Genomic DNA, 62,560 nt, shown 5'->3' with positions numbered 1-62,560 from the left:
ACTGTGGGCACCAGAACTGGACACAGTATTCCAGCAGTGGTGGAACCATGTTTAACATAGTGCCTGAAAATTGGTTTATAAGTCTGGCCCCTATGCACAGAATCTCCCCTCTCTTGCTGTTTGCTATCATCTTGCTCTCTTCATAACCATCCTAGAGGGTCTTTACATAAGTTTTTGGGGCAGGAAATATATGTTTTTGTACTGGACATTGTGGGTGCTAAACAAATTATGTCAGCACAGATTGGCCAGTTAATGCTTGATCTGAATTGAATTATTTAAGAATCTTTGACAGAAGTACCGGAACTAAGAGTGCTGGGGGTACTTCCACACCCCCTGGCATGAAGTGGTTTCCATCAACAAATTTGATTGTGGATGAACTTACACCAAAGAAACACCTGACAAAGAAGAAACTTATTAACAGACTCCAATCCCTGTGCAGCAGCCCAACAAACATAGGCACATAAGGGGGGCTCTCTTTGAAGTCTGACACATACACAATTGAAGTTGCACAGGAGGCTTTTGTTTCAGTTATGCATTTTTCACCATTGTGATAGACTCAGCTCCACAGACCACCAGCAATGACTCTGTGAACCACCAATGGGAGTCATGAGCCACAGTCTGAGAACCACTGTACCACTAGGTTAAAAGTTTAGGTTAAGACAGGATCTCTTTTGCATAGTCTTCATACCAGAACCATTTCATTTTATTCCCATTTGCAAGGCTGCATCAGGTTGAAGACAGGCAAGTGCCCATACAGAAAAAAGGGCCCTACGTGACCACTCAAAGGAGTAACAAAAATCACTTGCTTAAAACTAACCTGTTGGGCTTTTGATGTCTGTGTGCTTCTTTATGATGTCTTTAAAAGGGAGGAGGGAAGCATTCAGTTTGTTTTTTTAGATTAGAAATTCAGAATTTGTCTAGTCTGAGTGATTCCAAAAGTGATTGGAGATCTAGTAAAATTATGACATCAGAAGCTGAAAAAAGAGACTGAAACCTAATAACTAAGAGGAGAAGGGATTTTTAATCTGAGCATTTAAAACTCTGGGGTTATTTTGATTGATTTTTGTCAATATTCATTAAACTCCAATCACTAAGGACTATTTTTGAGAAAGGATATCCTTCTTAAAGAGCCAACATCTTCCCTCCTGCCCCCATTCCTTTCATTAAGATGTGAATGCTCATCACAATATACAGGCTCTGAGTTCCCCAATAAATCATCCAGTAAAACAGAAAAGATCAGATTTACATTCCTGGTATTTCTAGGGTTAAACAAGGCAGCGGGAAGGCAATGGGGAAGGAAATCAAAAAACCTTCAAGCTTTCAGGGGGGTTTTAATGCATAATAAAGATGCCAAAAAAGGGGATGAGACCAATTAAAAACAACATTATGTATGTTATCTTTAAGAATGGTTTGTCTGCTAAAGGTGACACAGAATTATACTTAATATCTTTACAGAGAAATTTTGGACTGGCATCTTAAGCAGGGATTGAACTGCTGTGCTCTACTGGAACTTTTACAGTTTCCCTGTGCAGACGTTATTACAGGCTATCTGTGTTACTGAGTCTGCCCATAGGTGCCAATTCTGCAATAAGATGTGTAAACCATGATCTCTGAAACCTAATGATGATACTTGAAAGCTCTGATCTTGCAGAAGTCTCAGTGTAGCTCTCATTAGTCTCATCCTAAATGCTGCAATGTCTAAAGAGATGCAATCAAAATAAAATCACACGTATGTGAAAATTCTATTGTTTCAAGAAACATCAAACACTACAATATCTGAAAGGGAGTAGAGAAAAATGTATTTTTCTCTTTTTTTCAGTTTACTTTGTGGTTTTGTCTACACTGTGTACAGTCAGTAACACTGTTTTCCTTTGTATATTGTTATTTATATTATAGTAGCACCTAAAGGAACCAACTAATATCAGTGCCACATGGTTTGAGGCATCCTATAAACACACAGTGGTTGGTCTGAAATGCTTACACCACAAGCAGACAAGACTAGCAAAGGGTAGATGGGGAAACTGAAGAATGGAGCAATTAAGTGCTTTGCCCAAGGTTACCCAGCAAGTCAGTGGAATAGAGCTGTAATCTATTGAATTTCAGCCCAGTGCCTTATCTACTGCTGCCTAGTCAGTCAATTCCCCTGTGGGCCCTGATCTTGCAGGTGAGTATGAATAGAGTCCCACTGAGTTTTGCATTGACCGTATGTGGGGTGTTTGTTTGCCTGTATCTTTCAGACAGCAATTGGAGGAAAGGAAGGGGGAATAATGTAGGCTGATGCCTTAATGTACATGTTTAGTAATAACTGTAATTTTTAGAAGAAGGGGACTCTGATTAAAATACCAGGATTAAAGTTAGGCACTGAAACCATCACGCTTTCTTTTTTTTTCCCCCACTGACCCGATTTCAGCTGGGAAAGGTCCTTTCAAACATTTCACTGTTATCCCTCTGGTGAAAGGATCCAGCCCGGGGGGAAGGGAGCTGACGAGGGAGTCAACTCCCCTGCACGTGTCCCCAGCTGAGGCGGCTGGTGGCGTCTCCTGCAGAGGTTTCGCTTCTCTTTCCCTGCGGGGCCGGACACGCAGCCCGGCCCCCTGTCAGCCCGGCCCCCCAAGCGAGGAGCCTTCCCGCCGCCGAGCGAGGCACCGGGGCAGCCGGCGGCCGCTTTGAGGCGCGTGAGTCTCTCGCGTGCAGCCCCTCCCCTGGCGGCGGCGGGAAGGGCCGCGGGGGAGGGGAGGAGCCGCGGCTCGGAGGCGCACCAGGGAGCCGGGGCTCCCGGCACAGGCTGTTTGTGCCACGATAGCGGCCGTCAGTGGGGGCGCCTCCAGGGCGGAGCCAGTGGCCAGGTCTGTGCCCCACACGCCCCTGCTGCGGAGAGGGGCTGCCAGGGGGGCGCTGCCGAGGGGCTCCGGCACCTGTTGGCCGGGAAGGTGCCGGGGCGCCCGGAGCCAGCGAGGCGGGAGTGGCCGGCTGGGACGCGCGTGCTCCGGGGAGGGGGAGGTGCTTTCTGCTCCCCTGGGGGCAGGGTCCCGGCTCGCTCTGGCGGCGCGGGCTGGGGAGACAAAGGGGTGGAGGAGCCTCTGGCCGGGCGACGTGTCACGCTGCCTCCCCCCCGGGCATCTGGGCCGCGAGCGCGGGGCGGGCTGGGCTGGGGGTGAATGGCGCGCAGGTGGCGCTGGATGCCTGGAGCCGAAGTTGTCCGGCGGGATTAGCTGCGTCTCCCTTTGGGGCCAGCGCGCTCCAGCTATCGGCGCCTCTCAGTTAGCCGGTTAGCGGGTCGACCTCTCTCTAGTTAGTCTCCGAGGCCGCCGGCTGGCTGAGATTTTGGAGCGGGGTCCCAGTGGCACGTGGATAGTAGTTTAAGCAACACCCAGCATCTCCGAGCAGGGAATTTACAGATGGTCTGCAGCATCCCCATAATTTTTCGGGGTTTGAACTCATCTTTGTTAACAGGAAGGGACTCTTTTCCCTCGCCACTCTAAATGTGGGGATTTGGAAGGAAGATTTTATTCCCGAGTCGTTTTGGCTACAAATCTTTTCCCCAGAATTAAACTATTTACTCTTTTCGACGTCTATGTGCTCCCTTTTTTGACTGCATACTTTTCGACGTTTGTGCTCTTTTGTTTTTCTTTTTGTCCAAGGTAAAGTACTAGTCTGGCTCCACGCCTTAGCACAATGCAGCGTTTGAGTCGCAATCGCCGCAGGAGGATACTGGGTTAGCCTTTAAAAACCTCAGTAGCTCTTTAAATCGGGGGGGGGGGGGTGGAATCCAGTTAGGTTTTGTGGATTATTACTGTCTTTTAAATTACCTACATTTGGGGCTCAAACTATCTGACTGGCATGTTAAAGGCTTCTGCTGCAGAATTAAACAAATCTATCTTTTATATGTAAAATATGTCTTTGGTAAACTAAAAAAAAGAGAGAGTGAGAGAGTCTTATTAACCAAGCTGCATGTGTTTCCATTCCATTTTTCATCTGTGGATTGTCTGTGTAATTGATTTTCTTCAAGAATCAGTGCAGCCATTTCCTTTTCATACAGGTATAACCCTGAGTTGTTGTACATGATCACATCCCCATAATTAACGGTCCTAGCCCTCTGTACAGTAGAGGCTGGCCTATATTTAATGAATCAGGCAAATTTTGTGGTTACTGGTAAGATGTATGAACATCTGCTGGGAACTAGGCTGAGACTGTTCTTCCTGTTTCACTTGTGAACAATTTTATATCTGAAACGGAGTCTTTTCCGCAGGCTAGTGCACAAAGCAGTGCAGCTAGCAGGGCTTCTGTTGAGTTCCCCAGCCCTCCACAAACATTTTCAGAAATTCCAGCTTTTATCTTTTGGGTCAAAAATCAGTCTTTTGCCAAGTATTTCCACAATTCTAACTTCCCAAATTGTTAACATAGTAGAGTAAATGAGTGCTAAAATATTTAATAAAAGGACACTTTAAATAGTGTGAACTGAAATAGGAGCAACAGAAATAATAACTTGCCTGGCAGTATGGCATGAAGAGTCAGAACAGGAGAATAATAAAACAGAAATGGAGTACATGTTATCAAAGTGACTCTCTTGAGGGGAAGAAGGGATGCTTAAATGAAGGGAAGAAGCTGTAGGAGAAGTAAACCTGTACACTGGGTATCTTTCAGGCAATCTTTCCAAAATCTCAGCAAGGAAGTTCTAGTTCTGATATAGAAAATTGTGATAGATGTTTAAACATAGTGCAGGTGCTTGTTGGTTGCCAGGTGAAATCCATCTCAGCCTGGTAGCATCCAAAAACTAATTCTCCATATATAAAGTACAGAGTCTTTAGGGAAAAAATGTTCCCGTCAGTGACTTACGGTTTTTCCTACAAAAGCAAAAGTGCATTTGTGGAGAGGGAGGGGGAATGTCTCTGAAATGAATTGATGGCGTCAGTCCTCTGTAAAAAGAAAAGGAGTACTTGTGGCACCTTAGAGACTAACCAATTTATTTGAGCATGAGCTTTCGTGAGCTACAGCTCACTTCATCGGATGCATACCGTGGAAACTGCAGAAGACATTATATACACACAGAGACCATGAAGCAATACCTCCTCCCACCCCACTGTCCTGCTGGTAATAGCTTATCTAAAGTGGTCACTTTGGATGGGCTATTACCAGCAGGAGAGTGAGTTTGTACGTGGGGGGCGGAGGGTGAGAAAACCTGGATTTGTGCTGGAAATGGCCCAACTTGATGATCACTTTAGATAAGCTATTACCAGCAGAAGAGTGAGTTTGTGTGTGTATGGGGGTGGGGGGGTGAGAAAACCTGGATTTGTGCTGGAAATGGCCCACCTTGATTATCATGCACATTATAGGGAGAGTGGTCACTTTGGATAAGCTATTACCAGCAGGAGAGTGAGTTTGTGTGTGTGGTTTTTGGAGGGGGGTGAGGGAGTGAGGGAACCTGGATTTGTGCAGGAAATGGCCCACCTTGATTATCACACATCATCTGGACCCATGGAAAAGAAGCCCTTGAGGAATTCCACCATGATTTCAACAATTTCCATCCCACCACCAACCTCAGCCTGGTCCAGTCCACACAAGAGATCCACTTCCTGGACACTACAGTGCTAATAAACAATGGTCACATAAACACCACCCTATACCGGAAACCTACTGACCGCTATTCCTACCTGCATGCCTCCAGCTTTCACCCTGACCACACCACACGATCCATCGTCTACAGCCAAGCTCTGCGATACAACCGCATTTGCTCCAACCCCTCAGACAGAGACAAACACCTACAAGATCTCTGTCAAGCTTTCTTACAACTACAATACCCACCTGCAGAAGTAAAGAAACAGATTGATAGAGCCAGAAGAGTTCCCAGAAGTTACCTACTACAGGACAGGCCTAACAAAGAAAATAACAGAACGCCACTAGCCGTCACCTTCAGCCCCCAACTAAAACCCCTCCAACGCATTATTAAGGATCTACAACCTATCCTAAAGGATGACCCAACACTCTCACAAATCTTGGGAGACAGGCCAGTCCTTGCCTACAGACAGCCCCGCAACCTGAAGCAAATACTCACCAACAACCACATACCACACAACAGAACCACTAACCCAGGAACTTATCCTTGCAACAAAGCCCGTTGCCAACTGTGCCCACATATCTATTCAGGGGACACCATCACAGTGCCTAATAACATCAGCCACACTATCAGAGGCTCGTTCACCTGCACATCCACCAATGTGATATATGCCATCATGTGCCAGCAATGCCCCTCTGCCATGTACATTGGTCAAACTGGACAGTCTCTACGTAAAAGAATAAATGGACACAAATCAGATGTCAAGAATTATAACATTCATAAACCAGTCGGAGAACACTTCAATCTCTCCGGTCACGCGATCACAGACATGAAGGTCGCTATCTTAAAACAAAAAAACTTCAAATCCAGACTCCAGCGAGAAACTGCTGAATTGGAATTCATTTGCAAATTGGATACTATTAATTTAGGCTTAAATAGAGACTTGGAGTGGCTAAGTCATTATGCAAGGTAGCCTGTTTCCTCTTGTTTTTTCCTACCCCCCCCCCCCAGATGTTCTGGTTTAACTTGGATTTTAACTTGAAGAGTGGTCAGTTTGGATGAGCTATTACCAGCAGGAGAGTGAGTTTGTGTGTGTATGGGGGTGGGGGGGATGTGAGAACCTGGATTTGTGCAGGAAATAGCCCAGCTTGATTGTCATGCACATTGTGTAAAGAGTTGTCACTTTGGATGGGCTATCACCAGCAGGAGAGTGAATTTGTGTGGGGGGGTGGAGGGTGAGAAAACCTGGATTTGTGCTGGAAATCACTTTAGATAAGCTATTACCAGCAGGACAGTGGGGTGGGAATAGGTATTGTTTCATATTCTCTGTGTATATATAAAGCCTGCTGCAGTTTCCACGATATGCATCTGAGGAAGTGAGCTGTAGCTCACGAAAGCTTATGCTCTAATAAATTGGTTAGTCTCTAAGGTGCCACAAGTCCTCCTTTTCTTTTTGCGAATACAGACTAACACGGCTGTTACTCTGAAACCTGTCATTGTGAAGAGAGTGGTCACTTTGGATGGGCTATTACCAGCAGGAGAGTGAGTTTGTTGGGGGGGGGGGGGCGGAGGGTGAGAAAACCTGGATTTGTGCTGGAAATGGCCCAACTTGATGATCACTTTAGATAAGCTATTACCAGCAGGAGAGTGGGGTGGGAGGAGGTATTGTTTCATGGTCTCTGTGTGTATATAATGTCTTCTGCAGTTTCCATGGTATGCATCCGATGAAGTGAGCTGTAGCTCACGAAAGCTCATGCTCAAATAAATTGGTTAGTCTCTAAGGTGCCACAAGTACTCCTTTTCTTTTTGCGAAGACAGACTAACACGGCTGTTACTCTGAAATCAGTCCTCTGTGTAATGCACTGATATGACCATGACAAAAACACCCTCGCAGTTGGCATTCTTGTATGTCCATCTTGGCAAGTTACCATGTGAGTACACTCCAATATCATCCTAAAAGAAGGCCTCTCCAGCAAACCATTAAGGCAGGCGGGTGGGGTGCAATACTAAAGACCAGAGTTCCACTGTTCATGCCGGAAATGTTGTGTCTAAACAGGACTGTTTTTCAGGGCCGTCCCATGCAGCACATCTCTCAAACATTAAATTCATTTAATTATCTTTAAGGTGGTTGTCATAAATATAAAGGGAAGGGTAACCATCTTTTTGTATACAGTGCTATAAGATCCCTCCTGGCCACAGGCAAGCCCTTTCACCTGTAAAGAGTTAAGAAGCTAAGGTAACCTCGCTGGCACCTGACCCAAAATGACCAATGAGGGGACAAGATACTTTCAAATCTGGAGTGGGGGGGATTTGGTCAGACCAAAGGGTTTGGTCTGTCTGTGTGATGCTTTTGCCAGGAACAGATCAGAAATGCAAGCCTTCCAACTCCTGTTAAATTAGTAAGTAATCTAGATGGAAAATCTGTTAGATTTTCTTTTGTATAATGGCTGGTAAAATAAGCTGTGCTGGAGGGAAGGTATATTCCTGTTTTTGTGTCTTTTGTAATTTAAGGTTTTGCCTAGAGGGATTCTCTGTGTTTTGAATCTGATTACCCTGTAAGGTATTTACCATCCTGATTTTACAGAGGTGATTCTTTTACTTTTTTTTCTTCAATTCAAATTCTTCTTTTAAGAACCTGATTGCTTTTTCATTGTTCTTAAGATCCAAGGGTTTGGGTCTGTGTTCACCTGTACCAAATCGTGAGGATTATTATCAAGCCTTCCCCAGGAAAGGGGGTGTAGGGCTTGGGGGGATATTTTGGGGGACGATGTCTCCAAGTGGTCTCTTTCCCCATTCTTTGTTTAAAACGCTTGGTGGTGGCAGCATACTGTTCAAGGACAAGGCAAAGTTTGTACCATGAGGAAGTTTTTAACCTAAGCTAGTAAGAATAAGCGTAGGGGGTCTTTCATGCAGGTCCCCACACCTGTACCCTAGAGTTCAGAGTGAGGAAGGAACCTGGACAGTGGTACAGGAAGCAGAGTGTATATTTCTGTCTTAGTTGGTATTGTAGATCAGGTTCTTGTTTCAAGTCTAGAGTGGATGAGAGGACATAACCTGCTGTTCTCTCATCTCAAACCCCACCCTCAAAAGGAGGAAAGGAATATATTCATATGTGACCCTTCACTAGATTTTTATTTACATGGGGTGGTGAGGCTAGATCACCTTATTAATAAACTTCATTGTGAGCCACCACCTCATGCAGGTAACAATCTTTGAGTGTAATTGAAGTGTAGTCCAAGGTGTGAAATATCTTGTGACTCAACAGTACCTAGTGAATGGAATTTAAACTGTGATGTTAGCAATCACTGATTTGTATTTATTTATTTTTTTAACTTTGCTGATGACAGAGAGGGGAAGCATCTCTGAAGAGGTTTCACTGTTGGAATGCCTCAGATTAATACAGCTACAGTTCTGCAGATTTGTGTGCTGCTATCTGCACTTCCTGCACAGTATTTCATATCCCAGTGGTATGGAACAGACTCTGCTCAGCGCCTCCAAGTGACACAAAGGTTGTAACACTTTTCCTCCCCACTACATTAATATATTCAAAGCAAGATTTCTCTCTCCCTCCTCCCTTATTACACTTTTGTCCCCAAGGCTTGGGGTGGGGATGCCCTCCTGCCATCCTTAGAAGAATCCATTCAGATCATATCTCATACATTTTTGTGTTTTAATATGAATTTATTAAGCAGTTTGATGCCCTACAGCATTTGAATAATAGCCTTTGTTTTTCTCCGTATAAAACCTTGTGTGTATGGTTAGCATGGCCATATCTCAATATGCTTCTGCCCTTCTGGAGATTCCAATAAATGCTACCATGGGTTTAATCTCTTTGAAAGGTGCGAATGAAATGCTTGATCAATAACATTATTTTTGACTTTCCTTTGTCTTGTTGAAACTTACTATTCAAATGTATTTCCTTTTGGAGTATGATTTAGTGCATTGGCCTTAGCAATAAAAATCAATGTAGTAGAGTGTGAATAATGACTTAGAACAGCAATCAGAAAAGAATTAAATACATAGTGACTAGTACAATATTACTTATTTTAAAAAGTTGTTGTTTACCAACAGTCACCACAAATATTTTCATCCTAAATATAAAGAGCAGGCTATGCTAATTTCAGGTATCTGTGTATCCACTGATGTTTTAAAGGTGAGCAGCATAGAGAGAGAGATCTGTACAACTGATACATAACCTATTTGCAATTCAAATATTAAAATCTTACTATTACATTGGCTATGATATTGTTGCAAAACATCACTGAAGCCAAAAACCTAGTTGGATTGAACAGATTAGACTGTCTATATGAATGAGAATACCCTGTCTTAAACTGATAAGAGAACAGAACACACCCTCATATTTTATTGCATGAGAAAACCACTAACTGTGAGATTTAGAAGAAACTGTGTACAGGAAACTTATTCCATAATTGTCCATTTTGTTATTTCTTTGCCTTCCTCTGAAGTATCTGGTGCTGGCCACTCTCGAAGAGAGGACTCTGGACAGGATGAACCACCGATGGCCATTTCCTACAGTCTGAGTAAAGGCAGGAAGCATCTTGGCATAAAAATGGACATCTTCAAAAATTAGGTTGTTTTTGGAGCAAGTGACCATTGAAAAATTATCTGCTTATTTCTCAATGTGTCTAGAGAACAGAGTCTTTATCAAATAAATGTTCCGTCAGTGACTTCTCTTTAATTATATAAAAGCAATTTTTGTATGTTAATTTTATGTAAAGCAATTTTATACAGTATACTATCAAATGTTCACACCATGTGACAACCATCTTTATTACTAAAGGATAATTGGCTATTGGAACAGTTTTATAAAGTCCTACTTGAGTCTGGATGCATGGACAGATCATCTAAAGCTGTGGATACCAAAGACAAGGTAGGACATTACATATTTATGCTGTAGTAAGTTTTACATTGATCCTACCATTAACTCCAGCTTCCCTATCTCTTGGCCTGTTTTAACTGAAGAGTGTGCTATAGAAGTGAAATAAGAGTGACAAGGAAAAAATCTGCCATGGAAAATGTCCTCCTTTTGAGGAGGACAGTCTTGGGGTATAATTTCTGTTTATAAAGACCTTTATGTGCTTACTTTGTTTGAGCATTCAACTTGGGGTTGCCTGAAGATAAATCACAACATCAATTTAATGTTTGTATTAATCTTCTAATTTAAATCTCTCTATGAGTGAAGCCAGTGGGATTACCCATGTTCATGAAGTTAAACACGTGCATAAATGTTTGCAGGATCAGGCTGGATCCATCTAAAATTCAATGTGCATGGTCATCTTATACTGGGTATAATATTTCTGTGTGGTTTGATGGTAAATCAGGCAAAGCACCTGGGCAATATAAGGGTAAAAATGGGGGAAACTTGCTGCTTGGATATTGTATAATCTTTTCTGGATCATAATTTCAAAGTGACTTGGCCTAAAAAGTTCATTTTTATGTCTTGGTGAAGATTGGTGCCTTTCATTAGTTTGGGAGCACTGTGGGAATTTAGTTATTAAAACTGGTGTCCATGTTTGTTTGGAACCCTGCAGAGTTCTTAACTCGTGTATTTTGATGAAGGCTTTATAAAGGGTCTACGCAGAGTTCTAAGAAACCACTACTTAGACCCCATGAGGCCTAGAAAATTCACAGAATTAGAGCTTTGCCTCCCTGGAGGCTTCTAGGGGAAACAGTCTAAGGAGGAATGAGCTCTTTGCACAGTCTGCAAACGTCCACAAAGACCCCACTTCTCACCAACCTTCTATGACCTTGTATAGGATTCCAGACACCCTATATCTAGGGTCTCCCACGGTCTCAAAAGGACCACATTGAGGATTATTTAGCCCCCATAAAATGGCTTTCTCTTCTTAATACCTTTTTTAATGATCAGTTCTTAGTATTTTAAAAACTAATACTTCTGGACTTCCCAAACCTTCCATGCTGGATGCAATTTCATCAAGCAGATCAGAACGCTTACACTTCAGTGTTTGCAATAGAAAGTGTTTGCCAACCTTAAGCCCTTACAGAGTTCATCCAGATGGAGATTTTCTAGGAATCTGGTAGAACTTGCTCCTACTTCCTGTCTAAGCAGGATCTGGGAAGGGCTTAGCAATGATATATGAAGAGGAGATGCTGTAACTAACGATAAGCACTTGGTATTGACAGAGAGCTGACTGACATACATGGGAAAAGATCCCAAGGGGTATCTGTTGTCACCACTTGTTAAAAGCTGCATACAAGATGCCATTAGCTTATAGAGCACTCCTATCAACACCACTGAGAAGGGCAGCAGAGAGATTGGAACCACCTCGCTGTGCCCCCACCAAAGTGTACATTGCAGTACGTCTTTGACTTCCTAGTCCTTCTCCCTTTCAACAGACAGCAGCAACAGTAAAAGGAGCCAGCTCTTCTTTTTTTAAAATTTAAATGAAAGCCACAACCTTTCTTGGGCTATGACTAAGATCTAGCATAAAAGGGAAGTTGCATTCATTGTAGCCCTAAAGCTGGGCTTTAATTGAATTCAGTTTTTGATTGTTCCTTTAAACCATGCTTTGTATGTTCAAAAACTTGTCCTATTGTATTTATATAAACTCTTACAACTCAGCAGTATATCTTTGGTTTGAGCTGTAACTTGGCATTCAACTTAGTGTTGGTCAAGGTGAACTCTTTGTTCAAATATTTAAAAGGGGCAAAGGGCTCTTGTTTTAGCACATTTAATTTTAAGGATTTAAAGTTTTTGTACTTATTTACTTAGAGGATGAGAACTATTAGACTAGAAAATGGTTTAACTCCATTTGGCATTTTTAGATAGCTTGCATCTTAATTTGCAAAAATACAACATTGGGTATGGCAACTACTCGTAATACACATACCAACATGTCTTCAAATGTTTCCACATACAATTTACAATATGCACCACAGTGTGACTCCAAAGGAATTCTGTATCGTATCATCTCATCTATAGAATACCTGTTTGTCTTCTTTGTTTGGGGAGATCTAATATGCAACTGTGGAATTACAATGCATAATATTTATACTCTCCTGCCCTCTTTGAGCAAATCACTTTGTCTTTTGCAATGTCCAATAAGACTGTCATTCTTTGCTTCAAACTGCATTGAATTTTGTATCAACCATTTTGCAGCATCACCTTATTCAAACAACTCTTTATCCAGTTTTCTGATTTATTATAAATCCAATCCAAATATTCAGACATTAACAAACTTGTTTGATCACACTCATTGTTTTAGGAATTGGTACTATGGAGAAAAGAGAACTCAAGGTGTTGAAGATGAAGAAGAAATCCATGCTTATTTTGCAGGTACTGGGGAAACTTCATTTCTAAAAAAGACTGAAGTCTTCAATCCTTTTGAACTTTATTTTGGACCGTTTCAGAGTATGAATGTATGCGTTGCTAGACTTATCTCCTAAATGACAAACAAGCAGAGGCCATCTCTCACACTTTGCTAAAAATGTTCATATGTGCTTGTTCAGGGAGCACTGGTGTATAAAACATTGATATTCTCATAGTTGTTTGATTTATGACTGAAATAAAACAGAGAAAAGGTACCATTTTATCAGTCTTCAAACTCAAATAGCTCTCATTTTCTTCAAAAATCACCTCTGAACAGAGACTGAATGGAAAAAATTTCAGGCAGAAAGAAGCTTTGTTTGTCTTCAGTTAAAAAGTAAAGGGTCACCATTAAACACAAAACAGATAAACTCATATAGCCTCAACTATGGAGTCAAAGCCAGTTCTCTGTAGTACTGTAAAATATTGCATCAATTAAGATTGAAGAAAACAAATAGTTGTCAACATATTTATTTTGTCTTAATGATTTCCCAAATCCCACTAATTTAATTCCAGGATACAACATAAAATATAAATGAATACATGTACCAAAATATTTTCCTCAATGAATGCTGCTTTATGAAATATTATTATAACATCCTGAACAAATGCTGTTTGGTTTTAATAGCAAACTATCTGTTTGTACTAAAGACTGTTAGCCTTCATACTCCCAGTTTCACTTTATTAAGTAATCTAATTGCCCAATCTGTTTACTCTGTTGGACATCCAGTGACAAGTAAAGTCTATTAAATGTTTGCCATTGTACTCGATCAAACACTTTTTCCTTGCTAAACCTGTTTTCTTGTTTTACTAGAATCAACTCACATTCACAGTCCAAAGCCAGAATCTGTTCAGTTTAATGTGGGACAGGTGATAGTACACAGAAGACTTGGCTATTTAGGAGTCATTGTCGGCTGGGACATAAAAGCTAGAGCTCCAGAAGAATGGCTGCAGCACAAATATCCTCCAGAGAAACAGGTCTGAAAGTATTTAACTCTTGCTTTATTAATATTTATACAACATAATTCAGATAACTTGTTCCAAGTCTCCCTTCTTTATATACTGTGACTTTCTACCTCCATGAAAGTGTCTCTAAGCAAGATTCTAGAAATGAACACTGGTTAGGACATTTATGCAAGTCAGGGAAGACTAAAACCATTGCAGATGGTTGTCTGAGACAGTGGATTCTGGCTGACTAACTTTTAGTAGTTTCTACTATCAGATGTGTAGAATGTTTAGGAACTTCCTAGATAGCTATTGGTCTAGTGCCAGAGTAATGTCTAAATAGCAAACGAAAGGGAAACAGAAAAGCAGCTGATGCCATCATGGAATAGAAAAGGAAAATCCACTGTAAAATCCCTACAGATTAGATGGCAAACCCACTGGGCTCAAACATCAGTATTTTCCAATAGAATTAATCGAATTTTAAAAGCTGCTTAGAGAGCATAACATAACAAACGTATGCTTCCCCAATATCTGACTGTTTTGAAACACATATTTCTCCCTGATTTTGTTTAAATTGTTAGAGGAAGGAAGCCTGCATAACTTGGCAAACTACCATTAAGTGGACAGGTAATTGGTTAAACAACCTCAAATAAATAATAACTATTAATGGAACAATGTCAGATTGGAGGGACATCTCGAGTGGGGTTCGATCTGTTCTGGGTCTGGTGTTTAACATCTTTATTAATGACCTGGATTTAGGAGCAGAAAGCTTACTGATCAGATTTTCGGATGACACAAAGCTGGGAGCGGGGGAGTTGCAAACACTTCGGAGGATAGAGCTAAAATTCACAGGGATATTGATAAAATGGAGAACTGGGCTATAGATGACTAAATGAAATTCAATAAAAAGAAATGTAAGATGCTACACTTAGGGAAGAAAAAACAAATGCACAAATACAGAATGGGATAACTGGCTTGGCAGCAGCACTGCTGAGAAGGATCTGGGAGTTGCGATGGATCACAACCTCAACATGAGTCAGTAACGTGATGCTGTTACAAAAAAATAATAATGCAATTTTAGGTTGCATTAGCAGAGGCATAGCATGCAAGTCATGGGAGGGGATAGTACTGCTCTACTAGGCGTTGGTTAGGCCTCAGCTGGAGTAGGTCACCAATGTATAGAAAGGATGTGAGAAACTGGAAAGAATCCAGAGGCAAGCAACAAAGATGATCAGATGGATGGAATGCAAGCCATACAAGCAAAGGCTGAAGGAACTAGGTATGTTTAATTTGGAAAAGAGGCGACTGGGGGCGGGGGGGACACATGATAGTAGTCTTCAGATACTTGAAAGGGTGCCATAAAAAAGATGGAGAAAAGTTGTTCTCTCTTGCCACAGAGGGCAGGACAAGAGGCAATGGGTTCAAACTACAGCATAGCAGATTTAGATTAAATCTCAGGAAAAACTTCTGAACTGTAGGAACAGTGGGACAATGGAACAGACTGCCTCGGGAGGTTGTGAAAGGTCCTTCACTGGAGATTTTCAAAAGGGGGCTGGATAGCCATCTGTCTTGGATGATTTAGATCCAATAAATCCTGCATCTTGGCAGGGAGTTAAACTAGTTGACCCTTGTAGTCCCTTCTAAACCCTATGGTTCTTTGATTCCACAACTACTCTTTTTTTTTTTTTCATTAAGAGTAACGACGTAATCTTGATGTTATATACTCAAGCTACATAAATCTGCTTTCCTAGTAAAAGTAATATGGCCTGGAGGATCAAGTACTTGACTAGGACTCTAGAGGACCTGAGTTCTAATTCTATGTCTGCTATTACTAACCTGGGCCAGTTACTCTGTGCCTCAGTTTCCATATATCAATGTCCTTCGTAAAGCACTTTGAGATCTACTGATGAAAACCATTATGTAAGAGACAGTTGTTACTTGTCAATTTTAAACCCTAGTAATTTGTTGATGCTTTTCTAATTAACTTTTTTTTTAAAGTGTGTGTGGGGGGGAATATTTTTAAATCAAACAGCATAACTGTGAAAGAGTAACTAAGAATGTATAACAGCTGACTTCAGTAAAAACCAAGGGATTTAAAATGAGGTAAAAGAAAACTACTGAAAATTCACACATCTGAGTATGGATCTGAATATTAGTACTAGAGGTCACAACATCATAAGGATGTTTGACACTTCTTCTAGAACTGGCACAAAGTTTATTTTTGTAATGGATCACTTTATCAAAAAAAAAAAAAAAAAGGAGGAGGTGCAGGAAGAAGGGAGAACACCCAGAATATTGTATCTTTGGACATACCTCACTCTTTTGACAAGAGCAGTGGTTTTCAGGCTGTGAAACAGTCAAATGTTAAATAGAAATAGTTTTGTGTTGTTAATAACCATATTTGTTATGTCTAACTTCCTCCAGCAGTACACTGTGGTGCGGAGACATGCTGGTTCTGTGCTGCTTTTTGTTTGAGGTTGGGGGTAAGGGAAAAAGTGGTCCTGGGTGTGGAAAAGGGAGTAGAAGACAAGAACAGAATTACTTGCTAGCTTTTTTAGGAAAGCACCACAACTCTTGATATGGGATAAGGCTGGCTGTCTTGAGTGTCATAGCCAAACAAGTAGCTAAACTTTTCTGGTGATGAAAACCTTACTTATATCAGCCTAGACTTATCTGGGCAGTCTGTACCTGTGGAACATGAGGAAATAGGGTTGCTCAGAATTCTTTAAGATGCTGATGTTCAGAAAAATTCTGACTATTTTCTAGCTTTCACTTTTAACCTGGTATTTCACAACAAAAAGAGGAATAAATGAGTCTTTTGGGAGATTTGGTATATTTTAAACTTACTTACCGAGACCACAAAAATAAATAATGGAATTATGGAACTCTGATTGCAGAAGTGGAAATATAGCTCAACCACATAATTCACACATTTATTCGAAATTTGATACACTGAATCTTGTTTCCATGATCTGCACAGATGATATCAGTCCCTCTGCTCTTCTTTGTCTGCCACCAGAGCAGAGCATGCTGCAGCAGTATTGATTGTTTAAACTTCAACAGTTAGGGATGTCATGACACACTAATGAATTACAATTCCTTTCTTTAATACACAGGAGTGTATTTAAAGGAACAGTGTAAACTTTACATGTTGTGACCTATTTCCTTGTGTTACTGATTATTAGAACTGACTGAGAATTTTTCCAATCCAGTTTACCTATCGCTGCTTACAGCTACTCTGAAACTGTCTTCATTGTCCAAGCATAGATAAATGTGTTTATTCAGTTTCATTTTAAGTGCTACACTGTTTGGGTTTCAAAATTGTTGGAATTCTTAATATTGTGAAACATTTCTATTCAAATTTTTATACAGCCTGAGTCTTCTGGTATATTCTGAAATGGGAGGTCAAATTTAAGTTGATAGTGTTGCTATAATAGTGCAACGCTATGTAATCTGTGAGTTTGATGTTCAGCTGCACTGAGCTCACATTCTGCAAAGCTCAGGTGGCAGGGAGACAAAGATGATTTTACACCAAAGAGCACTGTAATTGGGAAGCTTTGCCCATAACACTTTGCCCAGAGAGCAGGGACTTGGCACCAGGCAGAGAGCATACTTTCAGACCTATTTTTATTTTAATTGCAATCTTGTCCACCTGCCACTGACCCTGGCTTTCACCATACCCCTCTTCTGCCTCACAGTATCTGTCATCCTCCTTTCCTCCTCAAGTTCCATATCCTCTTTCTGGTTACCCTTAACCCTTTACAGTTCCTACCATTTCTACCTGTTCCTCTCTTTCCACCCCCACCCCCAATCTAAGTCCCACATCCTCCTTACCTCTGGGTAACATTTGCCCCAGTCCTAACCCTCCCTTCCATCCCACCTTCTCCACCTCTGCCATCAGCTCTGCCCTTTTCGTGCCACTATTCTTAACCTCACACCACCCCCTCCTTCCACTTTTTCTTGCTGTCTCTGGAACACCCACTCCATCTCTAGTTCTTTGTATCTGACTCCCTTCAGTTCTTGGCTCTTGCAGAGATCTGGATCCCTTCATCTGACACTGCCTCTGCAGCTGCCCTCTCTTATGGAGACCTCTCCTGTCATACTCCCCACCTAGATCAGACCATGGTGGTGCTATTGGGCTTTTCCCCTCCCTTTCCTGCCATTTCTAACCTCTCCCCCTTCCCGCTTTTGAAAGCACAGCATCCAACTCTTCTCTCCTTCCATGCTGCTGTTATCTACAGTTCCCCCAACTCCTCCTCCTCAGCCTTCCTTTCTGCTTGCGACACTTGTCACTTGCTCTTCCTCTCTCCACAGTCATCCACACTCATCTTCAGTGATATCAACTTCCATGCTGACGACCATTTGACCCCTAGCCACATGTCGTCTTGCCCTCATCTTTTCATTTGATCTGCAGCCCTCGTTCGACTCTCCTGCTCATCAAAAGGGTAATTCACTTGACTTGGTCTTCACAAAGCACTGCTCTCTCTCCAACTATCACTTGGGTCTCTTTCAATATTTCCCAGCAGTCCCTACCCCTCGCCTTGTCACTCGGCCTTTCCATGACTTCCAGTCCATCAGTGTTGATTTATTCTGGTCTCTTCCCTTTCTTCCATTGATTTCGTTGTTGATTTTCTTCATGCTTCATTCTTCTTTATCCTCAACTCTTTTGCCCCTCTCTTCCAGCACAAGGTCCACCCTGCCAACTCCCAGCCATGGGTCACCCTCAACATTCACTTCCTCTGCCTCTGCTCTCTTATGTGGAGCATCTCTGGCTCAAATCCTGTGACCAGACTTTCTCCCCAACAAATTTATTCTCTCCTCCTTCAGTTCTTCCATGCTAAACAACTCTACTTCTCCAACTTAATTGAATCCCATGTCTGTAATCCCAGCGGTCAATTTGCCATGCTCCTTATACCTTCCATGGCTCTTTCCACACAGTATCATGCCAGTTTTCCTCCAAGAGAAAACTGAAAATATTATGTGACTTGCCTTCTCTTTCCCCTTCCCCTCCTACAACCTTCTGCTCCATCTCCCCGTCACAGATGCAGACATTTCTCAGCTGCTCTCCTCCACTTGCCCCATCTCATTTCCTGATCTCTCTCATACCCACTCTCATTTCCATCCTTACTTTTCTCCTTAAGCTCCACTTTCCTCTGTCTCTTTCTTCTCACAATACAAGCATGCACAATTCTCGCACACTCCGAAAACACACACCTAGGCCTACTATTGCCAATTCCCCTTCTACCTTTCATTTCTAAGATCACTGAATGCACTGTCTGAAGTTCCTATCTTCCAAGTCTATCTTAGACCCTCTCCAATCTGGCTTCTGCCTCTGGCACTCCACAGAAATCACTCACACAAAGTCTTTTACGGCCTCTTCTGAGCTTTGGCTAGGAATGAGTACTCCTTCCTGATTCTCCTTGGCCTGTCAGCTGCTTTCAACATGGTAAGCCGTACTGTTTATCTTGAAACCTTGTCCTCCCCTGGTTTCTGTAACTCTCATTCTCCTTTTGTTTCTCTGATCACTTTTTCAGTATCCTCATCCTCCTTCCAACTTTCGGGAGGGAGTGGGATCTACAGGGCTCTCTTTTTCCAGATACCGTGGTCCCCTGGTCTTCTCCCTCTACACTTCATCTCTGGGTAATGTCATCTGTAAACAAATTTTTTTAGTGCTGACGACTCACAGATCTACCTCTCTACTCCAGACCTATCTTTCTGTCCAAATTAAAACTTTGCCTGTCTCGGACATCTCCTTTATGGATGTCTAGCTGTCAACTCAAGCTCAACATGGCTAAAACAGAGCTGCCAATCTTACCCTCCAATCCTCCCCACTACCTCCCCTTTCTCAATTATTATGGAAAACACCCCCAGTCTGCTTGTCACCCAGTCCCATAAACTGGGCATCATCTGACTCAGACCTCTGTAGGTCCACACATCAAGGCTACATCTGTCTAAATCTTGCAGGTTCTTTCTGCATAACATATCTAAGATATGACCTTTCCTTTCACAGTGCTGCAACATCCTTTTTTCTAGCTTTGACAAATGCAATCTTGTCCCACTTATATCCATTTAGAATGCTGCTGCAAAGATCATTCTCCTAGCCTGCCCTTTTGACCACATCACCTCTCTCTTAATCCCTTCTCTGCCTCTCCTTTTCTGTTGCATTAAACATAGCTACTTGTCTTCATTTTTAAGGTCCTTCATAACCTATCATTTCTCATTCACTATCAAGATGTTGACTCCTGCCTATAATCAACCTATGATCCCATCCTCCATTTCCCACTCGTTAAACTTTCAAATATGCACCTTCATGATTTCTTCTATGCTGCCCTTCACACTTGGGAGGACCTTACTGTAGACATCACAAAGCTATCTCATCATCATCCTTAAAAATCTCCTTAAAACTCTCTTTTGCGATGATGTCTACAAAAACTTGACAAAGATTAGATGTGTATTAGTGCACCAGCAGCCTGTCATGTTGACAAATACCATCTCATTGTTTCTTGTACTTCCGGTCTGTACCTGTCTATTGTCTCATCTTATACTTAGATTGTAAGGTCTTTGGGGCAAGGACAGCCTAGTGCAGTGGGGCCCTGGTTCATGACTGGAATTCCTAGATACTAAGATAATACAAATAGCCCACCTTTCTGCCTCCCTGACCATGGGCTTGCTGGGAGCTGAGCTGGATGCTCTAAATGTATGCCCAGAACTGGAACCACAATCACTGGAGGAAAATAGTGTGTTCTTGCCTTGTCCCTTCCTTTGACACCCTGTGAAGGAGGGAGCTGGTGGTGCAAAGTTGTGCCACCATATGCTTTTGTTGCACAGCTTCTCCCATTTTTTACTAATGGGTTAATGATCCCACCTGTGGAATTCAGAAGCTGTTCAGTGTTGTTGCTGGACACTCCAGGACTAAGCTCCACCCTTCAGCTCAGACCACCAGATTTTCTCTCTTCAGTGTTGCAAAAAGTTAGTGGTTCAGTTTCTCCCAGCCATTTTGTCTGGCCTTTTATTTTTGTTTTTGTGCAGTTGCAACTTGTAATCTTCCTCCCCTACTTCTCACCCAAGACCAGGTAAATAGCAGCGTAGTGGTTTCAACCACCTGGATCTGCCAGTGCGGCGGCGCCTCCCTGCCAGATTCTGCCCTTTCTCAGCTGTCCTGCAAACACCTGTCTGAATTCTAAGTGGGGTTCCCTATGTGAGGCAGCATTTACAGACTCTACAGAGGGTGAATTATGCCCTGCCTCTTCCCAGCTAGCTGACCCTCACACTGCCAGGGTATGGGGCTCAGAGGCGGACTGGTATGTTGGGTCCCCACCCTGCCTTGAGGAGCCACAACTCCAACACAGAAAAGCCCAGTCCAGAGTTACTGAGATTTCAGGGAGAGAGTCTAAGGATGAGGAGAAAGCTATTGGGCTTGCTCAGGGAGTAAGTCCCACAACAGACCTAGGGTTGGAAGGGAAAACTCCCTGAAAGGATCTAAGTAGTCTTCTCCCTGCCCCACCCACACATTGACATGGGGCCTCAGCTCCCTGGGGAAAGAAGTAGAGCTTCTGTATATTTCCCTTTCCCGTTCCTCCCATTGAGAGTCAGGGGATTCTTGTGACACTCATGTAAATTCTGCAAATCCCAAAGACTTCAGGTTTCAGAAAAGCAAAAGTGAGTGTGTCCTTTGCAAGGCAGTAATTAGTATTTTTAATGAACAAGTGGGGTGAAAATCAGGTGTCTAACCCTTCTTTTGCCTACTCCCCTGGAGGGAGTGTTTGCTGGTGTTTTTCTCCTACATCAAGTCTCTGAGTGCTTTGTATCATGCTCCATGTCTGTCCTCCACAGTGCAGAGAAACCTGGCCCTGTGCAGCCCTGCCTCAGGATGCAGTTAATGCAAATTGTACCAGTGGCTTTCAGCCCAAGGACCCTCACTGTGGCAGGGAAAGGGGCTGAGATTTGAGGCAGCAGTGGAATGGGAGTTGTGTCTTCTGATCATCAGCCATAAACCCCTGCTCTGCAGGGAAAGGGATCTCTCTTTCCACCCCTCCCCAGCTCCACAAAGTGGCTCCACATTAAAGCTGTAAACGCACTTCAGGCAGTCTGTAACCAGAACACAAGCACATGAGGATTCTACACCCCACAAAGGTGCACATTCATGGGATTACAGAGGCATACATGAGAAATCCCTTCCCATGTTCAAAATAATTCAGATTTACTGAGTAAAGCCCTGTGTGGTACTAAATTGCTCCTGTAATACTTAATTGGGTGCTAATTAAGCCTGTGGGAGCAGGTTGGCAGCCTTTCAGGCTTCCAGGAACATCCAGCCAGTTACTTCCACAATCCAGTACGTTTCCCAGTACTCCTCTTCTGTTGTGTGGGCCCTATGCCAGGATGAATAGCATACTACCTTCGCCCTGTAAACAGCCAGGGGAAGAAGTACCACTCGTACATTATGTACAAAAAACATCAAAACAACAAAACCAAACAAAAAAAGCCCCAACAACAACACCAAACAGCAACAAGCCCCCAAAGCAACCTACAAGACTTTCTCAGAACAGAATGGCAGTGGCTTGCAAACTCATTAATATTAATAAAATAGCTTCCCTTTTAAGCATTATTAGAAATGTTGTTTTCTATTGATGCCTCCTTTGAGAGTATCTTAAGATCAAAATGAGGACATCTAATTAAACCAAATATTAAACTAAAATATTAATATAAATACAAAGAAATTTCAGAAATGTTGGGAGCCTATGGTTGGTGCAGCAGTAGTGCAACCAGTGAAAGACATAGTGAAAACTTCAGATGGGTACTTCTTTCCAAAAGACCCCATAGACCATAAGAGTGATGACAGACTGCCCAGTCATTTCAAAGCCTCACATATACCAAACATTTTTCATATATTTAGTAAGGAAAGCCAATTTAATGGCAAACAAGTGATTTATCTAGGGGTCTGATCCTTGATTGGAATGAGATGTTTCAGGTTAAGAACATAAGAATGGTCATAATGGGTCAAACCAAACGTCCATCTAGCCCAGTATCCTGTCTTCTGCAGTGGCAAATGCCAGGTGCTTTAGAGGGAATAAACAGAACAGGTTATGAAGTGATCCATCCCCTGTTGCACATTCCCAGCTTCTAGCAACAGAGGATAGGGACACCATCCCTGCCCATCCTGGAAATGGATTCTAACTTGGTGGTTATAAGAAAGCTATGTTTCACCCAAGAATAACCATCACTCATCCTAAACTGATATTTTGTGCATTCAGACTTACAGAGAGGCGCTATTGGAGGAAACCTTAAATAAATTAGTAGCTGAGACTGTAGAGAGGCCACAGCCCTCATTATCAAAGCCAGCACAACAATCTCTTGGTTGCTGCCAACATCAAGGGTATCCAAGAAGGGACCATTATCCTGTTGGAAGGAAAAATCTGGAGCAGAAGCTCCCAAAGAAACCTATATAGATTTTCCTCCAAATCAACAAAATCCTCAGCATGACAAAGAGAAAAAGAGTATTTGTGTGCAAAAGCTCACAATTCTTGTACAAAAGACTCTTCCTTCAGACCCACCTTCTACACCCAGAGTCTTAAGTGGCTGGTAATAATCACAGCAAGGAACAGGTTGCATGTTACGCACCTATACCCAGGCATAAACATGCCAATCAATCTGTACTCTGTCCAGAGAAATAGACCCATTCATAACTGGACTGCTGCTGGAAAGGATTCATAGCTACCAGTTCTTCAAAATAAAGAAAAGACTTTGTTCCCAATGCAGAGAATTGCTCACCCAACAGTGAAAACAGACATGGATGTGGCTGTAATTTTACCATAATGGTAAAGATTTGAGAAGACCCAAAACTTCATTGCATTAATCATTTCCTGAGGAGTCATCAGTAGCCAATTATTTCTAATGGCTAGGATTGTTGGTGCCATGCATCAGCTTAATCCTGAGTGGGTTTCTCAAAATGAACCTGCAGAGATTTCCTTCTGAGGACAGATTTCAGAGTAGCAGCCGTGTTAGTCTGCATTCGCAAAAAGAAAAGGAGTACTTGTGGCACCTTAGAGACTAACCAATTTATTTGAGCATAAGCTTTCGTGAGCTACAGCTAACTTCATCAGATGCATTCAGTGGAAAATACAGTGGGGAGATTTATATACACAGAGAACATGAAACAATGGGTGTTACCATACACACTGTAACGAAAGTGATCACTTAAGGTGAGCTATTACCAACAAGAGAGTGGGGGGGGGGGGACCTTTTGCAAATTAATTCCAATTCAGCAGTCTCTCGTTGGAGTCTGTTTTTGAAGGTTTTTTGTTGAAGAATTGCAACTTTTAGGTCTGTAATTGAGTGACCAGAGAGATTGAAGTGTTCTCCAACTGGTTTTTGAATGTTATAATTCTTGACATCTGATTTGTCTCCATTTACTCTTTTACATAGAGACTGTCCAGTTTGACCAATGTACATGGCAGAGGGGCACTGCTGGCACATGGTGGCATATATCACATTGGTAGATGTGCAGGTGAACAAGCCTCTGATAGTGTGGCTGATGTGATTAGGCCCTATGATGGTGTCCCCTGAATAGATATGTGGACACAGTTGGCAACGGGCTTTGTTGCAAGGAGAGGTTCCTGGGTTAGTGGTTCTGTTGTGTGGTGTGTGGTTGCTGGTAAGTATTTGCTTTAGGTTGGGGGGCTGTCTGTAAGCAAGGACTGGCCTGTCTCCCAAGATCTGTGAGAGTGATGGGTCGTCCTTCAGGATAGGTTGTAGATCCTTGATGATGCGTTGGAGAGGTTTTAGTTGGGGGCTGAAGGTGATTGCTAGTGGCGTTCTGTTATTTTCTTTGTTGGGCCTGTCCTGTAGTAGATGACTTCTGGGTACTCTTCTGGCTCTATCAATCTGTTTCTTCACTTCAGCAGGTGGGTATTGTAGTTGTAAGAATGCTTGATAGAGATCTTGTAGGTGTTTGTCTCTGTCTGAGGGGTTGGAGCAAATGCAGTTGTATCGTAGAGCTTGGCTGTAGACAACGGATTGTGTGGTGTGGTCTGGATGAAAGCTGGAGGCATATTGGTAAGTATAGCGGTCAGTAGGTTTCTGGTATAGGGTGGTGTTTATGTGACCATCGTTTATTAGCACCATAGTGTCCAGGAAGTGGATCTCTTGTGTGGACTGGACCAGGCTGAGGTTGATGGTGGGATGGAAATTGTTGAAATCATGGTGGAATTCCTCAAGGGCTTCTTTTCCATGGGTCCAGATGATGATGTCATCCATGTAGCGCAAGTAGAGTAGGGGCATTAGGGGATGAGAGCTGAGGAAGCGTTGTTCTAAGTCAGCCATAAAAATGTTGGCATACTGTGGGGCCATGCAGGTACCCATAGCAGTGCCGCTGATTTGAAGGTATACATTGTCCCCAAATGTGAAATAGTTATGGGTGAGGACAAAGTCACAAAGTTCAGCCACCAGCTTTGCCGTGACATTATCGGGGATACTGTTCCTGACGGCTTGTAGTCCATCTTTGTGTGGAATGTTTGTGTAGAGGGCTTCTACATCCATAGTGGCCAGGATGGTGTTTTCAGGAAGATCACCGATGGATTGTAGTTTCCTCAGGAAGTCAGTGGTGTCTCAAGATAGCTGGGAGTGCTGGTAGCGTAGGGCCTGAAGAGGGAGTCTACATAGCCAGACAATCCTGCTGTCAGGATGCCAATACCTGAGATGATGGGGCATCCAGGATTTCCAGGTTTATGGATCTTGAGTAGCAGATAGAATACCTCAGGTCGGGCTTCCAGGGGTGTGTCTGTGCAGATTTGTTCTTGTGCTTTTTCAGGGAGTTTCTTGAGCAAATGCTGTAGTTTCTTTTGGTAACCCTCAGTGGGATCAGAGGGTAATGGCTTGTAGAAAGTGGTGTTGGAGAGATGCCTAGCAGGCTCTTGTTCATATTCCGATCTATTCATGATGATGACAGCACCTCCTTTGTCAGCCTTTTTGATTATGAAGTCAGAGTTGTTTCTGAGGCTGTGGATGGCATTGTGTAATTAGGTGTCATTCTCAGATCACACCCAAATGTCCCTTTGTGGGTAGGTACAACCATGTTGAAAAACCAATTTTCAGTTGACATTTTCATACTTGGAAGACAAACTTCCAAAATCTCTTTTAGTTGGTTTTGACATCTCTATCAGGATGTGTGTGTTTTTTGTTGTTGTTCTTTTTTAAAAAGCACCCCACAAACATGGCTATATAGGACTGAACCAGTGCTCCATCAAATCCAGTGTCCTGTCTGACAGTGGCCAGTATCAACTGTATCAGCAGAAGGTGAAAGAAACCCCTCAATTACAGGACTCACAGAGGAAGTCTCCTTTTACCTGCCATTAGAGGTTGGCTTTTGACTGAGGCATGAGTTTATAACCTTTCCAAAACCAAGGAGTAACCAGAGGTCAAAGTTTCTCTGTGTCAATGGACAGAAAATAATCTGCTACCTTTCAAGATGGTCCATATAAAGGGTATAGAAAGAAGGGAAAGGAAGAGTTGAAGTCCTCTTCCTAGTCCTTCATTAGCCCAGAAGGCATTTTGGCTTGCTAGATATCTAAGAATCCCACATTGTGTCTGCAGAAAACACTAGATCGCTTGAAGCAAGGACTTAGACCAGGAACACCTACAGTTAACAGCCTGGGCACCAAAATAGAAGTTTTCATCATGGATTCTCCATTAACCTCTGCTACAATTTGGTAGCCATATAGAACTCAAACAGGATATTTCATTCATTGATCTGGTCAAATGTATGTTTCTGATGCAAGGGGAAACATAGATTCACAGATTCCAAGGCCAGAAGGGACCACTGTGATCATCTCATATCTGATGTCCTGTATAACACAGACCACAGAACTTCCCCAAAATAATTCCTAGAACATATCTCTGAGAAAGCTCTTTTGGGGCAAGGACTGTCTCTGTTTGTGCAGTGCCCAGCACAATGGGGCCAGGATCTCTAGATGCTATTGTAATACAAATATAATAATCACAAAGTGCCAGTGGTCTCAGCTAGACAAAAGTTTCTCCAGGACATTTATTTGGAACCTTACAACCAAGCACTCTAGCAACATGGCTACGTGCTACTGGGCTGGTTCCCACATAACTCCTTAGTTTATAAAACACTACATGGGGGGAGGGATAGGGATTTTCATTCCTGCCTGTTGTTCTACTATAATTAACTCTGGTTATCCTTTCCTTCATCCCCCAACTTCTGTGATTCACTGTTCTCTGCGTCTTATTAGTAATAAATGAGGAGAAAAGCTGTGCAACAGAATGAGAAATTTCTTACCAGATCATTTTTCTGTTAAAATTTAACCCACCCGAACAGTCTGGTAAATGACCAGAATATAAATTGAAAATTTTCTCTAAAGTCAGACTTGTCTTAAGGTTAATTTAATACATTATCTCAAGTTGTCTTAATGCTAATAATGGTTTGCTGGAGCGTTGCTACAACTGTAGAACTCTTTTGGTGGCCCAAGCTGAAGGGCGGAGCTTAATCCTGAAGCTTCCAACAACCGCACTGGACTGTCTCCAAATTGCATAGGTGGGGGGCAGTAGCCCATTAGTAATGAATTTGGAGAGAAGCTGGTAACAGAAAATTGTCAGGTAAGAAATTTCTCTTTCCCTAGAAGTTCTAAGTCCCCTTTTCTCCACTTGAGGTGGCGCAGACGGGACTAATCAAAGTCTGAGGATCTTGTCCTTTGTGATCTTGACTTTTCAGAAGTGCTTCAGCTATGCCAAGGAGGGTTTTTTATCATATAGTTTTTAATAAGAAATGTATAACTATATAAATGTAAAACAGAAGTTAATGGTGATGAAACTTGCTACAAAATAAAAGCAGTTTGCCTGTGTAAAAGGTCGAGTATTTCCAGAAGGCTAACTTGTTATAAGACTCTTTTTATTTTTTCTTAAATTTTGATTTAAGATATTAGGGGGATAGGACTTTGTCTGTGTCTAAGGAAAATATTCCTGAAGTGTAACATGTTCATGTGAATACTTTCTTGTGGCTTATTTTTATTTGTTCTTTTACAGGGTCTAAGAGATACTCCTCACTACCGAATTCTTATTAACCAAGCCAACAGCTTTGGCAAGACTACAGTTTACATTCCTGAGGAGGAGATAACAATTATTACAGGATTAGAGGTAGTATCTTTGTTTGTAAGAGTGAAGTCCTTTTTAATTTTAAATTATTACCCTTTTGTAATCAAAAAGGTTTTTGACCTACTCAGTATAGACTAAATAGGTAAACATTGTGCAATGGTAGAGAAAGGTCATAGGAAAAGCAGATATGCAAATGTTACATAAATTGTACAGGTGCAAATGGAATGATTTTGCTATACTTTTTGTATACATATCTTAAGTCGGTATAGAATGCTAATAATCTTATTTAGGTGCTGCCTACTTTCATCTTTCTAGGGTCCAGTTGTTTGACCTTGGGATTTTCTAAAATATCAATTTGGTGTCTGTTGTGAATAGGCTGTTGCAAAAGATGGGCTTTATTTCTGGATTTCACTGACTTAGTCCAATTTGGACAAATCACTTAGTCTTCTTATCTCTAACTACCTGACCGAAGTGAGGCTTATTTGTCAAAGTGCTTTGACCTCTTGAAAAACTAAAATATATACAGTGTACTTGTACATGCTTTTCTCTGTTTTAACTTCACGAGTTTGTGCCACAGAAACAATTACTAACAGCTATTCAAGAGGTTTTTTTTAAATTAATCTTAATAGCTACAGTCCAGTTAAATCACCAAGCCTTTTTCAGTAATGTTGGTGTTACCAATCAATTTGTAAAATTCTTTCTGCAGATACACAATCCTGATCTGACAACTTACTTCAGTAGATACGATGGATCTAAATACATTATGCAAGCCTGGTTGAGAAAAATCTACCCTCATGACTGAAGTATTTAACATTATATGTAAATTGTGCATGTGATGTACAACTGCACAGTGCATTCCTTTTTTAAACTGGGTCAAATGGAAAGCAGGGTAACACTGATTTGTAAATTATTTCATTAAAGAAATACAATTGAACTCTATATGAAACATATGTTAATGGCTTATTTTGATATGTATGTTAATGGCTTATTTCAGTTCCATTACATATTCAGTGATGCATTATGTTGAGGTTACTAAAGTAAAACATTTTCTCTCTGTCTATATATATAATTTGAATATTGTGAATTGAGGACAATGAATAATTTAGTTCTCGCTAGCTTGGGATGAAAGCTTTAAATATAGCTGCATTGTAACTAGCAGCACCAAACATTCTGCACATCAAATATTTTAGCTTTTTGTGCAAGCTAAATAGTCTAGCATGCAGTGTTTCTTCAAAAGTAATATATTCACACTAGTTGAAGGGCACTGATCTAGATGGAGGCCAACTGGGACTAAATGTTAACAAGTTCTTGTGGATATTTGCAGTAAGTAAATCTGTAATGTGAATATCTACTTTTTTGAAGGAGTGTACACTGAGCTATTTATCTTTGCTTAGTATGTTTAGACCAACTCTTAGGACACAAATTAGTATCTAAGGAACGTGGTATTTAATCAGTCTTTCTCCAGGTGTAAGAGAGAAAATAAATGTGCTGGAGGCCTTTTTACTTTAGCATACAAAAAAGCTGTATATATGAGCTTCCTACTGGTGTCCTACCCAACTCTACCCACTGTAAATAAGGGTGTAGAAAGGGGAGGAATGCTAGTGATGGCATGAAGTATATATAAAGCCTTTGAGCCTTCCTCTCCTCTCATGGAAACTGCCAATGATTTCAATGTAGCTTGGGGTGTCCACCTTCAATTTGTTTGAAGAACCATGATAAAACTATTTGTGTGTCTCCAGGTAGTTCTGAGAACAATCTGGTCTTATTTTTTTGAGGGGGAAGGGTCGGACAACTAATGTTATAACTAGTTTTTCCTGATCATTTATAGAGGAAGATGCAGGTCTGAAAAACTGAATAAATTTGTACTTTAAAGTACATACATTTATTCCACGATTTGTCAGAGACAAATAAGAAAAATCCTTTAACATGCGTCTAGATAAGCTTGTTTTTCCTCTTTTCTCTTCCCTTTATCTCAAAAATAGCAAATACTTTTGAAGAAGCATAAATAGTGGCACTTTGGATTCTCTGCTGCACAGTGAGTGTGTCTGAGGAGTTGGATGGGTGACTGTCTATTTGGCCTTCCCACTCTTTCATTTCCTCTTCTCTGATTAGCAGTGGTTTTCCCAGTGACTGGCCAAACAGTCGACAGACCTCTTGAGCTTTTTGACGTGTGTTCCCAACAGCAGCAAGACATACTTGACGCCTGGAAGGTAAAAAGCAAGGTAGGTTAACTGATCCAACTTTAGCACAGAAACTCCTGCCAAATCATTATTTTTTTGTGACTACATAGATGCAAGGCACTTCTACTTCCACACTCATATGCTTGATGGTTAAAAATGGGGAGCATGTGGAGGAGGCAGCTTGTAAGGGAAAACTCCAGTGTGCTAACAAACTCATGGCTGGACATTTAGAATACATATTGCTCACAACCACACCTCTGTGGCAATTTCAACATTATTTTAAGCAGTGGATGACTGAGCTTGTTTCTTGGACATAGCCATGGCCATCTGCAGAGTGTGAACTTCAGATGAGATGGAGAAGGGTTTTTTTGGTGGCATCAATGGGAAAAGCAGGCTTTTGAATGCTCTTTTAGTTCATCTCAATGTGAATTGAAAAACTAGGGGAAGAGGAACAGATAAATGTAGTTAATCTCCCCAGGCGCCTTCCTTCATCAACCACTGAATGTTTGTCTCATGTCCTTCATGGCAAATTAACTCTCCCTCTATGGCTGGGGTGCTGTGGGAGGATGTTTTGATGTTAGAAAGCTCTTCTTTCTCCTCAAAGTAACTGAAATGTAGTTTCTTTAGAAAGGTGTATTTCAAAGTTTGTTGTCCGCAGCTAAGAGGACAGCAGCAGCACTTGGGGAAGTGGATGGAGCCTGTTAAATGCTTGTACCTTCCTGGACAAATCCCAAACTAAAATTAATTTGCTTTCATTTAACCCCATTGAAAAACCAGATATGCTGACTGAGCATGTTAAGCAGATTGTTTTTCCTATTGAAATCATGGAAAAGCTTGTTACCTCCTGCCTTTATACAAGGACACTGCAGCCTCCATGAAAGATTAAGCTTTACTATTTGCAAGCTAAATGGAATTGGATTTATAAAAACTGTATAACCTTTTTAAAGTTTCTTGAATTTTCCTTTAAGTATAAGGCAGGAGTGGACAACAGGGAGACTATCATTGCTTCCCATTTTAAACTGTGTGGATTATGTATTACGTAAATGCTTCCTGAGGCTGTGCATTTCTGTGGAAAGGAGAGGGAGAACTTACCGAAGGGTGTCTATAGCCTCTGCTGTATGGTAGAAGTGTGGTGGACTGATGATAACAGAACTACCCAGTTTCTCAACGAGTAAGTTGCAAATGTTCTGCATTTTTCCAAAATCACTAAATGTAATGCAGACCTGTAAGTAAACGTAAGTGGATTAGAAAAGTGACTTTCCTTTCAGTGACTTAATTACAAGGGCAAATTGCAAACCTGATATGTAAGAACAACTGAGGGTATTAGTCCTATACCTCCACTACTACTTGCCTAGAAGATGCCTGTTAAATGATCATTGTTTTGCAGCAGAATGAAAATAATGGATTCAGAATATGCTCTTTGTGAGGAACTCTAGGATTTTTGGTATATTAGCAATTTGGAGAAAGAAAACGTGCCCTTAAGATTTCACAAGCCATGTGTCTCTAATTCTTACATTCTGAAGACAGCTTAGGCAAGTACAAATGCCAGTTACTACTTCATGAGTGATTATTCAGAAAACTAGGCAAATGGGGTGAAGAGGATATGCAGGAAGGAAAATTGCAGTGTAATTCTAGGTACTCTTACATGCACTTACAAGAAGACTAAACTTAATGTTTAGTGACTAGTATTTTAGTAATATTAAATTTTAAGGTTAAAATCCAAGAAATATAACTTTTATATAAATCTGTGTTCCCCTGCTCCTCCCATCCAAAAACAGTTATGGCTGAGAGTATATCTCAGTAATTTAAGGGTAAAAATAAAAATTACAGGAATGCTGTAATTATCCCAAAACCAAGCATTAAAACTCTGGGAATTTGAGTTACATTTAAAAAGTCAAAACATGTTAAGAAGTGCACAGTTAAGACACTAAAACAACCTTAGCAACCTTAAGATACCAAAACAACCCTGTAGTGATGTCATGCAAAAACTATATAATTATGATTCAAGCATTTTAGTGTTTAGGGCTCATGGTTAGATTTAAGTGATTTTTAAAGACATGATTTTTTTTTTCATATTTCTTCCCCACTGTGTCATCACTACAGGATAAAATGTTCTGTCCTCAGAAGTAACTGATGTATACTCTTAACTCTGTTGTAACATAGCTTTTTGTCTGGGAATTTCCTTAATCTTTTTTAAAACTATTAGTTTCACACAAACACTAAACAAGAAACACAAAGAGAATGGTACCATGCAATATATCTTATGATATGGTATGCACTATCAACCTTAAATAATTCACTTAAGGACAGATTTATTGGTACACCAAAACCATGCAGCTAAACAGGGTTTACAGCTACTTTACATTTGCACGACTCTGGGAAGCATCCAAAAGGCATACTGGTGAATGTGACTGTCAAGGTTCCTTCCCCACTTTGAACTCTAGGGTACAGATGTGGGGACCTGCATGAAGACCCCCTACGCATCCTAGAGGTCGAGGGCTGAGAACCAGTCTCCCCTTTCTAGTGCTGGAATTATGGTGCCTAGTGTGACCATTTTGAATCATTGTGTTTTCAAATTTGTTGAGTCACCATAGGTTGAGGATGGGTTTCCACCCTCCTGTTTTTTCTGTGTGAGAAAGTAGTGTTAATAGAATCCCCTCCCTCTGTATTCCGTTGATAAGGGTTCCACTGCTCCTAGATGTATGAGGTGGGTTACCCTCTTCTCACAGTAGATTTTTATGAGAGGGATCCCTGAAGAGGGACAGGGAGGTAAGGCGGGTACGGGGTTTGGAGGTAAAGCGGATGGAGTAACCAGTCTCATTAATTTCCAATACCCATCTGTCTGTTGTAATATTTTTCCAGATTGGTAGAATGGAAGCAAGCGATCTCCAAGGGTTTTGCAAGTTGTAGATAGCTCCAGTGTTGAAAGATACGGGGTTCTCAGGCCCTCAACCAAGGCTTCAAATTTGTTGTCTGGAGGTCCCTGTCCATCCTGGCTAATAGCCATTGATGGACCTATCCTCCATGAACTTACCTAGTTCTTTTTTGAACACTGTTATAGTATTGGCCTCCACAACATCCTCTGACAAGGAGTTCCACAGGTTAACTGCATTATGTGAAAAAAATACTTGCTTTTGTGTGTTTTGAAATCTGCTGCCTATTAATTTCATTTGGTGACCCTTAGGTCTTGAGTGATGAGAAGGAGTAAATAACACTCCCTTATTACTTTCTCCACACCAGTCATGGTTTTATAGACTTCTATCATATCCCCCCTTAGTCGCCTCTTTTCCAACCTGAAAAGTCCCAGTCTTATTAATCTCTCCTCATATGGCAGTCATTCCATACTGCTAATTATTTTTGTTGCCCTTTTCTGGACCTTTTCCAATTCCAGTATATCTTTTTTGAGATGGGGTGACCACATCTGCATACAGTATTCAAGATGTGGGCATACCATGGATTTATACGAGGCAATATGATATTTTCTGTCTTCTTATCTATCCCTTTCTTAATGATTCCCAACATTCTGTTCGCTTTTTTCACTGTTGCTGCACATCGCGTGGATGTTTTCAGAGAACTATCCACAATGATTCCAAGATCTCTTTCTTGAGTGGTAACAGCTAATTTAGACCCCATCATTTTATATGTATAGTTGGGATTATGTTTTCCAATGTGCATTACTTTGCATTTATCAACATTGAATAGGTTACATACCACATTAGTAGTTTTATAATTTCATATTTGAGTTCCATCTGGTCCTGGTGACTTATTACTGTTTAATTTATTGATTTGTTCCAAAACCTCCTCTCTCGACACCTCAATCTGGGACAGTTCGTTACATCTGTCACCTAAAAAGAATGGCTCAGGTGTGGGAATCTCCCTCACATCCTCTGCAGTGAAGACAGATGCAGAGAATTCATTTAGCTTCTCCGTATCAGTCTTCTCTTGCTTAAGGACTTCTTTAGCACTTTGATCATCCAGAGGCCTCACTGATTGTATGGGCTAGTCTACGCTGGCAATGTAAAAGGGCTGCTGCAGCAGCGCTTTAACGTGGCTTGTGTGATCGCGGCAGAGCTCTGGGAGAGAGCTCTCCCGGCGCTCTAAAAAAACCACCTCCAACAGCACTGGTGCACTGTCAACACTGGCGCTTTACAGCACTGAAACTTGCTGCACTCAGAGGGGTGTTTTTTCACACCCCGAGCAAGAAAGTTGCCGCACTGTAAATTGCCAGTGTAGACAAGTCCTTAGATAGGCTTCCTGCTTCTGAAGCACTTAATAAATTTTTCGCTGTTATTTTTTTTGTCTTTTGCTAGTTGCTTTTCAAGTTGTTTTTTGGCCTGCCTAATTATACTTGCCAGAGTGTGGGTGGCCTCCATTTCGCTATCTGTGGGGTCCTTAGGAAAGAATTCCCTTTCAGCCAGAATAATCATATATCTTGTTAAGGATGCTATTGCAGTATCTACTTTTGGAACCTCAGTAATAGAACTTTTAGGCTTTTGGAGTTTGTAAAAATCTAAGGTCATATATGTTAATGGTCTTACCCCTACTGAATTTTTCACCTCTCTCTAATCATGCCTCCAAAAAAGAAGTGCAGGGGAATCAGAACCTTGAGGGAGGATTTTGAGGGGAGGTATTTACTTCGAGGCTTGAGCTCAGGAGCTTGCTGAGGTTGGATAAATATTGTGGACACAATCTTTTGCACATGGCCTCAAACTTTTTTGGGGGAAAATATTTTTGCTACATTTTCCCTGAGTCCTGCTCAGATGCAGTTAGGGATGGGGGCCTCGGGAGGGAGCGGTCAGGGGACAAGGAGTGGGGGCGGTTGGATGGGTCGGGAGTTCCGGGGGGCCTGTCAGGGGGCAGGGGTGTAGATAGGGGTCAGGGCAGTTAGGGGACAGGGAGCGGGGGGGGGGTTGGATGGGGAGTGGGGTCCCGGGGGTGGTGGTTCTGGGCGGGGGAGTCCCAGGAGGGGATAGTCAGGGGACAAGGAGCAGGGGGGGTTGGATGGGTCAGGGGTTCTCAGGAGGGCAGTCAAGGGGCAAGAAGTGGGAGAGGGCGGGGGCCAGGCTGTTTGTGGAGGCACAGCTTTCCCTACCCGGCCTCCCATACTATTTCTCGGGCCAAAAAGTTTGCCCACCCCTGACCTAAACAGTAACTTTAAAGGATGTGAGTTTAGCAAACTGCTGCGGTGAACGCAGGGTATCAGGGAAGGAGGAGGGTTGGCCAGCACAAGCTGTGCTGCTGCTCTGAACCCTCTCAGGAAATGGCAGCGAGGAGAGCAGTCCCATGCTTAGCAGAACTGCGGGAGATGGTGAGTTGCAGAAAATGGTACAGAAAAACTGGCAATTGGTTGAGTTCTCTTTATCAATATGACTCTATTTTAGAATTAGTTCAGGTGTTGGCCTAATCAGAGAATATCAGGGTTGGAAGGGACCTCAGGAGGTCATCTAGTCCAACCCCCTGCTCAAAGCAGGACCAATTCCCAATTTTTGCCCCAATCCCTAAATAGCTCCCTCAAGGATTGAACTCACAACCCTGGGTTTAGCAGGCCAATGCTCAAACCACTGAGCTATCCATCCACTCTCCCCCTCCCCCCAGCTAAGTCTTGCTGTAGTCTATATAAAAACAGTTTGATACCTCATTAATAGCTTACCTTAATTTTTCAAATTTAGCTCATCCACAAGACTTCAATTACTTCCAACTACAGGGGAAGTTTAAAGCATCTGCACTATTCAATTAAGATAATTCAGGACCAAGGCAAAATACTGACATATTTCTTAAAGGACCCAGTTTAATTTTAAATCCTAAAAACAAATAAGTGTAATTCTCAACGTTCTTTCTGTACTCAGTGCTGTTAGTTTGAGGTGGATAAGTTATGTTCTTCATACAAACCAAAGAGGCTCTCTAAAGTGCAAAATGGAACTGTGCTTCAACTACGGAGTTGCAAGTAACTATCAGTGATGCAAACTTCCAGGCCCCCTCCACAAAACACATTATCAAGCTATTGGATAGTGGTCTAATTAGCATGCTGTATTGCAAAGATTCATAGACCAAAAAAGATGGTGTTTTTCCTTAGCTGGATTGACTCCCAGTACAGCACTTCCTGCTTGGTAAGGGCCTACTCATGCAAAGCTCTATTCACATGAATAGTCACCTTGGTGTCAGCGGGATTACTCACATAAGAGAAAGTTAGTCACCTTGTGCAGTAACGATGGTTCTTCAAGATGTGTGTCTCTCTACATGCTCCACTGTAGGTGTGTCTGCACCCTGTGCCTCTGATTGGAGATCTTTGGTAGCAGTGTCTGTTTGGTCCAGACATGCACTCTCCTCCCTCCCTCGTGCTCTGCCGCGAGGCTAATTAGCAATGTGCAGGTGAACCATCCTCAATTCCTTCTCTACTGCAGAGCCCCTACTGAGAATTCTGAAGAAGACGGAGGGTGGGTTGGTTGTGGAGAACCATCGTTATACTTCACAAGGTGAGTAATTACTTAGAGTAGTGTCCCTATAGGTGCTCCACAGTAGGTGACTCCCAAGCAGTATCCCTGATGGAGGGTTGGGACTTTGGAGTCAAATCCGTTATGGATTACAATACTGTGGAGCCAAAGAGGGCAACAAAAGTGGCGTCTCTAGAAATCAGATAGTGTTCTGCAAAAGTATGAGCAGACACCCAGGTTGCTGCCCTGCAGATTTCCAGAATAGAAATGTTTTTAATTCAGGCGACCAAGGTGGAAACCGACCTCGTGGAATGTAAGATTCCAGGTGGAGGTACCAAATTACGAGCATGATAGCAGTAGCTAATACAGCTCGAGACCCAATTAGAGAGCCTCAGAGCTGATATCGCAGTGCCTTTTGATCTTTCTGCAATTGATAGGAAGAGCTTGGGAGATTTCCTAAAGGCCTTCATCCCATCCAAATAGAAGGCCAAGGCTCTCCTAACATCCAACTTATGTAATATAGCCTCCCCATTATGATGGGGTGAATGGGCTCCACTCTATAGCAAAGAATGAAGAAAATCTTGCTCTATCACCCCAGAACCTAGCTTACTTCTTGCAAAATTCTGTGGGTGCCTTTTTAATTTTACTACTTCATACTGGCTCTTTTAGGAAAGTCTCAGTGCTGTACTGTATGTAACTGTCCCTTCCTAGTTTTGAGGAGAAAAGACTAAACCTACAAACTCATTATGTCTAGGTGCATGGTTATTCCTCTTGCTATGATTAATACATACCTCTGCTTCCATTTGATAAGCATTTTCTACTCTACTAAAATCCTTTGTCACAGTCACATTTTCTTCCTGAAACAAAGTACAAGAGTATAATTTTTAACCACAGCAATTAAGAATTTGTGTTCATATGCCACATAGTATTCTAACTTTCCGTATTGGCATGTTAATGGTAGCTCAGAAACACACATGTGAAATTTGCTACACCACTCCCTTCAGTTAGAATCCAGATAGAAGTTAAAGATTGCAAGTTTCTTTTGAAAAGTAATAATAAGTCTAGTCTTTTGGACAACGATTCTTTCTTTAATAAGAGTCTAATCCTTTAATAAGTGGCAATTAGTCAAAGCTCTGTATCACTACATAACACTCCATCTGACTTACAAAACAATGAGTTTAAAGTTTAAAGAGAACTAGTGTGTGAAGTGCTTTCCAAACCCCTATTCTAGATTTCAAAAGCAGCGGCTTGTAGTGAATAGGTGACTTAAATAAGGATTGAGCAATGTTTTTTTTGCTGTTTGGAGTAACCCTTTCAACAGTCTTTGCCCCAACAGCAGCTGTATTATTCACAGTGATGATCACACAAAGCACTAGGAATAGTTGCATGAGAAACACTATATAAATAAAATACATAGAGATTCTAGTTACACTTGAACATTGCAGTGGTTTGCTGCTTGTCTCGTATCAGATCCACTCCTTCATTCTAATTATTCAGCTTCACCATTTAAAAGGGAAAAAACTCAGGATGCTTCAGAGAAAATGGTTGTTAGAAAAGAGAAGGATATTCTATCTTTTTAAAAATACATAATTTACATAGATTTCCAGAGTGATTGCTTGAAAACCCATGCCCGCATTTTTCTTTTTGAGATCACGAACTTCCATTCAGCATCTCTTCTTCCGCTTTCCCTGCCCCCACTTCTTTCTGAATTGACACAATAAAATCACTCCTTTATAAAATAACTGCATCACAATAAAAAGTTTAATTTATAACAAATCAAGAATTGTAAAAGAATTTAAATCTTTCTAAAACTCTCAAGTGTGGATGGCTCAGGGATTTGGTAATGGAGATAGCAGATTTTCCATTTAAACTGTACTGAATTCCACCTTGAGTGGAAAAGAGCAGCATTCCTCTCCACTGTTTATCTACTTCCCTTACTCATTCAAAAAAGAAGTTTGTGTCAATGTATTCCTTGAGTCAGGCACACATAAGGTAGCACGCACCCATCTATGGCACTATGTACTGACAAGCATTTCAAGTTACCAGTTTGAGTCAGCTCCATAAATTACCATCTGCGATGGCTTAAAAGTAGGCTCGTCAGAATTCTTTTTTTATATATATAATTGAGAATATCAAAATATTTATTTTAAAGCATTTTTATCAGTTTAAATTTTCAGTTACACAAAATTATGTGTGGAATTGTCAATTATTTAATGACAGACGTTGAGATTCAACAAGTTAAAGTTTTAGAACTGTTAAAACACAAATTGTGACAATCTACAAAGTAAGTATCCTGAAACTAAACTCTAAGTTCTCAAGCAGCATTTTTCTTACCCTGCCTATTTGTAAGTTTTATTATCATCAACTGAAATATTTTTTCATTTTTTTGTATGTATATGGTGAAATTGGCGTTTCATGACATTTATCGATAACCAGCTTTCCTATAAAAAATGAGTTTGGAAATCTCAGTACAATTCCCAATAGACAACTCTCCATTGCAGTTAACTTTTTGGCAGTCTCTTCAGTTAAGGCCAAGGGATGATTTGGCCACAGTGACCAAATTGTACTTCTCAGACAGAAACATTCTTGCCAGAACAGGGTTGAAGTACATTAACAGGGTGGCTGCCTGTGGGGTGGATAGAGAACTTGAGTCAATCCAACTCTAAAAATGTATTTGTTTTATAAAATAAATTCAAGATTTTTTTTTAAAAACAAATCCTACAGTATTTTTAATTTCAGTCGGCAAATGTAATAGATTTATTTGGACCTTCATAGGAAACCCTTTTTCACTCTTCTCCCAACCTCCCTCAAACATTACATAGAAATAACCAGTTTCAGAGTAACAGCCGTGTTAGTCTGTATTCTCAAAAAGAAAGGGAGTACTTGTGGCACCTTAGAGACTAACCAATTTATTTGAGCATAAGCTTTCGTGAGCTACAGCTCACTTCATTGGATGCATACTGTGGAAAATACAGAAGATGTTTATATACATACAAACCATGAAAAAATGGGTGTTTACCACTACAAAAGGTTTTCTCTCCCCCTACCCCACTCTCCTACTGGTAATAGCTTATCTAAAGTGATCACTCTCCTTGCAATGTGTATGATAACCAAGGTGGGTCATTTCCAGCACAAATTCAGGGTTTAACAAGAACGTCTGAGGAACGGGGGGGGGGGGGGGGCTGTCTGTAGGATCTACAACCTATCCTGAAGGATGACCCAACACCCTCACAAATCTTGGGAGACAGGCCAGCCCTTGCCTACAGACAGCCCCCCAACCTGAAGTGAATACTCACCAGCAACCACGTACCACACAACAGAACCACTAACTCAGGAACCTATCCTTGCAACAAAGCCCGTTGCCAACTGTGCCCACATATCTATTCAGGGGACACCATCATAGGGCCTAATCACATCAGCCACACTATCAGAGGCTCATTCACCTGCACATCTACCAATGTGATATATACCATCATGTGCCAGCAATGCCCCTCTGCCATGTACACTGGTCAAACTGGACAGTCTCTACGTAAAAGAATAAATGGACACAAATCAGATGTCAAGAATTATAACATTCATAAACCAGTCGGAGAACACTTCAATCTCTCTGTTCACGCAATTACAGACACGAAAGTTGCGATATTACAACAGAAAAACTTCAAATCCAGACTCCAGCGAGAGACTGTTGAATTGGAATTCATTTGCAAATTGGATACAATTAATTTAGGCTTGAATAGAGACTGGGAGTGGCTAAGTCATTATGCAAGGTAATCTATTTCCCCTTGTTTATTCCTTTCCCCCCCACTGTTCCTCAGACGTTCTTGTTAAACCCTGGATTTGCGCTAGAAATGGCCCACCTTGATTATCATACACATTGTAAGGAGAGTAATCACTTTAGATAAGCTATTACCAGCAGGAGAGTGGGGTGGGGGGAGAGAAAACCTTTTGTAGTGGTAAACACCCATTTTTTCATGGTTTGTATGTATATAAACATCTTCTGTATTTTCCACAGTATGCATCCGATGAAGTGAGCTGTAGCTCACGAAAGCTTATGCTCAAATAAATTGATTAGTCTCTAAGGTGCCACAAGTACTCCTTTTCTTTTATAGAAATAACCATGCTGACATGACTAATAATGAACAGCTGGCTTGGTAATCTGAATATGGAGAAGGAAAATGTCCCCCAACCCCATTCAAAATATTTTAAGCCTATCCTCTCTCCTCACAGATTGAAGTACAATTGTCTTATTTGATACTTTATATGTGCTGCACATGTATTTAAGGACACTGCCATCTTGTGGTTTTGGGTCCTACTACAACATAAATGGTGGTAAGACATTTTGTGTGCAGTATCTCTTTTGGTAATATTCCACAGGAAGTTAATTTTTATTCCATCACCCTCCAGATTTGAAATTAACAGTTTTCAGCAATAATCAATTCCATATGAAGATTAGTGGAAGAAATGTCTGCTCAATTATATTATTATTAACTTTTACAATAATCTTCCCATGGAGATTTTTTGCTCCTGTTTATGATAATCTTTCTTGACAGAAAGGAAGGTGAGGGAAGGATGGATGTTAGTGGAATTCTTAATTAAAATTATGACTGACTAGCTGAAAAGGAAAAGGTTTTTTGGTTTATTTTTAACTGCTTTTACGTCTGCTGTAAATTTTTTTTCTTCTTGAGGAGCTATCAATTCAATCACACTAGCCCCATAAAAAATTAGTTTTAGCAATACTTTAAGATGAGCTTTACATTTGATGCCATGTTCTTAGAACTTGTGCAACAGTCTGTTCCATTTTTTAAGTTTCAATGGGCAAGAAATGGTTCACGGTAGGATAATTTTCCAGTTTAGAATTAATAATTAACAGATCACATGCAAGACATGTTATCTCATCCACTCCATCAGTCTATAAATCTATTCTCAAAAGAACCACACATGTACTTTGCTCACCCAATGTATTTTTGTGGTGTTACTGAAATAAAACACCACTGTTCCAGAAAAAGGTCATTTTTTTTTGTTTGTTTTGCAATAGCACGTAGGAATCTCAGTCATGGAAGAGAATCCCATTGTGTTAGACCAGGGGTCGGCAATATTCGGCACGCAGCCCAACAGGATAATCCACTGGCGGGCCGTGAGACATTTTGTTTACATTGATCATCCGCAGGCACGCGCCCCCCACAGCTCCCAGTGGCTACAGTTTGCCATTCCCAGCCAATGGAAGCTGCGGGAAGTGGTGGGCCGCAGGGACATGCTGGCAGCTGCTTCCCGCAGCTCCCATTGGCTGGGAACAGAGAACCGCAGCCACTGGGAGCTGCAGCGGGGCTGTGCCTATGGATGGTCAATGTAAATAAAATGTCTCGCAGCCCACCAGCGGACTACCCTGATGCCGCTTGCCCAAGGTTGCCAACCCCTGTACTAGACACTGTTCCTATCCTAAAGAGCTATAAGTCCAAGGCTTACATGGTGGTGCTATGTCCTTCTCTGCTTTTCCATTTTCCCCTACTCTCAAAGCATGAAAATCCTACAAAATATGCTACCACCATAAGCCTGTTTTCAGAGTAGCACCGTGTTAGTCTGTATCTGCAAAAAACAACAGGAGTACTTGTGGCACCTTGGAGACTAACAAATTTATTAGAGCATAAGCTTTCGTAGGCTACAGCCCACTTCACTGGATAATTAGAATGGAACATACAGTAAGTAAGCCTATGTTGTTTGTACATTTTCTTCTGTGAGGAGTAGCACTTTACAGCCACTGCTGGTTGCACCATAGATGCTAAAATGAATGACCACTCCTTCCTTCCTGAACATGGAAAAACAACCTAAAACAAAATGTGAAAGCTCAAGCCAATGTGAAGAGCAACCAATTATGAAAAAGGAAATGTCTGAAGGTAGTCAATAAGTTTTGCTCTACTCTACTTTGGTTCTTACTGAAAAGGAAACAACCCATTTTACTCAGCATGAAGGTAAGACAGAGGTCACAGTTGGGAGAAAAAACTTAGTTTGAAAATGTATGTTTTTAGTATATAGTAGCAACTGGCTATACCATTATGCACATTTGTAAATTACCAATTAACATCTCAGGTGCAACTGCCTTTTAAAAATCTTTGGAGAAATGTACACAATGTAACTTTGCACTATGATAAACATTATATAGAAGGACAAACGAAAATAGCACAGGAAAAGTTCGCTCTACTTTTTAATTCTATGTTTATTTTTTCTCCTCCTTGGCATATGTCATAAATATAAAGGGAAGGGTAAACCCCTTTGAAATCCCTCCTGGCCAGAGGAAAAATCCTCTCACCTGTAAAGGGTTAAGAAGCTAAAGGTAACCTTGCTGGCACCTGACTAAAATGACCAATGAGGAGACAAGATTTCTCTCCCTCCTCCTTTCAAAAGCTGGGAGGAGGGAGAGAAACAAAGGGTCTGTATGTCTGTCTATATGCTGCTTTTGCTGGGGATAGACCAGGAATGGAGTCTTAGAACTTTAGTAAGTAATCTAGCTAGGTATGCATTAGATTATGATTTCTTTAAATGGCTGAGAAAAGAATTGTGCTGAATAGAATGACTATTTCTGTCTGTGTGTCTTTTTTGTAACTTAAGGTTTTGCCTAGAGGGATTCTCTATGTTTTGAATCTAATTACCCTGTAAGGTATTTACCATCCTGGTTTTACAGGGGTGATTCCTTTACTTCTATCTACTTCTATTTCTAGTAAAAGTCTTCTTGTAAGAAAACTGAATGCTTTTTCACTGTTCTCAGATCCAAGGGTTTGGGTCTGTAGTCACCTATGCAAATTGGTGAGGATTTTTACCAAACCTCTCCCAGGAAGTGGGGTGTGCAAGGGTTGGGAGGATTTTGGGGGGTAAGGCGTGTCCAAACTACGTTTCCCAGTAAACCCAGTTAGAGTTTGGTGGTAGCAGTGGATATTCCAAGGACAAAGGATAAAATTAATTTGTACCTTGGGGAAGTTTTAACCTAAGCTGGTAAAAGTAAGCTTAGGAGGTTTTCATGCAGGTCCCCACATCTGTATCCTAGAGTTCAGAGTGGGGGAGGAACCTTGACAGCATACGTTTTTTGTTTTGTTGGGGTGATGAGGTCCCATCTATGTACTCATGGAAAATAGTGTATTCTAACACCTCCCAAGAGCCCCAACTAATTAAAATACGACCCTGGACAGATAATCTGGAATTGAAGGCCATAAATACCTAGATAAAGTCAACTGGTATTCAAAGCATATTGCAATTACAAATGGTATTTGTGCTCCAACCCCTCCTTCTCCCTCACCCACCTTGTGATGGCATCTTGCATTGGGGCTTATAAAATTGGCAGCATACAAGTCAAATGTAAAGAAGTCTGCCTTACCTTAGTAGTATGAAACCTGTCTTTAGCAAACTCAAGAGATCAACAAAAGCTTACTTGCTTAACAGGTGTATTTTAATAGAGGTGGAGCAGAATTAGACTCAACAGATTTGAGAATACTTTGGGATTTCTTAGGGAAAATGGTTCCCTAGTAAAGATGGTGTCTTGTCCAGCCTTCAGTGTATACTTATTTAACAAATATATGTGAATAAATGTTGTTGTTGGAACAAACCTTTAACTGCTTTTCACATTAATGTCTAAACCAGAATTCAAGTAGGATGTAATTTCTGCGTTTTGTTTTGCTTTTTAAACAGCTTCTGATCCTGAATCTTCATGCTACCACTACAAAAGTCACTGCTTATTTTTAGCAATGTGGCCACTATTAACTGCCAGCTGCAATGTGTGTTTAAAAAAAAAAAAGGGGGGGGGAGTGGCAGGTGCCTTACTGGCTAAGTAAAAGACTATTTCCCCAAACAATTTACTTCTCTATAAGCCCTCAAAGCAGATTCTGTGCTTTGTGAAGTGCTGCGTAGTTACAGCACTCTATAAATAAATGCTACGGTGTAGTTTATTTCTGATTTAAAATCCTATGTAAATATATATGGAAATTAGGTGCAGCCCTCAGGCTTCCTCGCAAACTGCTAATGCAGCTCTTGTTGCTGCAAAGGTTGTGTTGTACTGATCTAGCCCAACTCCCTAATACAACAAAAAATGATGAAGGGGAATTGTGATATGGATTAACAAAAAGTGTAAATATTTATAAGTTGGTTTAGTGATTCCCATGACAGCTTAGATAGCTTTACAAAGATTGGAAGGATATAAACACCAGGAAAGGATATTAATTTTAGTGTGGTCATAATGAACATAAGAACGGCCATAATGGGTCAGACCAAAGGTCCATCAAGCCCAGTATCCTGTCCTCTGACAGTGGCCAATGGCAGGTCCCCCAAAGGGAATGAACAGAAAGGTTATCATCAAGTGATCCATGCCCTGTCATCCAATCCCAGCTTCTGGCAAACAGAGGCTAGGGACACCATTCCTGCCCATCCTGGCTAATAGCTGTTGATGGACCTATCTTTCATAATCTATCTAGCTCCCTTTTGAACCCTGTTATAGTATTAGCCTTCACAACACCCTCTGGCAAGGAGTTCCAGAGGTTGACAGTGCATTGCATGAAAAAATACTTTCTTGTGTTTGATTTAAACCTGCTACCTATTAATTTTGTTTGGTGGCCCCTTGTTCTTGTATTATGAGAAGGAATAAATAACACTTTATTTACTTTCTCTATACCACTCATGATTTTACAGACCTCTATCATATCCCCCCTTAGTCGCCTCTTTTCCAACCTGAAAAGTCCCAGTCTTATTAATCTCTCCTCATAAGGCAGCCATTCTATACCCCTAATCATTTTTGTTGCCCTTTTCTGAACCTTTTCCAATTCCAATATATCTTTTTTGAGATGGGGTGACCACCTCTGCACGCAGTATTCAAGGTGTGGGCATACCATGGATTTATATAGAGGCAATATGATATTTTTATTATCTATCCCTTTCTTGATGATTCTCAACATTCTGTTCGCTTGGTATTAATTAGAAGTAATGAGATAAAAATCAGCAAAGTACAAATTGTTAGTAGTGAGAGTTGTTAGATGGTAGAATAATCTACAATGCAAATGGAAGAAGTCCCAGTGTTGGAGTGATTTGAAACAGAGTAAAATAATGCAATACAACTTATACCATAGGAAATAGCTTCAGGAAGAAAAAAACCAAACAACAAAAAACAATGGGACTTCAGGTTGCTCTTCTGTAAGTTGCCTTGACCCTGTTACCTTAGTGGTATTGAGGTACCCAGAACTGAATGTGGTATTTGGTGGACTTTCCAGAGAGAATTAACACCTCCCTTTTCTATGATCTGATGTGTCTACACTTGCAGTCCAAAACTGTATTGGCATTTTTTACGAGTGTATCACACTGAATGTTCAGATCTCAGTGGCAGTTCTCATCAGCATTACTTTCTCAGACACAATTTCTTTAAATTTATTTCAGACTGGTTTTCCCGAGATATATAGCTAAGCTTGGTCTAGGTCAGACTTCATTTTGTAAAAAATTTTGCAGGCGTCATTGGTGTTTGCAACACCTCCTATTTGAGTAGTATTTTACTTTAATTTGCATCCATCTTCCATGTCATTCATGGAGGTGTTCTAGCACTTTGTGTCGTCCTATTTTGAATTACCATAGTGGCAAGGCTGGAAGTCAGTTATTCACAACTTGGTCACCAGAAGCTAGGCTTCCATGAGTCATTTTTTCGTGGTCTTCCCACATTTTTTAAAAGAACTATTTAGTTGTACCTAGCAATAAAATATGAGATGGTTGGACAATTTACTATGGTGGTTATTTTTGGTGTAGGAATGAAACCAGGAGTCAAGGGCTTCCCCATAATAAAGAACCTGTGGACAAAAAAACCAAACCACACCAGGCGTTCATCCACTGGATTTTGAGACTTCAGCAGATTTCATAATGGTGTAGTTGCCGAAAACACTAAGCCCTTAAATAAAATTGTTTGCTTTCAGATTATTCTTTTGGAGCTAAAGCTGCAGCCACCTCCCAAATAATGTATAAGACACTGTTTTGCAACTGGGTTTGTGAAAATGTGACTTCAAAGCTTCCTCATGGCCCAGCCCCGTACTTACTCAAAAATGCCATCCATATTTGAAGAAAAGCCCACCAGTGTGGCTGTAACCTCTTGAAGCAGCTTACCTGGATTAATAATTAACCCACAAAAGTTTGGAGGTAAAAGGCATTTTCAATAGAAAAACTTTCTTGGTAAGGAACATAAATTTCAGTCTCTAAGGTGCCACAAGTACTCCTTTTCTTTTGACAGACGTTGTAACTCACTGAATATTTTCGGGTAAGACTATTCATTCTGTGTAAGCAGTGTATAGAGAGGGTCAATGCGGGGAGATTCCCCAAATGGATTTTAATATAAGTAGCCACACCATAGCAAGAGAAACAGAACTATGAACAAACTGGAGTCCTGTCTGTATGAATCATGTGCCAGCTGCATATATCTTAATAGGATTAGAAATATCTAGCTGGAGTGAATAAGTGTGAAGCATTTTTTTTTTCCCAAATGTGAGCACTATATTCACACACACAAGCCACAGGCGGCTGAATGCTGGAAACCTACAATCTTCTACTTATCCATATAAGTACTGAATAGCACAGGCAGCAGCACAAGCTTCCTCTGTCACCATCTGCCTCATCCCTAATTTGAAGAGTCAGCTTCTAGGGGCAGAAAGACAATTCCCCTTCCATTCATTTTCAGTCTTTGGCTTCTCAGATGAGAATAGCAACAAGTTGTGATTATGACATGGATCTCTCACCACTAGAAAATTGACAGATAACCAACTTAATATACATAAGTCACAGAACAGCTATTAGATGCCACCCACCTGGGCTAGATTCCTTCCAGCAATCTAAGGGTAAAGTGAGTTCTTCTTTGGGGAATGTATATAAGTGATTTAGTGGCAGTGTCTCATGTTTTGCTTCCTGCTATATTTTGCTAACATAAATATCAATGAGAAAAGTACCAGATTAATGTGTCCTAGCCTGTGGTGGAAGATCCCTGGTCTGTCTGCACTAGAGAGACAACCAGTTCCCCCAACCAGTTCACTTTCCCTGTAGAGAAAGCACAATCATTGTCATCATTCCTCTGTAAAATTTTAATCACAGCGCTACCTCTTCTCTGAAAGAATTTAGAGGTATAACTCCCTGTTTTAGCCCATTTGTTTTGTGAGTGGGTCAGAACTATAGGCAGGGTTTTGGGAAGAAGAGAGAAGGGAGAGCCATGCTCTGTTGCTACAAGGGAACAAATGAGTGCTGCAGACTGGACAGGGGCCAGCAAGCTAAGTGTTAGTGCCACTCTTAACATATTAGCAACAGAGTGTGTAGCTAACACAATGCAGCAGAATATCTATTAGTGCACAATGAGAATGAGGTGAATGTAAAAGAAGGCTGCATAATCCTCCTACTCAGCAAAGAAAGCAGCAACTACTTCACAGGAGAGAAAGAAAAGCACAGATATTAAGACAGGATTGGCTTAGATAGAGATCCTTAAGGCAGCCTTGCAAAATATTACCCACACCATGAAAATGAGTGTGGGCAAGTAAAACTTTGACATAGATGTGCACATTTTCATAAGTTTGTGACCTGCATTTAAAGGCAAATTTCCTTCTAAATCTTCCACAAAGCAGTGCCCACTGTGCAAAGAAGCTCCTTCACAGGAGATTTCTAAGTCCTAGCCAGAAAAAAGGAGGTATAAATTAAAGAGCTGTCAAAATTACCCTTCATATCTATAACCCCCTATATACACACTTCCAGTTTGTGTTATTGATTTTGAAATAAAATGCCAAAAATAAAAAGCTTTGAAGAAATGAATAAGAATTAAAAATAAAATGTTTTAAATGCAGCAAAGTGCTGGCTTAGTTTTTGTTTGAGAATTTAAGAAGACATGTCTCACCCAACTCTCCACACATCAACAATGCCAGTGAAATGTCCTACAGTGGAACAAACAGTGCTGTACCTCATGGGGCTCTTAGAACATTTTGTTACATCTAACTGTAATGAACAATGGGACAATAAAATCAGTGATCCCTTGTTGGACTGAATATAGACAAATCTCTGACTTATAGCTCAATTTTGGCATTTAATGCATGTGTAGGTCTCCTCCAGGTCAGGAACACATACTCCAATCACTGCACTTTTTTGCAATCCCTCACCAACTCTGCTTGTTGTCATTGCTGTTGTTTTTGTAAAGAGTTTATTAAAGGAACATGAAGTCAATGGAAAGATCATACAACCACTGATATCAACTGGGTGCCCCAGGGGAAGTGAACAGGTGGTGGGGTATAGAGCTCAGCACTCCGAGGGAGGGGAGGGTGTTGGGGTTTAGGTAGTGTTGCCCAGCTTCCAGTTTTCAACTGGAATGCCTGGTCAAAACGGGACCCTGGCGGCTCCGTTCAGCACTGCTGACCGATCTACTAAAAGTCCAGTCAGTGGCACAGCGAGGCTAAGGTCGGCTTCCTGCCTGCCCTGGCTCCGCACGGCTCCTAGACACAGGGGTGGCCACTGGGGCTCCATGCACTGGCCCCACCCCGAGCGCTGGCTCCACAGCTCCCATTGACTGGGGGCAGTGTCTGCGGACAGCACACAGAGCGCCCTTGCCCCTCCGCCTAAGAGCTGGGCATGCTGTCCGCTTCCAGGAGTCGCCTGAGATAAGTGCTGCCCAGACAGAGCCCACACCCCAAACCCCCTCCCATTCCCCACCCACTGCCCCAGCCCTGAACCCCCCCAAATCCCTCATCCTGAGCCCCACCCCAAAGCCCATACCCTGAGCCAGAGCCCACACCCCAACACCTCCTCCTGCACTCCAAACCCCTCAGCCCCATCTCGCACCCTGAACTCCTCTTCCCCCGGCCCACCCCAGAGCCCGCACCACCCGCCACAGCCCTCACCCCCTCCAGGAGCCCCGCCCCAGCCAGGTGAAGGTGAATGAGGCTGGGGGAAGAGCGAGTGACAGAGGAAGGGGGGACGGAGTGAGCGGGAGGCGGGGCCTCGGAGAAGGGCAGGACAAAGGTAATGGGTTTTGTGCGATTACTAAGTTGGCAACCGTAGGTGCTGGCATGGGCGCTGAGTGGGGTTTAGGGCTTGGGGCGGAGGAGGATTAGAGCTGAACTCTCTCGGATGGGGGTTGAGGGTTAGAGGGCGGGGCCAGTGGCGGGTTTAAGGCTGGAGACTCCGGAGGGGGGGGGATGACGGTGGGGTTTAGGGCGGGGCACTCCGAGGGGCTGAGATTTAAGGTTTGGGGCTGGAAGTGGGGAGCGCGGCTGGGAGGGGGTTGGAGTTTACAGCTCGGGGCTCCCGTAGGAGGCGGGGGTGCCGCCGACCCGCTCTCACCTGCACCCCGCGCTGCCGAGCGCTCTGCGCGATGTACTCCAGCCGCCGGCTCACGCTGCTCCGCGCCTCCCCGGCCTCCCCCTTCCTGCTCCCCAGCCGGATGGAGACCCGCGCCCGGTCCGGGGCCGCACGCAGCTCTGCGCTGCCGCTCACATGAACCTCCCGCCCTGGCGGCACTGGGGTGCTGCGACCGCCGGGGAGCCCCGGCACCGGCTCGCTCTCCCGCCCGCGGCGCCCGAGCGGCGGGGCTAAAAGCTCCGCGAACACCCGCGCGGGAGGTAGCGGCAGCGCGGCCAGCGACATTCCGCAGACCCGTTACGGCACCATGGCAACCAACGCCACGGGGGCCGAAAGGCCCCCTCCCGCCCAGGGCATGCTGGGAAGGATCCTATGTCCGTTACTGGGGCGGAGCTCACAGCCCGCTGCCCCAGACCGAGGCGGAAGCTTCTCCGGGAGTCTCTCGGGCGCGCTCCGCCATGATAGTTCGGGCGGCTCCGCCAGGAGACACACCCTGCCAGCGACTCGGAAGTTCCTCCGCGGGGTGGAGCTCCGCCATCACACGGACCGAGGCGCTTGTGGCCCGCTCCGGAGCAGGGGGCCGAGCCGCAGCCTCGCCCAGGCCTGTGGTCTCGCCGCAGGCCTCTCCCACCGGATGACAGGCCCGCGGGCGTTCGCAGCCGTCCCGCTCCCGGCCACGGTGCCGCTCCACCGCCAAGCGCCCCGGCCACCAGGCGAAAGCTGCCTCTGCCTCAACACCCCCGCACGCAGAGTACCCGGAGGCTCCGCTAGGAGCCGGGATTTGCCCGGCCCCAGGGAACCGAACAGGGATGGGGCTAGTCGGGATTCATTCCGCGCCCTCCGGCCCCAACTTCCCTGCCCTTGGAATGCAGGGTGACTAGATTTTTTTTCTCGTAAGTTCTGAAACAGAAAACTCATGGGGAGGTTAGTTCTCAGCTTCTAGCTCACACCTGTGAATGGCCCTTGAAGTGTCAAATCAATTGCCTAGCCTGTCCTTATGGCTTTTCCACTGAGAAGTGGAGGGGTTGCAGGCCTCAGGAAGGAGAGTGCCTATACCAGCCCCCTTTTACAGATTCAGAAGGTTTGGATAGTTTGCATAAGCTCTCAGTAGATGTTTGATTTTTTTGGATGCTTGTGTGACCTAACCGCAACCTTATCAAAATTTGTTCCGCACTAGAGGATGTGGTGCTAGCCTTTGGAAACAGACTGCAAGTGTGAGTGTTCTGGTGCTGGGGGAAAACATTACACAATCTGGTGGTGGGATCTGAAACAAGGAAACTTTCATGCCAACTTGCCTCAATTCTGTTATGTTGTTTTGGTGCTGTCAGATCTCCGGGGATTTGTTTTGACTAGGAAAAGTGGTCAGGTTTAGGTTGGGTTTAACTAACATATGCTAGCTAAACCCAATCTCCTCTCTACCTCTTTCTTTATGTAGATGCAGGGTATAGTTTAATTTAGCTGCTCAAACTGTAACCTAGACTCTTGCCTAGGAGCCAATGGAGGGCCCTTCAGTGGATCTGGAGCAGGACTGCATCCTTTTCGTACAGACTCACCCATCCTTGGCAACCCCTGGCATCTCCTCCAGGATCCTCTATGTACTTCTCTGCTAGCAACTATTTCATCCCTGCTACAAAAATAAGCAATTATGTTGTTTGAGGAGACTCTGTCAAGGTGTAATGCCAAAGAATCCTTAATCTCTCCCAGGGGGTTTAGCCCTCCCCCTGGGTGGAGGTAGTTTCTGCCCCATGTAGCTGCTCCTGGAAGGGAGTTGCACTGTTTCATAGATTCTAATGCCATAAGGGATCATTGTGATCATCTAATCTGACTTCCCAATTTAGCACAGGCTATGGAACATCTTCAAAATAATTCCTAGAGCATATCTTTTAGAAAAACATCCAGTCTTGATTTAAAAATTGTCAGTGATGGAGAATCTACCACAACCCTTAGTAAGTTGCTCCAATGGTTAATGACTCACCATTAAAAATTTACACCTTATTTCCAGTATGATTTTTTTTCTCTCTTCAACTTCCAAACATGAGATCCCGTTATACCTTTCTCTGCTAGTAAGAGTCCATTATTAAATATTGGTTCCCCATGTAGGTACTTATAGACTGTAATTAACTTAACAAAGAGAAGGCTAAGGGGTGACTTAAACAGGTAGAGCTCCTTGAATCTATTAGAATCATAGAATATCAGGGTTGGATGGGATCTCAGGAGGTCATCTAGTCCAACCCCCTGCACAAAGCAGGACCAATCCCCAATTAAATCATCCCAGCCAGGGCTTTGTCAAGCCTGACCTTAAAAACCTCTAAGGAAGGAGATTCTACCACCTCCCTAGGTAACGCATTCCAGTGTTTCACCACCCTCCTAGTGAAAAAGTTTTTCCTAATATCCAACCTAAACCTCCCCCACTGCAACTTGAGACCATTACTCCTTGTCCTGTCCTCTTCTACCACTGAGAATAGTCTAGATCCATCCTCTCTGGAACCACCTCTCAGGTAGTTGAAAGCAGCTATCAAATCCCCCCTCATTCTTCTCTTCTGCAGACTAAACAATCCCAGTTCCCTCAGCCTCTCCTCATAAGTCACGTGGTCCAGACCCCTAATCATTTTTGTTGCCCTTCACTGGACTCTCCAATTTCTCCACATCCTTCTTGTAGTGTGGGGCCCAAAACTGGACACAGTACTCCAGATGAGGCCTCACCAATGTCGAATAGAGGAGGACGATCACATCCCTCGATCTGCTCGCTATGCCCCTACTTATACATCCCAAAATGCCATTGGCCTTCTTGGCAACAAGGGCACACTGCTGACTCATATCCAGCTTCTCGTCCACTGTCACCCCTAGGTCCTTTTCCGCAGAACTGATGTAAGGCTGGTTTTCTTATATAATTACTATAAGGCTGGTTTTCTACTCCTTTAATCATTCTCCTGGCTTTTCTCCAAAGTCTCTCCAATTTATCAACATTATTTTTGAATTGTGGACACTGGAACTAGAATAATAGAATTGTGGATCTGGAAGGGACCTCAGGAGGTCATCTAGTTCAGTCTTCTGCGCTCATGGCAGGACTAAGTCTTATCTAGACCAGTGGTGGGCAACCTGCAGGCTGCACGTGGCCTGTCAGGGTAATCTACTGGTGGGCTGCAAGACCGTTAGTTTACGTCGAGCATCCGCAGGCACACCACCCGCAGCTCCCAGTGGTTGTGATTTGCTGTTTCCAGCCAATGTGAGGTGTGGGAAGCGGCGTGGGCCGCAGGTTACCCACCACAGATAGGTGTTTGTCTAACCTGTCCTTAAAAATCTGCAGTGATGGAGATTGTGAAATCTCCCTGGGTGGTGTATTCCAGTGCTTAACCACCCTGTCAGTTAGGAGACTTTTCCTTATGTCCAACCTAAACCACCCTGGTTGCAATTTACCTCTCTCCGTCTTGTAACAATCTTTTATGTACTTGGAAACTGTTATGTCACCTCTGTCTTCTCTTTTGCAGACTAAACAAACCCAATTTTTTTCAATCTTCCCTCATAGATCATGTTTTCTAGATCTCTAATCATTTTTGTTACTCTTCTCTGGACTTTTTCCAATTTGTCCACATCTTTCCTGAAATGTGGCACACAGAATTGGACACAATACTCCAGTTGAGGTCTAATCAGCACAGAGTAGAGCGGAAGAATTACTTCTCGTGTCTTGCTTATAACTCTCCTGCTAATACATTCCAGCACGATGTTTGCTTCTTTTGTAACAGTGTTAGACTGTGAACTCATATTTAGCTTGTGATCCACAATAACTCCCCCAGATCCCTTTCTGCAGTACTGCTTCCTAGGTAGTCATTCCCATTTTATATATGTGCAGCTGATTGTGCATTCCTAAGTGGTGTACTTTGCATTTGTCCATATTGAATTTCTTCCTATTTACTTCAGATCATTTCTCCAGTTCGTGCAAATCATTTTGAATTTTAATCCTATCTTCTGAAGCACTTTTCTACCCTTCACAGCTTGGTGTCATCTGCAAACTTTATAAGTGTACTCTCTATGCCATTATCAAAAGCATTGATGAAGCAGTTGAACAGAACTGGACCCAAAACTAATCCCTGTGGGACCCCACGAAATATGCACTTCCAACTTGCCTGTGAACCACTGATAACTATGCTCTGGGAAGGGTTTTCCAACCAGTTATGCACCCTCCTTATACTAGCTTGTATTTCCCTAGTTTGTTTATGAGGCGGTCATGGGAGACCATATCAAAAGCCTTACTAAAGTCAAGATATACAACATCTATCACTTCCCCCCCCCATCCACAAGGCTTGTTACTCTGTCAAAGAAAACTATTAGGTTGGTTTGACATGATCAGTTCTTGACAAAGCAGTGCTGACTGTTACTTATCACCTTATTCTAGGTGTTCACAAATTGATTGTTTAATTATTTGCTCTGTTTTCTTTCCGGGTACTGAAGTTAAGCTGACTGGTCTGTAGTCCCCCAGGTTTTCCTTATTTCCTTTTTTATAGATTGGCACTATATTTGCTGTTTTCTAATCCTCTGGAATCTCTCCCATCTTCCCTGACTTTTCAAAGATAATTGCTAATGACTCAGATATCTCCTCAGTCAGGTCTTTAAGTATTCTAGGATGTATTTCATCAGGCTCTGGTGACTTGAGTACATATAACTTGTGTAAGTACTTTTTAGCTTGGTCTGTGCCTGTTTTAGCCTCCGATTCTACCTCTCTTTCACTCACATTCACTATGTTAGACTCCAGTTGCTACTAACCTTTTTGGTGAAAACTGAAACAAAAAAGTCATTTAGCACTTCTGTCATTTCCACATTTTCTGTTGTTGTTTTTCCCCTCCTCCTTGAGTAACGGGCCTACCCAGTCCTTCCATCTTCCTTTTGTTTCTAATGTATTTGTAGAATGTTTTCTTGTTACCCTTTATGTTTCTAGCTAGTTTAATCTCGTTTTGTGCCTTGGCCTTTCTAATTTTGTCCGTATATACCTTATTCGTTTATATTCAAGCTTTGTAATATGACCTAGTTTCCACTTTTTGTAGGACACTTTTTTGGGTTTCAGCTCACACAGGAGTCTAGCAGTGTTCATACCAGTGCCAAATAAAGAAGTAAAATAACCTCTCTGCTCCTACACAAGATTCCCCCTGCTTATGCATTTCAGGATCACGTTAGCTCTTTTGACCACTGTGTCACATTGGGTGCTCAGGTTCATCAGATTATCTACCATGACCCCCAAATCTTTTTCAGAGTTACTGTTTCCCAGGATAGAGTCCCTCATCTTATAAGAATGGCCTACCTTCTTTGTTCCCAGATGTATATATGTATATTTAGTCATATTAAAACATGTTGTTTGCTTGTTCCCAATTTACCAAGCAATTCAGATCGTTCTGAATCAGTGATCTGTCTTCTTCATTATTTTTAATTCCCCCAATTTTCAAGTCAACTGCAACTTTTGTCAGCGAAGATTTTATATTTTCTTCTAGTTTATTAATAAAGATGTTAAATAGTGTAGGATCAAGAACTGATTCCTGAGGTATCCCAATGGAAACACACATGCTTTATGCTGATTCCCCTTTTCAATTACATTTTGAGTCCTATCAGCCCATTTTTAATTAATTTAATGTGTGTCATGTTAATTTTATATTATACTATTTTTAACCAAAATGTGCAGCACCAAGTCAAACACCTTAGGGAAGTCTAAGTATATGATGTCAATGCTATTACTTCTATCAATCAAACTTCTAATCTCATCAAAAAAATATACTAAGTTAGTTTGACAGGATCTATTTTCTATAAACCTATGTTGATTTGCTTTAATTACATTATCCTCCTTTAATTCATTACTAATTGAGTCCTTTATCAGCTGCTCCATTATCTTGCCCAGGATCAATGTCAGGCTGACAGGCCTATAACCTCCGAGGTCATCCTGTTTGTTCTTTTTTAAAATTGGCCCAACATTAGCTTTCAGTCTTCTGAAAGCCAGTGCTCCATGACTTATTGAAAATCAACATTAATTGTCCAGTGTGCTCCTCAGCCAGCTTATCCAAACTTCCTGAATGCAAATTACCTGGACCTACTGATTTTAAAAATGGCTAAATTTAGTAGTTTCTGTTTCACATCCTCCAGAGAAAAGTGGAATGGAAAGAGTGCTATCACCATCATGTGATGAGACTGCAACATCTGTTTTATCCCCAAATACAGAACATAAATATTTTTGAACACCTCTGCCTTTCCTGCATTATTATTGATTCTACTATTTCCATCTAGCAATGGACCAATACCATTGTCAATATTCTTTTTGTTCCTAATATATTTTTAAAAAAACTCATTGTTAACTCTGCTGGCCACAGATTTCTTCTTGTGTCCCTTGGCTTCCCCTATCTGTTTTCTACAACTCCTAACTACTGATTTATATTCATTATTATCAGCTTTCCTCTTATATTATTCCCCTTTCTTCCATTTGTTCTTTCCACTTTAATTTTTTTAAATTTTCCCTCTAAACCAGTTGTCTGGGTAGGTTTTTTTTTTAACCTGTACAGCAATCTTCCTCAGCTGTGACTTTTGTGTATTTAGTAAGGTCTTTCTTTAACAATTCCCAGTTATCATTCACATTTTTCTGATTAAATTCTTCCTCCCAGCTCATTTGGCTCATTTCAGCTTTGTGGAATTGGCTCTATTAAAGCAACAAGTGTGTGTGTCTGTGTACATTGGAAGCTCGTCTAGGGTGGAAGGTGAGGGTCATTGGCTTTCGGATTCAAACTGTTTGCTCTATAACTTTTCCTGCCCCATAATCACCCTAAAAAGCTATTCTTTCACCAAGGTTAGTCCAGGTAACTCATAGATTATTACCAAATGTAAGATCAGATATCCTTATCTCCAACATTAGAAAACCGTATAGCTAGAATTAATTAGTTAATGATTGTATACAGTGTATTTATAGCCGTGTTGGTCCCAGGATATTAGGGACACAAGGTGGTTGAGGTAAATAATTGTACGTTATGTACTCTGAAGAAGTGCTAAAAATTGTGTGTCAAATTAATGACATTTTAAGAACTTTAATTTTTCAAATGATGTTAAAATCATACTTGTAAAATGAAACTGGCGCTTAACATTTGATGATAAGGAGACAAGTACTTTTGAAATATCTTAAATAAATATCCAAAATCAGACAAATAGATAATCGCTCTCAAAATAATTTTCTTTTGTCTCAGTCACCAAAAGACATCGGTAAATTTGTGGAACAGAGGATACTATTTAATTTTACAGTCTTTTCTTTGCACAGGTATCCCGGATTGTAGCTTGTGAGTAATATGGTCACCGAAAGCATTTGTCAAATAATGAACAGATTTATAAAAATACTCATTCTGATTGTGGTAATTGTCAAACATCAAAAGCGGCTAAATTCAGCACCTTAATTGTTTTCTGCCAATAATTCATCCAGCTGTAGTAGTAGGAAAGTTGCATTACTTCAATTATAATATATATCTAAAAATTCAAATTCTAATCTGAGTTTATTCAACTTCTTTGATCTGTGGAATTGGGCTGGAATATTTTTTGAACTTTTTGGGGGGGGGCGGAGGGGGTTGTTGTGGTGTGTTTTTGTATATGTGACAATATTATTTTTAGAAGTCTTGAATCAAATTAAGGGAGGGATGGAAAAACATAACAGTACTTTTTAATTTATGTAGACCCTGTTCAATCTAGGGAATTCAAATAATTTTACAAACATTAAATACGGCTCACAACACCCTTATCACACACACAAATATTGTTAAAGCTACATTATAAATTGAATATTTATTGATGCACAAAGATATTAAGACCCACATTTTTAGTATCAACCAATTTTGGCTACCTCAATTTTTGGGTGCCCAGCTTGAGGTACCAAGGATCTGTTTTTCGGATTTGCTGAGCACCCACAACTCTGGTTGAAGTCAGTGGGATATTTAGTGTTTAATACCTCTGAAAATTAGGCTCCAAGTTTTTCAGAAAAGGATACATCCAAAGTTAGTGGATACTTATAAAAAAAGAAATTTGGACCTAAGTGACTTGTGCCTGAAGTCACACAGCAAATCGGTGGAAGAGCTGGGAATAGAATCCAGCAGTCCTGAGGCCAAGTCACTTGTTTATATAATTGTCTCTTTCTCTGTGTCTCTCTGAAGCCAAGAACGTCTGTTGAGTCAGTGTGTAATTATGGAAGCAATTACACACTTGGTTAAGAGCTCTCTTGTTCCAAATATCACCAGATTCAGGCATCTTTGGGATTTGCAGGCTGTTACCATCCAATTTTTTAAGTTCTCAGCCATTTTAACTTTACAAATTATACATGTGGTGTTCACTACAGTAAAGCATGTCTCTATGCCATGCCAAGAGGCCTCGATCATTGTGATTTCAGATGTTACTCAACTAATCATCATCCATAATCTTCAGCTAATTTGCACACAACAATTTCCTTAGTTGTATGAGGGAGACTACACCGATGGTGGATTACTTGGCTAACTGCTGCACTCATGTGTCAGCACAGGTTTTCAGGTACTGTTTCTAAATACATTCAAGACACTACTGTCTCAAAGCAGAGAACTAATCAAAAGTGAAAGAAGAGTTGAAAATACAGAGTACAGTGGTAATTAGAAATGTATGTTCTTCATAATTAAACTCTTATGCCGGGACATCAAATCCAAAGTGATTTCTAAAGCACTCAGTGAAAACAGAACATTATTATTTTCAGTTAGCTGATATGTTTAGAGAGGATTTATTTAAACCAATATATGTGTAACTGGGCACATCTTAAATATTGAATGCTGCTCATCAAGGAATTGTCAGTGACGCTTTTCAGTAAGTGTTGGATAATCCAATGAAGCCAAATCACATACTGTTCAAGTTGGCTTTAATGTGTTAAGCACTATTCCTATCTGTCTAACTGTTGAGAAGATTGAAATTGATTTCTTTCTATGTTTGTTTTATTATGCCAGACAGACTTGGCAAAAGTCTGCTATGAATATTGGCCCTTGGACTCCTTATATATCTATAACCATACCCAAAATTAAATTCTTAATTATGTTTAGTTTTCTAGGAACATAGTATAACCTACTAGGAATACTTCAAGAATGTATCAGAGTGAAGAAATAATTCTTTATGTCCTGGAAAACCCTTTCTAAGGCTCATTACAAAGTCACATTATGTGCAAAACTGATTTGTGAAAATATTTTTTTAATAAGGAAAACAAATTTCTCTGAATCACAAGATGTTCCCTGTTTAGTTAATGTGTTAGTAAAGTAGTGAGAGTGTGATACAGTAGGGTTGATGTGCTGTCTAAACTGACTGATATTAGTCAGCAATGTTTCTTTAATATACATGGGTCATGACATTTTCTTATGGAGAAGCTGTCACTCAAGAACCTGGATATATGCCATATCCGTGTATAATAACCTTTTTTGATTGATGTTTTAGTTTTGTAGTACTCTTTAAAGAGAGAACTGTTGACCTGAAACTGCCAGTGTGACACTAGATATTGCCAACTTTATTTTCAGTTGCGCCTGCCTGTAATTAACTTTTTTTAAAATGGAAAACCCAGTGACAGATTATGAGACAAGGGGATCTTGGAGAAGTGTGCTAAAAGCTGGCTCTTTTTCCTAGGTAAATGGTTTTTATTTTAAAGAAGTAGAAGACATTTCTATTCTATGAAAGAAACATGCTTGGATAGGTGGATGAGATATAAAGAGTTTGACTTTAAAAAAAACCAAAACAATGAAGTATGCATCATTTAACAGAAAACATAAGATTTTCAAGGTTCCTTGAGTGGAAAAGAATAAGCCTTTGTCAAAGCTGTTTCCAAGTGTGCTCTGTGAAAGGAAAGGAAAGGTATTGTGGGCGTGGTGCTTGAAGTGTTGTTTTTCTCTGTCATTCCTTCAGCTACAGTTTGCAATAATTCCAAAGACTTACTTTAACAGCGTCCTGTCAGGTTTCAGAGTAGCAGCCATGTTAGTCTGTATCCACAAAAAGAAAAGGAGGACTTGTGGCACCTCAGAGACTAACAAATTTATTTGAGCATAAGCTTTCATGAGCTTCAGTTCACTTCGTCGTCAGTGGAAGTCTTATAAAGGGTATCTATATGTTGATGGGTTATACACTACAGTGGTTGCATGCAGAATTGGTCACCTATTTAGAACAACATCTATCACTTCATACAGACCTTGCAACTGAACATCCACTATAAGTTCAGTTTTGCCCACTTCATTCCAAATCACAACAGAGTCATATTGGACTCAGAATTGGTAGATGAGATCTGGGGCCAAAGGTAGAGTTACAAAACTTTTAAAGTAAATTTGACAAGGAACTCATGAATTAGTTAAAAAGCAGTAATCACCAAAGTTGAAAAGGTCTCATTTCTACCATTTTGTAGGGAAACAAATGCCACAAGACCAGAAAGGGGAGAGAGAGAGAACCTAATTTAGTGGATTCCCATAGCTGAGGTCTTGTTTCCAGGACCAAAATTTAAGAGACTAAATTGTAAAATTGGGTCCAGCAAAAAGAAAAGGAGTACTTGTGGCACCTTAGAGACTAACCAATTTATTAGAGCATAAGCTTTCGTGAGCTACAGCTCACTTCATCAGATGCATATCGTGGAAACTGCAGCGGACTTTATATATACACAGAGAATATGAAACAATACCTCCTCCCACCCCACTGTCCTGCTGGTAATAGCTTATCTAAAGTGATCATCAGGTGGGCCATTTCCAGCACAAATCCAGGTTTTCTCACCCTCCACCCCCCCACACAAATTCACTCTCCTGCTGGTGATAGCCCATCCAAAGTGACAACTCTTTACACAATGTGCATGACAATCAAGTTGGGCTATTTCCTGCACAAATCCAGGTTTTCTCACATCCCCCCTCTGAAATGGGTCCAGCAAGTATACTATAGAGTGCCAGTTGACTGCTGGAGACCTAAACCTTTGGGTTTGGTTTGGTTTTGTTTTTTAAAAAGTGTCTAGCATTTTTCCTTGTAGAGATAGACCTTAAAATGTAAATAAATTATTAGGGAGGCTTGCTAATGGAAGAAAAATTTCCAATCAGAAGGCTCATGGGGAAGGTTGATGAGCCCACTGAGTCTCTTGGGGGATGTGGAGAACCAACAATCCTCTTAAGGCTTAAGGGAGGGATGCTTATCTGGTGTCTGTTTGTCAGTCTTGATTAAAAGAGCTGATTGATTCATTCTGGTCCACAATCCAAAAGACTTCCACAGCTGATCGTTATTGGTAGCATCTGCAAAGAGACTAAGGATTCAAGGCCTGATCCAATTCCCACTGAAGTCAAAGGAAAGACGTCACTGACTTCCAGGGGAGCTGAATCAGACCCTAAATCATGAACCGAAGATCATGGTACATAATGACACAGATGATGTCGGAAGGTATAATACTCTTGGGGGAATTCTGTGTCATTGCGCATGTGCAGAATTCATGGCCCCTGCAGATTTCATTGCTTACCCATGGAAAAATGACTTCTGATGGGGAAGCAAAGGTAAGCCACAAGAGCAGTCATGCACCCATTCTCTGGCAGTGCAGACAGGTTGGTTTGGGCACCCAGAGAAGCCGGTAGAGATGTAAATCGCTGCTGTGTGTGTGTGAGAGAGAGACAGACACACACACTCCCTCTTGCTTGCTATTGCAGAATGCTCAGCATGGAGGGGCAGGGCTTTGGGGTATTTCTGAAGAGGTAGGTGTGGGGCAGGCTCTGTTCCCTCAGGCAAAGCAGAATGTAGCAGCCCGCCTCCTTAGTGAATTGTTTCCATTGTTCTTAGTGAATTCCCACAGGAGTACAAAACAGGTATAAAAATGTTAAGATTCCTTTATGTTGCCAGAGTGGGGTAAAGCCTTATTGTTAGGACAGTATGGCCTTATAAATGCTTATCGTGCTTTAGTGATTATAACTGATGTACATTTTTGGACTGCAAACATTTCCTATCAAAATTTTCCTCCATTAACTGTTTGCTACTCACTTTTTGAAGATGGTCAGTAGCCAGTATAAATTGTGAGTTTGAGTCCATAGCCCTCACTTACTTTTCAGTTGCCTATGATATAACACTGAGCATATTGCTGCATATATTTGTTGACAATAACTAGACAGAAAGGGTCAATACTAGCTGCATTACTATTAGACGGAGAGGGTTTGGTGATTTCCTCCAATGCTCTCCACTCCCATTCTCCATCCATTGTATTGTAGTTTAAATAAATTACCAAAATAATTGAAACTTGCTGGATTATATTACATTACTTTGACAAAACAATGCAGAATTTTGCAGTTTTTTAAAATATTGTATGCAGAATTTTTAATTTTTTGGTGTGGAATTTTTAATTTTTTTGTTGCAGAATTCCCCCAGGAGTAGCATAAGAGAGAGATTAAATTAAGATTACGGAAAAGACTTAAATCTATGCCTTCTATAGTATCTTTTACTGAAATACTTCAAGTTCATGGTCTCACTGCAGAAAAACTAAATGATGTTTTTTGTAGTTGTCTTCACCACATCATCAGTGGGGAGATACCCATGAATGACACTTTGCAGGTGTTAAATATGAGATAGTCAGAAATCAAGGTTTCAAAAGAGGAGTTAAAATAAACGTAACTTTAAAATGCAGTCGGTCTCCAGGACTTGATGGTATTCATTAAAA

The 62,560-nt window shown here is 41.6% G+C and overlaps 2 protein-coding genes and 1 long non-coding RNA gene across 4 annotated transcripts; 2 read left to right on the top strand and 1 right to left on the bottom strand.

Annotated features, from left to right (window-relative positions):
- The first annotated feature begins 2,526 nt into the window (after window positions 1-2,526).
- On the top strand, window positions 2,527-28,929 carry LOC140908719 (F-box only protein 21). Of its 2 annotated transcripts, XM_073336502.2 has the most exons (7): window positions 2,527-2,846; window positions 8,902-9,063; window positions 10,356-10,445; window positions 12,802-12,872; window positions 13,717-13,880; window positions 27,885-27,995; window positions 28,660-28,929. In XM_073336502.2, the coding sequence occupies exons 2-7, from the start codon at window positions 8,939-8,941 to the stop codon at window positions 28,753-28,755; spliced, it is 657 nt and encodes a 218-aa protein (XP_073192603.1). In that variant the 5' UTR covers window positions 2,527-2,846; window positions 8,902-8,938; the 3' UTR covers window positions 28,756-28,929. The 2 variants fall into 2 exon arrangements, with proteins under 2 accessions (XP_073192603.1, XP_073192602.1); XM_073336501.2 differs by lacking the exon at window positions 2,527-2,846 and having other exon boundaries at window positions 8,655-9,063.
- Window positions 25,788-50,369, bottom strand: IRAK1BP1 (interleukin 1 receptor associated kinase 1 binding protein 1). Its single transcript, XM_073336500.2, has 4 exons — window positions 49,879-50,369; window positions 37,356-37,421; window positions 31,226-31,356; window positions 25,788-30,156 (listed from the first exon to the last, which is right to left on the bottom strand). The coding sequence occupies exons 1-4, from the start codon at window positions 50,179-50,181 to the stop codon at window positions 29,886-29,888; spliced, it is 771 nt and encodes a 256-aa protein (XP_073192601.1). The 5' UTR covers window positions 50,182-50,369; the 3' UTR covers window positions 25,788-29,885.
- On the top strand, window positions 49,820-57,073 carry LOC140908720 (uncharacterized). The gene is made up of 2 exons (XR_012157971.2): window positions 49,820-50,789; window positions 51,387-57,073. It is a non-coding gene; the product is annotated as an uncharacterized LOC140908720 (long non-coding RNA).
- The last annotated feature ends 5,487 nt before the right edge of the window (window positions 57,074-62,560 follow it).

The sequence above is a fragment of the Lepidochelys kempii genome, chromosome 3 (genome assembly GCF_965140285.1).
Source record: "Lepidochelys kempii isolate rLepKem1 chromosome 3, rLepKem1.hap1, whole genome shotgun sequence".
Classification (NCBI taxonomy): Eukaryota; Metazoa; Chordata; order Testudines; family Cheloniidae; genus Lepidochelys; species Lepidochelys kempii.
The sequence above is the reverse complement of the archived record's forward strand: the minus strand, read 5'-3'. Positions and strand labels throughout refer to the sequence as shown.

Bases quoted from the DNA above. Each gene is read 5' to 3' on its own strand.
- LOC140908719 (XM_073336502.2), top strand. From the start codon at position 8,939: ATGCCTCAGATTAATACAGCTACAGTTCTGCAGATTTGTGTGCTGCTA. The intron at 12,873-13,716 runs GTACTGGGGAAA...TTGTTTTACTAG, and splicing joins AATCCATGCTTATTTTGCAG to AATCAACTCACATTCACAGT. The intron at 27,996-28,659 runs GTAGTATCTTTG...TTCTTTCTGCAG, and splicing joins CAATTATTACAGGATTAGAG to ATACACAATCCTGATCTGAC.
- IRAK1BP1 (XM_073336500.2), bottom strand. From the start codon at position 50,181: ATGTCGCTGGCCGCGCTGCCGCTACCTCCCGCGCGGGTGTTCGCGGAG. The intron at 37,422-49,878 runs GTGAGAGCGGGT...ACTTTGTTTCAG, and splicing joins CTCGGCAGCGCGGGGTGCAG to GAAGAAAATGTGACTGTGAC. The intron at 30,157-31,225 runs GTAAGTTCTCCC...TTTACCTTCCAG, and splicing joins GAGGCTATAGACACCCTTCG to GCGTCAAGTATGTCTTGCTG.